The sequence below is a fragment of the Gymnoscopelus braueri genome (assembly GCF_963280865.1).
Source record: "Gymnoscopelus braueri genome assembly, chromosome: 9".
Classification (NCBI taxonomy): Eukaryota; Metazoa; Chordata; class Actinopteri; order Myctophiformes; family Myctophidae; genus Gymnoscopelus; species Gymnoscopelus braueri.
In genome coordinates, this window is record NC_137610.1 from 13,283,614 (window position 1) to 13,355,702 (window position 72,089).

General features: G+C 41.2%; 3 protein-coding genes across 9 annotated transcripts; all 3 read right to left on the reverse strand.

The window, feature by feature from the left end:
- Positions 1-9,677: 9,677 nt before the first annotated feature.
- On the reverse strand, positions 9,678-18,019 carry morf4l1 (mortality factor 4 like 1). Its single transcript, XM_080437060.1, has 12 exons — positions 17,898-18,019; positions 16,728-16,774; positions 16,558-16,625; positions 16,368-16,454; positions 15,002-15,079; positions 14,843-14,868; positions 14,373-14,464; positions 13,207-13,308; positions 13,000-13,088; positions 12,316-12,488; positions 10,409-10,493; positions 9,678-10,319 (listed from the first exon to the last, which is right to left on the reverse strand). Exons 1-12 carry the CDS (start codon positions 17,935-17,937, stop codon positions 10,235-10,237), a joined length of 972 nt encoding a protein of 323 aa, XP_080293186.1. The 5' UTR covers positions 17,938-18,019; the 3' UTR covers positions 9,678-10,234.
- A 2,151-nt stretch (positions 18,020-20,170) lies between these two features.
- On the reverse strand, positions 20,171-34,462 carry pias1b (protein inhibitor of activated STAT, 1b). Of its 7 annotated transcripts, none has more exons than XM_080436977.1 (16): positions 34,432-34,462; positions 33,229-33,395; positions 31,646-32,078; positions 31,188-31,272; positions 30,966-31,013; positions 27,968-28,058; positions 27,743-27,877; positions 27,490-27,595; positions 26,010-26,083; positions 25,191-25,351; positions 24,592-24,722; positions 24,330-24,498; positions 23,742-23,881; positions 23,577-23,614; positions 23,219-23,263; positions 20,171-22,138 (listed from the first exon to the last, which is right to left on the reverse strand). In XM_080436977.1, exons 2-16 carry the CDS (start codon positions 33,346-33,348, stop codon positions 21,785-21,787), a joined length of 2,130 nt encoding a protein of 709 aa, XP_080293103.1. In that variant the 5' UTR covers positions 33,349-33,395; positions 34,432-34,462; the 3' UTR covers positions 20,171-21,784. The 7 variants fall into 7 exon arrangements, with proteins under 7 accessions (XP_080293103.1, XP_080293102.1, XP_080293105.1 ...); XM_080436976.1 differs by having other exon boundaries at positions 23,742-23,905; XM_080436979.1 differs by lacking the exon at positions 23,219-23,263.
- Positions 34,463-39,480: 5,018 nt separating this feature from the next.
- Positions 39,481-46,819, reverse strand: skor1b (SKI family transcriptional corepressor 1b; the record flags this gene model as incomplete). Its single annotated transcript, XM_080437835.1, has 7 exons — positions 39,481-39,578; positions 41,309-41,383; positions 43,359-43,433; positions 44,034-44,093; positions 44,592-44,693; positions 44,796-44,889; positions 45,095-46,819. The coding sequence occupies 7 exons, from the start codon at positions 46,817-46,819 to the stop codon at positions 39,481-39,483; spliced, it is 2,229 nt and encodes a 742-aa protein (XP_080293961.1).
- Between the last annotated feature and the right edge of the window lie 25,270 nt (positions 46,820-72,089).

Below are 72,089 nucleotides of genomic sequence, written 5' to 3' on the forward strand. Positions count from 1 at the left end.
ACTGCAGCGACAATACTATTACTATTGCTGGGGTAACACATTATATGATATTTCTTTCATGAGAAAACATATAACGCACAACTTTATGGTGGAGGACACTGATCTGAGTGAGACATTTTTCACTGGCATGGAGAGATGTGAAAAGGAGCCAGAGAAAGAAATTAATGCCATTAAACAAGATTACCTGCTGAAAGAATCTACAGCTTTAGGCACATGCAAGCTGAAAGTAACTGTGAAAGAAAAAGTGCACCACCTACTGTTCTCTGTAGGTTGTCACGACACTCATTCATGCAGGTACAACAGTGAAATGTTGGTATAGCATGCTCCGCAAGACTGTGCTAACAATAACAATTACAATATGACAAGATATTAATGATAATAATGGATATTACAACATAATAATGCAATAAATAAGGTTAGGGCATCCTGAATTACGTGATTCACTGCTGGGTGGTAAATGAAAAGGGAGTAATTCGTTTACACACAGAATACAGCCAGTTGTGCATGCTGCATGAAGAGTTCACGCACCAGAGACCATCTAAAGAAAGAGCTGGAAACTAGAAAAAGTGCTCCTCGGAGCACAGGTCTCCGCCAGGTCAGGTTAGTTATTGTGGCCTCCTGGTGGCGCTATAATAGGCCAATGTGAAAAGGGTGGCATTTCTTCCTCGGCCTAGTGGGAATGTGCGTGCAAATTTTCACGGAAATCGCACGCCACGTTCATGATTTCAGACATTTTGTTCAAAACGGACCAATCCTGCAAACTTTGGAATTCAACCTTAGCCAATCAGGATGGAATATGAAATATCGGACAGATGCGTCTTGATCACATGACTATAGAGATACTGTGTACCGATTTGCGTGATGTTTGGATAAAATCTGAAGGATTAATATCCAAAAATGTATTTGACATAAGTCGGCCTCCTGGTGGCGCTGTAAAAAGCAGATGTGAAAAATGCAGTGCAGATGTTTTTCCTTGGGCTCTAGAGAGTAGGCGTGCAAAGTTTCACGCAGATCGGTGCAGTTATAGTTAAAAATGCAAATCGGCCTGTTATAGCGCCACCATGAGGCTGATGTGAAAAGTTTTAAGTGCCATTTCTTCCTCGGCCTAGTGGGAATGTGCGTGTGCAATTTTATGGAAATGGCAAGCTGCGTTCATGATTTGAGGCAGTTTGTTGAAAACGGACCAATCCTGCAAACCTTGGATGGTAACCTTAGCCAATGAGGATGGAATATGGGAAAGCGGACAGATCAGGGTTGATTACATGACTATAGAGATACTGTGTACCGATTTGCATGAGGTTTGGTTAAAAACTGTAGGAGTAATGGGAAAAAATGGGTTTTGCACAAATCGGCCTCCTGGTGGCGCTATAACAGGCCCATGTGAAAAATGGGTGAGGCAGAGGTTCTGAATTGGCATCCAGGGAGTGTGTGTGCACAGTTTCGCAACGACCGGGCCAACGGTGCCGGAGATTTGGTGGTAACACACAGACAGGACACATGGACGGACGGACACACGGACGGACGGACGGACAGGGGCGAAAACATACTCTCTCGCCATGCCTTTCGGCCTGGCGGAGACAATGATGGCAAGGCTGGGTGTGGTACTTTTTTTTTTTGAGGAACCAACAGTTTGAGAAAATCTAACTTGAACACTATCAAATAGCCTACCCAATCGTGAAGAAATCACCAGTGGGTGCCAGATACTTAGCCTACTTCACAAAGAAGAAATTAGATTAATGCAGCACCTAGCACTGCACCTTTAATACACCCTTTGGGTGACAGACCATCGTCCGCACTGGTCCCCATCATCAAAAATAACTTCAATACGTTGTCACCAAGGATTCAGAGCCTCATAATGAAAATGCACAGATACGACTTTGAGCTGATATACATGCCAGGAAAGCACCTGATACTTGCTGACACACTGCCCCACTCACACACAAGAAGTACAAGGATGTTCTCAGAAGCTTGAACATGGCGTCTGCTGAACCTTCGGTATCAGACAAAATTCTTTGAGAAAATACAAAATCGATTGCCTACAGGTTCCAGTCCAGTGTTCTACCACACCAGAGGTGAACAGAGAATTATTGGACTGTTGCAGAAGCAAAAAATATTCCATAAGAATTAAGATGGGATATACTACAAAGAAACCATGAAACCAAGGTCATCTCGGTTTGAGAAATGAAAGAAGCTGAGAATCAGTCTTCCAGCCTGGAATCAAGAAAAACATTGAGACAATCGACAAATCGAAGCAAATTTGCGAAACAAGTCACAAACACAGGAATAAGCAAAGAGCCTCTGACAATAGCTGATGTGCCAACAGCACCATGGCATAAAGTAGCAATGAACGTGTTTCATTTCAAGCGTAAAGACTAGTATCTCATGTCATGGTCATTATCTACTTTTCAAACTTCCCTAAAATGGCATTACTATCAAACACATCGCCAACCTGTCATAACACACACATTCAATCATTATCAGACAAGGCATACCAAACACATTGCTGAGTGACACCAGACCATGCTTCAACAGCAGAGAATGGCATAGCCCTAGAATGTCAGTCATCTTACATAAATTTCATCTGCACTTAAACTGCAAGGCTGCATGGCTGTGTTGTTGAACACATACACAGCTTAACGTCAGGAAAGTTACACGACTCACTCGCCCAGGTGGTGTCAATAATAGGCTACTAATCACCGTAATCGTAACAAAATTCAGAATCACAGCGCTGCCTGTTTCGGATTCCGCACGTTAAAGTCCGTTATATTATACCTCTATGGTTAAAGTATATTAATTCATTTGTTCGTCTATTTATTAACTGCTACTGCGGTCTTACCCTGCGGTACATGAAAACTCCTGTTACAGTCATGGATCAACTTCAACCTGGTGTTTGCACTTTCTCCATTTACGGTCCGTACATCTATATAAACGTTCAGATTTCAAATATAAAGTGCTTACCCCATGGCCACGGATGTTACAATTATGCACGGGACTCTGAAAAGTACCCGTATATTCTGTATTGTTCAATAAAAAGCATTTTAATCCGATCGCTCAGTTGAAAGCATATAGAGAAAATGGCCACCGATCAGATTAAAATGCTTTTTATTGAACAATACGGATGATACGGGTACTTCTGAGAGCCCGTACATAAATGTAACATCCGTGGCCATGGGATAAGCACTTTATATTTGAAATATTAACGTTTATGTAGATGTACGGGCCATAAATGGAGAAAGTGCAAACACCAGGTTGAAGTTCATCCATGACGGTCGTGACAGTCGACCGTCGTGTATCCATGGCTATTACTCCCTCTAACATTTCCCATGTTTTTAGTTTATTGAAATAATGTCATGCACGTATTTGTCCAGTGCATAGCCTACTGCAGGCCTTGTTGACTAGATTTAGAAGAGATTTTGAAGCTCTTACTCCTGAAATGATCAATTATTTTTAAGGGGAAAAGCCATCATTTAACATGCAAGTCAATGGGTGAGAAGCAGAGCTTGCCAGGCGCTGCCAGGCCTGGGTGTGACTAACTTCGCACCACCAGTCACAGAGTGGAGTGGGTGGGGCTTAGCGAAGGGTCCATAGAGCGTCGCAGTTCCCGCCCACTTCCTGTTTTTTTTTGTGCCGGAAGAAAAAACTCAATGCATTTTTCCATTGACATTTCCAAAAATATTTATATCTATTAATTTAAGCCTCGAATCAAGCCATCATGACATGACATGAATCATGACCATAAACGTTTGATTCTGTGATTTTTTTTTTGTTGAAAACGGCAAAACAAAGGGTATTTATTAAATATAGTATATCATATAATTAAATATAAAATAAAAAAAAATCACAGAAAAAAACGTTTTATGGTCATGATTCATGTCATCTCGTGATGGCTTGATTCGAGGCTTAAATTAATAGATATAAATATTTTTGGAAATGTCAATGGAAAAATGCATTGAGTTTTTGAAAATAGTAAAAAAAAGTTTAGGCATAGGCGCGCAAGATAGGGCCCCATGTCCCCTGTATGTACATCCAAATGGGGAAGCTGAAAAGGATTCCAGATTGTCAAGCAACACCTGAAGAACACTGCTGGCAGTGACTCATAGATTGATACTTTGCTCTACTCAGCTACAGAACATCGCCTCTTGAGTGTGGACTTAGACCTGCTGAGCTGCTGATGAATCAGAAGCTGCATACATACTACACTGCCAAGATTCTCAAAGCAAAGAAGATCCAAAACTGGAGCAAAGGCTACAACAACAGAAGATAAAGTCAAGTTATTCTTTGACAAAACAGTCTGCATGACTCACGACACAGTAAAAACAAGATGACATTTTGAAATCACTTTCAAACACTAGGCATCCAGCCTGCGATCTCAACTGCAAAACGTAAATAAATTAAGTAATGACCACACCACGAAAACGTGCATAGATAAAATGTGGTCACGAAATACGTAACATATTTACTGCCAATAGACCAATTATTTGTTTACCAACATTGAGACTGGATGCACAGGTGATTGTTTCATGCAATCAATTCTCAACCTGTTGTTTTGGGGTGCGCACCCCGTCCCCAACCCCCTCTTGTGTGTTGGCTAGTGAGGCGCGTCCTAGCGAGACCTAAACAATAAAAGCCTGGAGATCTAGGCTAAGCGAGACCTGACAGAATGGGTTTCATTTGGAGCCAGTATGACGTTTGGACTTTGGAGCCAGTGTGACATCGTCTGTTAAGGGGTCTATACTTACATTTGCTAATACTTACATTAGCTGTCCACGGATGGACGGATGGACGGACGGACGGACAGGGTGCGAAACATGTGCACATTATGTAGGGATGTCAGGAGGACTGAAGAAGTACAAACAAGATGGGATTTGAACATCACTTTCAAACACACTGTTGTTAATTAAGGCATAAGTATGCCTGCAGCATACTCTCACTTTCTCAGACAAGCATGCTTCAGAAACAGGTAATTAGTAAGTGTTGCGTTGCATGTACTTCCTGACTGGAAGTGTCCCTCCTGGGCTACTGTGGAGATAGACAGGCCATGACTCCTCCCACTTCCTGATTTCCAAATTGTTTGGTTCACTATAAGGTGTCCCAAAAGGGGACACCTGCCTTACCCGCAAAACACCTGCACTACCCGTTACATTATGCATAGGTTTGGTTTGGGCGTTACAATAATACAACCAATCACTGTGCCAGATGCTATTACCTTTAAGAGAAGACTGCACAAGCCATTATCCCCAATGCAATCTTACCTCTCCTTTCTCCCAGGTCTGCTTATTATAAGCCACATTGGGCTTGTTTTTCTGTACATTTGCTTGTAAATAATGGTAGTTGCGGTTTTGATATATACGTTTGAAGTGCTCATGTGGCCTATTATAGTGATATAGTCGCTTCTTTTGGGCTTGTTTTTATAGACTTAGTTGCTTGTTCCTCTCGCAGATTCTGGCAACACTGCTCCTCGCTGCAGCCACACCGTGGGGATTTAACATGGGCATCATACACCCGATGTTTGCTTTCTAAGCTCTAGCCTTTGATTACCTTTCAATAAAACCACATTTGATAGACATACGTATCACCTACATGTTACTGATTAAAGAGAATTTTATATTTTTGTAATCAGTTCATTATTTCCTGCGTAATCGATGAATAAAACTGACGTGTGTAATTTGGAGAGCATTGGATTGTGCACCGAATAGACTATCATCTTATATAAACACAATTGACACAAGGAATTGACACTCACTTCTGCTGATTATGGGAAAATTATAATCAGAGATTTGTTGAGAATGAGGAGAGGGGGAGACCTCAAATGTTGTGCCACTGCACGCCCATTGCAGGTGCGCTCTACCAAACCAAGTTGGCATTGCGGGTGGTTTTAGATTCCACTATAGACTTTCCCAAACGTGTGTGGGTAAAATAGCAATTTTGGGGATAATGCAACAACACGCCCACGGCCACACCTCCAGTTGCAAATAGGGGAGTCGGCATAATGAATAGCGGGTATAGCGGCCGCAAAATAGCGTTTAGGGACAGTGCCAGCTCCCTTATCCCTAATTCACGGGTAGTGGGCAGTAAATGCGGGTTTAGCCTTGGCAAAAATAGGGCCCCATGTTGCCCTTCTTGAGACTGACCTTTTGTTTGTCACACTTTAGGCCCTGCTCCATATTGACTCTGCTTCCCTGTGTTGAGCCTTCCACCTTTTGTGTTCAATAGTCAGACAGAGGCAAATGTTATTATGTTTGTTTTATATGATAGATCTGTTTTACAGTGTATTAATTTGTTTCTTTTGTAGACACTGACTGCCACTGCTGTTTTGTTATGTTTGGGTTTTGTTGATAGTTTTATTAGTTTTTGTTCAACTTTAGTATTTGGTGGCCTTTGTTAGTGTAACTTATTTTTACGCATTCTCCATTCTTTGTAACAATTATTGTATTTCCCCCAAGAAGTATTTAACTCATCATACACTATTGTATGCCCTATTACTGTGAACATTGGACGGTGGAGGGTTACTCATTGGTATTTTACACTCAACCTTTTTGCATGCTTTTGCTTGTTTGATTTATTGTATTAACCTGTGTAGGGCACCTGGCCGGTAGTTCCCTTCCCTTCCTTTTGGCTACGTATTTACAGTATATAACGTCTATTTTTATATGTTTTTTTAAACGACTATGCAATAAAATACTTTTAATTGATGTTGAATAAAACATTGTAAACTGGGGGGGGGTACTTGTCTCAGTCAATGTATTGGTATTAAGAATCTGTTTTCAGTTGAGTTGAGTATTTAAAGGGTCTGTAAGTTAAAACTTCTAAACCAAACCAGGGCCACAGCCCGGCCACACGTGCACGCAGATCCGTGCGCATTTTGTAGGCATGATGTCGGCGGTAGTAGTGACTCGGAATCCCATTTGCGCAAATCAGAGGTCTGTGTGTACTGTGTACATATGCAAAAACAATGCCTTGCCGGCCTCCTCATTTTCTCTGGTGAAAATGACAAAACCTCCTGGAGTCGGTCACTTTTGGTTGACAAAGACGTTGAGGCGGTTGAGACAGACTTACTACTGGGGCCAGAGCAGGAGGGATGTGGAGGACTACTGCCTCCGCTGTGATGCCTGTACAGCCTGTAAAGGCCCCCAATGTCAGTCGCGTGCACCGCGTGGGTGCGCCCATGGACAGGGTAGCAGTCGATGTGCTCCCCTGTACCAGTAGGGGGAACCGTTCTGGTCGCAATCAACTACTTCACAAAGTGGCCTGAAGCGTACCCCCTTCCTGACCAGGAAGCCGCGACCTTGGCGGAGGCCTTGGTTCCAAGAATGTTCAGCCGCTTCGGGACCCCCTCGGAGCTCCATTCGAATCAGGGGCAGAAATTTCAGTCACAAGTGTTCAAGACGATGTGTAGCCAACTGAACATCCATAAGACTAGGACCACTCCACTTCATCCACGGGGCGATAGCCTTGTGGAGCGTTTCATGCGGACCCTGAATGCCCTGTTGACTCTCACCAATGTCCCTGATCAGAGTGGTTGGGACTTGCAGATACCGCTTATCCTCATGGCGTGTCGTATGCGGTTCAAGGGTCCACCGGTTGTACTCCTGCCTTGTTGATGTTGGGGAGGGAGCTGAGGACACCACCTGGCCAATGGGCGGCCACCTGATACTTGAGGGGAGCAGGTGCCTAGTTCAGGTATGGAGCTATAGGTCAGGCTGAGAGGGGGGGTAAAACAATGGGGAAGGAAGGTTGGAGGAAAAAAGCCTGCGAGTGAAAACAAGGAAGCGGGAGACACTATTGTTACACAGTGTGGGTAAAGAGAGACAGCCTAGAGACAGAGCAGCCTCTTTGTTGTTTTTCAGCACCCTCAACCCAGATCTTGCCTGTAAAGGGCAATAAAACCCGGTTCTCCGATTAAACGTCAGTCATTGTTTCCTACCTTTATTTCATTAGTGGGTCAGCTGTGAGGGACCACAAACGCAAAATATGCAAAAGAAATGCCTTATGACGGCCTCCATCATTTTCTCTGGTGCCCTGTCAAATGTTATTAATGATGACATGCACAGCCGTATATTATCAACCACTGTTTGTCGAGGTGGTTTCCATATAATTTGGGTTTTGTTGTAAGTAACGTCATAAATATGGTATATTATGTTATATAGCATTATAAATTATTTATAATAATTTATAAATGTTGAGGGAAAACCTGCTCTGATTAGGACACAGCATACAGTACATCCAACTTGGGATGGTGTGAGGCTCATTTCTACACATATGGATGAGTTGGATTGACAAACCATGCTCATCATGCACAGTTGGGACCAGGAGGCAGACTTGCAGCAGCCATACACGCATCTCTGTATCCACCACAACAGCCATGATGAGCCCCCAACCCAAAATTTAGTTTGTATTTAAGAATCTGATTCTGATTCTGATTCTGATTCAACCATTTTCGCCAAAGAAATCTGAGAATACATTTAAAAAGTAATTGAAAAAACACGGCCCCTTATACATGGCATGTGAAGTCCACAATCATAACACCAGAGGCAGCTCCACTGATCATGTTCAACCCAGATTTGGCACAAACAAGGGAATTAACTCTTTCTCATGCTATTCAACAAAAATGTGGAATACCCTACCCAAAGGAGTAAAGGAGTGTAAAACCCTACTCACTTTCAAAACTGCCCTAAAGAATCACCTTCAGGAGGCTGCAATTCCAAATTGGCCCCTGTCAAAGTCTTAACCTACACCCCCCCCCCCCCCCTTAGAGGACCTTGTATTGTGAATTGTACTTCCATGTACTTTTACCATGTCTTTCTAAATAAAGTATTCAATCAATCAATCAATCAAACAAACATCAGTTATCCTTATCCTTATCCAGAAGGACAATATCAGTCACCAGAACCAAGGACAGGTGTTTTCGTTGAATCCATCATGGTTAAAATGTTGTTTGAAGTTACAATGGGTTTGTAGGAAGGGGGTGTGTCTGATTAAATTAATACCAAATATCTAAATACTGAATAAAGCAACTTAACTGCTCACAAAAGCCTGAGTAGACGTTAAAATGACGCCAAACGTGTTTGAAAGTGAAATATCCCTTTAAGAGTTTTATTAGATTTTTCAAAATACAGTATACCCTGTACCAATAGATGGTGCTGCAGCTTCTTCAAATTATCCTGCTATATTAGCATTTTAATGCCAATAACATTGTGGCATTCTTCTATTTTCCATTTAGCCTACCTGTCTCCTTTGGCGGGTTTTTGTGTAAGTAACTTAAGTGATTTAATGCTTACTTGGCACAAAGTAATATTGTAGCATACATTATTTTTATAAGAAAAGAAAAGAAAGAAAAAAAACATGATCCGGGCAATAAGTAATAACACTCTCCATTACTGTCATGGCTCAAGAGCTTTCCAACTGAATAACATTACTTATTAGAGAACTTCCATGACAGATATTTATCAAAAGGGGATTTCACACCAATGGCGAGGCTACTTCTAATGTGCATCTTGTTTGCCCTAGCCTGACACTCAGCCTGAATTTCCATTTAATTTCATCCAACATGGAAAAATTATTTTAATGGTCGTGACTAGCGATTCAGGGGCTGGAACCAGGCAAAGTTTGACCCTTACAAAAAAGTATTATGTAATTTGAATCTGCTTCATAACAGAGCTACTGTATACAAAGTAAACTGAGAATGAAAAACTTTTATTATAAAATGACAACAGCCAACAAGACTAACTTAGCCAGCGTTAGAACAGAAACAAAACATGAGGAAACTTTTCTTTTTGAAAGATCTCAGTAAACACCAGAAGAGAACAAGCATCATAATTAGAAACTAAAAAGTGGTACTCAAGAACATACCAAAAACACACACGTTCTCAGCAGCTTTCCACATGAAAGTAAATGAGTTTTTGTCCAGGGAGAAGTCTGAAATCTTGGACTGGTTTTTATAAACTCTCAATAACAATCAATAAGATCTCAGGCGATCTGTTCTGAAAACTCTCTTTTCCAAAAAGGTGGCAAGAACATAGTCTGCAAATCAACAGACAAGACCTCACTTTCTAACCGTATCAACATTAAGCCTGCTTTATGATTTGGTGACAAAGTGTTGTGCGATATGTCGCTTGACATATTTCCAACAGAAAAAAAAAGAAGACGATGCATAAACACTTTTATCAGTTAAAAACAAGTTGTTTTTTTTAGCAACACGTCGCACAACACTGTAGTCGAAACATAAGTCAGGGTTTTAAACTGCTTTGCGGTGGTACTCTGGAGGGGCCACTTCATAGTCACTTGCATTGAAGAGGGATGCAGAATGCTTAACAAGGTACCTAGAAAGGACACAAAACAGTTACTTACATACTGTACTACAGACTGAAAATGATCTTTCAAGTAACTTTGTGAAACCCACAGTACTCACTTGAGGAAGTCCTGCAGATAACTGAGCAGCAGTGCAAGGCTCTTCTCATCCAGGGGTGTGTAAGCCAGCATGGCTCCAATTCTTACTGTCAGAACCAAGAGTGGGGGGAGGTATAAATCATTACACTTTCTTAGATACATTAAAACATAGACATCATGTGATGAAAATAAAAACCTACACTAGAGCTTTCAGTGAGTTTCCAGAAGTAAAAATACTTCCAGAAGTAATTTCTATTATTAGCCATATCCTAACCATTCAAGGTTGACTTACGAGCCATGATTGTGAAACGATGTTATTCCTGTATATGCCACAAGTTCGTATGAGATAAACGTAAAATGAGTCAATAATCAACCTCACTTTGTGTCAATCACGTTTACCCACTGTGTCCGTCATTATGTTTTAGGACCAGGTTTGATTTTCTGCTGTTCCACATCATCTTGTGTGTATGTTGCAGTGTTTAAAGGCTGTAGCCTACAGCCTGAGGAGAGGCTCATAGCACACACTTTTCCGATGGGGCGATGCTCTTCAAGTGTGTGTGCGCGTGTCTCCTGTCAGCCGCTGTTTAGGATCGCGGGGGTCTTCTTTTTAATGTGACTCCAGTATAGCAAAGCATCTCCTTGCTCATAGCGATCTCAGAATGGATCCAATATTTCCTTTTTATATGTAAGTAAGAGGACCGCACAATCACCCTCACTGCTCGAACAGTTTTGTTTCGTTCTGCAAAATTAATGGAATACTACTGTATCTATCGGAGTTAATGTGCAAGGTGGGTGTATCTTTTACGATTTAAAACTTCTGTATTTCAGTGGGCAAGATCCTTTAGCCCTACATTTTTGCTACCAGATCCCATAGCCCGGAAGGCTGGCGTTCATCATCGTCTAAAATCACTACAAGTCAACTACAATATGTTTAACACTATAATTCACTAATATAAACACGATAATAAAAGGTTACATTTTGAAAGAAGTAAGCTGAACTATCGTTATGTTGGAAACATTGGAAAGGTATGTGCAATGGCTTATGGGATGAGTAGTTCCTTCACTCTTTGCATTTTCCAATTTAATAATTTTTGACCCAAATCAAATGCTTTATGGTCATGATTAATCTCATAGTTGAATGGCTTGGTTCCAGGCTTACATTTGTATTTTCTGAAATGTCTATGGAGTAAATGTATGGGAAATTTACTTTAAGAAACAGCTGCTCAAAAAGTGCGCTGGTTATTGTGATTTCAGCTTGGGAACCTCGTCAGTCATCACAGACGCAACACCTCCAGAAGGCTCATCAGTTAATTCCGGCAGAAACATTTAGACTTTGTTTGCTTTACATAAACCAACAGTTCTACAAATATTTCCACAGCATTCATATTTGCATTTAGTAAAGAAAGAATGCATCCTATTCACCGTAAAAAAAATCCCCAAAATCCTCCAAAAAACAGGATGAAAACAGATAAATAGATTAACAACATAAATAATTGAGCTTCTGATGATAGACAGACTGTAGATTAAATAAATTAATGATGGGCATCTGGGCAGAATTCAAATTGGTTTAACCCACAATTTTGAGAGACATTTGAAGAAGTTTGATTTAAGAACATACTAATTATTATTATTATTATGTTAGCTCTAGATAGATACAACTGGCATATTCATTTGCTGCCAGGTCAAATAGCACTGGAGAGCTTGTAACCTTTAATAAGTTTGATGGCTAATTTCTGCCTATTCTTGCCAAAACGATAATGTTATTTGTAATTTGTCATGAACATGCCTTCTTCATTAACCTTTTGGGTGTTTTTAAAAATGTATTTAATTAAATGTATTATGATTATTATTGTTGCCGTTTGATCCTTACATAATCAAAGCACATCCCTGTAATAACATAGCCATGCAATCATATAGAAATATTTGTACCAAATAGTCTGAGTAAATGCGGAGCCCCGTAGATCTGAGACATAGATGTATCTGGGTGGTTGGCAAGGATGTCTGCATACTGTGGCCTCTCAAACTTGTACAGAAGTTGTGTTCCCAGCATGACGTTGAAATACTCCCGTACACCAGCAACAACCTCATTCACAGCAAATTCCCTGCGCAACAAACAGATGAGTCATTGTAGATGAAGTATCAAATTATTATTAGGATAAATATTGTTATTGTTGTGAATATTCTGCCATGTCACAACTGCAAGGTAAACCAACAAGAATGGCTCATAATATAAGATAACAGCTGGGCAATATGTTGATATCAAGTGGATATCATGATGATATGAGACTAGATATCTTCTCGGATATCGTAATATTGTGATACAGCTTAAAGATTTTTTCCTGGATTTATGCCTTATTTAAAAAAAATAGCAAAATAGCCTAAATACAAATTCACAACGCAATGCATTGTGACGCATTGTGGGCCTGTAGGTGAGCTATTCTTGCCATCTTTGAAATGTTTTGAATTATTTTAAAGAAAATGTACATTATCTTCACAATATCAATATAGGCATTTAAATAATTACCGGTACGTGATATTTGATTTTGTCCATATCACCCAGCCCAAATATAGGCAACAAGATCAAAACATATCAAAATTGTGTGTGTATATTACTTGCTGTCAGAGTTTCCTCTAGATTTCTTGTAGCTTGCATAATCTTCAAGAACAGAATCCACATTCTTTTTGGCAGGCAGGTGGAAAAGCTGAAGAAGACGAAGAAAGATCTTTATAGATTTGACAGAAGGCAGCTACTGGGGTGATGCAGGGAGGGGAGGGGGGGGGATATGCTGTGTAATTGTTAAACCGATTCTGGTCATGAACCTGCTTCTGCCGCGTGATCAGGTCCCAGTCATCCACGAGCCATGGTTTTAACTCCTCTGGAATCTTTACTTTAACCTCCACTCGATTTATGAAGGTCTCCTCCTAAACATACACAGGAACACTGTAGTCACTACAATCCTCCACGCAGCAGTAACTACTAGTTCAATACAGTATGCATCTCAGTGACAGAACACATGGCTTACATTGTGTAGTTAAAGCCACATGGCTTTTAACTACACAAATTCCAGCTGATCAACTTTAACCAATTTAGACCCGAGGCCGATTTTAAAAACTATTTTTTATTCAATTTTTTTTTATCCTGTTGCTATATACATAGAAACATCTAAAATGACACAGGTGCTTTCCCGGTTTTAAAGGTATAACAACGTATAGGCTTTCCTGGTCTTAATGGGTTAAGCAAGACGTTATGTTATTTGGCATTATATAGGACACTTGAGGTTTGAGTTGTCATGATGTAACTCCGTTGTACAGTTGATTAGATATAAATAACCCAAAAATAGTGCCTCATTGACTTCCATTGTATGTTGAAACAGCTCTTTTGGCACACTAAAGATAGTGGCCCACAGGCTGGCCCTCCCTTATGCCAATTTTAATATAGGATAAACAAAGCAACAAAGCTGATTCTGACAATATATAAAAATATAATAAAACCCAGTACAAAGAGTGTTTTAAAGAAAGATTTAAACTTCCTGTTGATTTAGACATTTTCTGTAGGAGAAGGAAGGAAGAAGTCCTAGACTGGATCCGCAGATCTTTGAATAGTAAAATCAAAATGAAGTTTAAACGTTCATTAACCCATTAACTGCCAGAGGTATTTTCATATTTTTTTAGCCAGTGCCAGAGATTTTTCATTGAAAAAAAAAAGTACTCAGGAGCCGAGATACAGAATTTTTAAGTTTTAAGTTAACAAGGAAGTGGATAGGAGTCTAGATCTTCGAAAAATCATATCTCCTTGGTCTTTGGGTCAAATTGGAAAAAAGAAATATATGTGATTTTTAGTTCACGTAGATCTACGCGATTGGCACGTGGCGGCTTTAAATAGGTTCGCGTAGATCTACGTGATTGGCAGTGAATCAGTTAAAACACGCTTCGTCCTGGGTTTTGTGATACATGCAGTATATTAAAATAGTTTTTCATGTACATACACTTTCAACAGTTGGGTCAACACGTGCCCTCTTCTTCCTTGGTGGGTGGGCTGGGTCTCCCCCTGAACTAGTGCCTTCTCCTGCCCCTGGAGCTGGATGGATACAAGGGACAGGCAGATCCGCACAAACCCGTTAAATAGAACTAAAGACATTAATGATTATTGTGGTTCATCTCGACTGTTAAAACTCCCAGGACCCTTGAAGGGTCCATTCGAGTACATTCTTACACTCTACAAATTGAGAATTGTATATTTATGGAGTTTTGGATCATTTCAGATAACTATTATTTTGAGTATAACACACTGTTATAGAATATATTTACCACCTACAGTTATAGGTCATATACATATAAAAACTTAATTACTGTCTTTCATAGACCAATATTCAAACAATGTAGTATATATCTTTGTGTCAAGGATGGACAGTATAGTTTGTGATGGGATAATACACAGCATTTATATGATACTTACTCTTGAGTTTGTTCTTTTTGGTTTTCCTGCAGGGGTAAAACAATGTGGATATGTTAAAATTCCAGAAGGCAAAATCAATTATATTACAGTATCTAAAAGGATGAAAAGGATATTTCTCTAGAAATAGAAGGTACAGAAAACGTAACAGTCTGTACTCACACATCATTTTTCTGCGGCACAGCAGGTATCTTCTTGTTCGGTGCTACACCCCTCATCCTTCCCTCAACATAATGGTCTCTGGAAAAAAAAATGTTTTGGTTAACTTGTGACATAAATATTGCATTATACCAAGAACCTAATTTCAGAGATGAGTCTGCTCTGAGATTTCCATTTCTGCTGAGCATTTCTGAGAAATGTAGCAATAAAATGTTGAATGAAAAAAATATAGAAAATGTTTTCAACTCCATAAGATGTCAACTCCGTCAGATATGCCATCTTATGGAGTTTACATCTAAATAAAAAAACAGTGGGAGGTTGGCCCATTACATGGTTTAATAGTCAACACTTTTTAAATATCTTTTCCCGGCATAATGGAAGAGTTCTTTCTTTTAATTTGGAAATAAATAAAATTAAAGGTTGTCCCAATTCTCAAGAATGGGTGTGATATATGGTGTGATATTGATATATATAAAATTCCCCCAGCTAATTTCTTTACATCAATATTGTTCTTGTGAAGTAGTTTTGTACATATAAATGGATTATTTCCATCTCACCAAAGGAGACCGTCACCACACTAGTTGACATGACCACAAGCAGACAGTTCATCAATGCAGACCTAGTAACTTTCTACCAATAGCTAAAGATTGGACAGGTTGGATATGCCTTTATTAGACTATCTTGATTATTGTTTATTAGATGGGCTAAATCTATCCAATTAAAACAATAGTTAATACTTGCTGCCTCTAGTGGTCAGAAGTAGCTTACTGCAGCCATAAGAGAGTAAAAGTGTTGTGGCTGCTTGTCTCCACAATGTGATGAATTTGTGATAGTTAATTGATGTATAAATTCATCCATCAGAAATGTTACGTTTTACATAAATTAAACACTGAACATTTGTACATATAAACAAGTAATCTGGGGCAGCTGTGGCTCAGGTGGTATAGTGGCCAGTTGGGAATCGGAAGGTTCCCAGTTCCCCCTGGGTTAGCGTCAAAGTATCCTTGAGCAAGACACTGAGCCTCTAAATTGCTCCCGATGAGCAGGTTGGTGGCTTGCATGGTTTCCTCTGCCGTCGGTGTGTTTGTGCGCATGAATGGGTGAATGTAATGCCCATGTAAAGCGCTTAGGCTAAAGGCACAATATAAATCCACCATTTACCATTTCTTGTGTTAAACTATACCGACAAAATACAACCCAGTATTAATTTCAGTGGGCATGACATGTGAATTTCAGTGAAAAGACAGTTTGCGGAGTAACTCTATACTGTCAGGGCTGAAGCCTACTGTACATCAGCATGACAGGTCTATCCTCACTTTCAAAACACATGAAGAAAATCAGTCTAAAACATTTGAAAAGAGCAACTCACTGATTAGCCCTCTGAAGCTCTTTTTGTTTCTGCAGGTTACTGTCCACATACTTAAGCACTCTGCTTTCAGGAACCCATTCGTCCCAGCTGAAAAAAGAAAGAAAAAGAGGGGGGTGAAAACAAATCAAGCACCTGTGTAATCTTTACTGCTTTACAATATCAAAATATTTGAATTTGACAGAAAACTTACTTTTTATTCCATCCACTATAATGAATGAAGTATTTGATTTGCTTTTCCTTGATATTTGTTTTAACACACTGTGAAGAGAGACAGGACTGTCAAACTATGAACTGAGTCATAGATAATGGTTATGTAAATGGTCAAGGGAGATCCACTGGGCAAACCTCCTACAGGCCTACCTTAGCTTCGTAGAGCAATGGCCCATGAAAACACAGCACTCGTTCACCTGAATAAAGAACAGTTCAAACATGCAATGAGAACAAGCTAAAGGAGGCCTTTGCTGCGGGGTCATTTGTTTGCACATACTGTAGATAATGAGGATCATAAACATATCACCATAACATTGTACCTGATATATAGATATTACCGTAACATAGTTCCTGAGTAACCTGACATAACATGTTACCCGACATATACATATACAGGCTATTACCATAGCATAGTACCTAGATTACACAACATATTACCATAACACATTACTTGACATATAGATATAGCCTTGGATCAAGACTGCCATAGATTTATTTGATCAAGTCTGACATTTGTTATCATAAATACGTAAGCTAAGCAGCACAATAAATGTCAGACTTGATAGAAGAAATCTATGACAGTCTTGATCCAAGGCTAACATACCAGTAAAGGGCGTCCACCCATATGATAATAAAGAATGATAATAACTATAATGTTAACTACGTGACAACGTTCTGTAAACATGCTGAAAGTGACGTGTGGAATCTAAAAATGTGGTTGGATTTTGATTGGCTGTCTGTTTTTATCGATCATCAATGGATCCCAACGTATTGTTCACGACCACTGTAGTTGTTATTGTAGTCGTGGTGGCCACATAATAGTTATCTTTATAGTTATAGTTCTTTATGTGGACGGCCCCTAAAGATACAAAGTAGCCTTGGATCAAGACATCATAGATGAATATTTGATCGAGTCTGACTTTTACTTTCGTATCTGCAAATGTCAAAATCGATCAAATACATTTATGATAGTCTTGATCTAAGGCTAAGACAAAGAAGCCCTTCGCTAGGCACCTTCCTAGCTTGCTAGTATAATCTCGACATCAGCTGTTCCTATTTATGCAACAAAACTGGGACAGCACGCATGTATTATTTTAAGCGTAGGCCTATTAGACCATTACATCGATCAGATTAGAAAGGCGAACCTGGCCGATCACTGTGATCCAGAGCCACTAAAGCAGGAAGATAACATTAACATGAACATTAGCTAGTGAGCGGCGGGAGGACCATGTTTGTATTGATGCGAAACCGTGACCATCGTCCCTTCAACACCACACTACACTACAATACACCTCAGACATGCGATGGACAAGTCCATACCTTCTTGAAATTTAGGCTTCGGGTCCTGTTTCGGCGCCATTCACAGATTAAACGATCAAAATATCTGAAAATCAAATCCAGGCATCGCCAGCTTCCATTCCATTCAGAAACGGCGCCGCTCTATTACGTAATTCTCGTCCGTGACGTATAAACCGTGCGACCAAAGACAGACCAGCCCAACTATTATCTATGACATTGGTTCTCAAAGTGGGGTCCGGGGACCCCCAGGGGTCCTTGAGGGGCTTCCAGGGGGTCCCCAGATAAATGATGGATAGTTAAGAACCAAATGGACCCTTATGTGGCTGTAACTCTGAGAGTGTACAAATGGTTGTCCGTGGTCTAACGCAGGGGTTCTCAAAGTGGGGTCCGGGGACCCCCAGGGCCCTATAATATGCATCAGCTATTTTCAAAAAATCTTGACATTCTTTGAAAATGTTTGAATATTTTTAACACCACCACTCTGAGTTCCTTGGCACAGCATCTATTCAGATGGGGGTCCGCGGCCAAATACACATTAATTTAGGGGTCCTTGACATGAAAAAGTTTGAGAAGCACTGATCTATGAGCCCAACATCCTTCCTTTATGCCTTCATGACATACAGGATAGGTGGGCACTAGGGACACCTGGGCACCTCGATAATTTAACATATTTTGTCCAAAATGTTAAAAGATTAAATATTTGAAAAATGGTCTTAAGCAATGTAAAGTATACATGATGTGAACATGCACGGTACATCATTATCAGATTATTATCCTTCAACTTCTTGTTTATGAACCAAATATGACTGGATATACAGGTCTTGTATCAATATCTTAATTGTCTAATGTTTAAGCATGTTCTAATCAATACTTTACTTTACTTAAAAAGATTTCCAAATATTTACTTCTTAACATGTTTGGAAAAAATTGCAAATTTAACACTGAGGTGCCCACTCTTCCTTGGTGCCCACCTATCCTGTTCATGATTTGTTACAAGTTTCCTCACATTAATTGTAACGCTGAACCCCTTCTGATTTGGACAAACCCTATTATCCATCAGGATAAGACGGCACCACTTTACCAGTTTATTTACAATTTCTGATTTGGAAGTCAAAGAATCTCAGAAGATAGAGGCACCCATGTGATGTACCTGTCAAACTGCTTCAATAACGTAAAAGACAAACACACAGGCACAGCACCAGAGGGAGCTCCACTGGTCTCGTTCAACCCAGATTCGGCACACACATGGGGTTAAAGTAGTTCTGCTGCTATGCCACCAAAATGCACTACCAACAAAAAACGCCTTGAAACAGCACCTGACTGCAATTTGTTACTGGTCCCTGTATAAAGTGATTAAAGTCTAAGCTTAACACCAGAAATGATCCCCCCCCACCCCCAAATTGTTTACTGTACCTATAAATTTTTATTGCTACCAAATGATGATGATGCCGTGTATATATTATTATATATTATTGTATGTCTTTAAATGTCTCGATGAATTGAATACACAGGACCACACTGGAAACAAGCCCGTGGGGCTTTTTGTGTTATCCTTTTAGCACCATCGTACCACTGTACTATTTGCAAACAGTTAATAAAGTATTCAATCAATCGGGTTATACTGTTATGTCACACCAACAACCAGTCTACTGTACAAGGTTTTTTCGTGGAACAAACCTCCATAGAATTGATACAAATAAAATAAAGACCACAGCTTCCCCAAATCCAATACACTGAACTGCTGGCCACAAGCTATTTTGGACCTGAGAATAATAATGGCTGTTATGTTACTGTCACACTCTCCTTTTAATATTCAAGACTAAGCCTGTTAAATCACCCCACTACCCATACCTATGACACTAGCCCTGATTCAGTCCCCAAGGCAATATATATTTTGCTCTTTTTTTAAAAATTATCAATTGGAACCTATGGGCATCTTACTGGTTACAGGCCAGGTGAATTTGGTAACGACTACTACATTGGCGTTCACAAAATCCAAAGTGGTTGTTTTATTTAATATTTCTGAAAGGAGCCATATAGAGACCATGGTGTATTTATTAAGAACACATCTTAGTACATTATTTTTAAAAACATGGGGAGCTGCATCAGGACTAATCTCTGACCAACTACAAAGATGTGCTTTCTTATATTTGTTTAATTCATACAAATATCAAACAGCACAGTAGACCTGGGAGCCAGTCAAAATGATCAGTCCATTGTGTTACTGACATCTCATAGTAAAACGGACAGAGGGAAATAGAACAAAAAATGTTACAATGCATGTCAAGCAACAGTATCTTTAAATAGCATTAATTATATAATTACAAAAGAAATATCACATACAATGACAGCAATGTATATCCACAGATCAAACAAATGCAAAAAAATATATGATAATAAATAATCCTAATTATATGCACAAGTCAGGAGAAAAAGCAAAGGGAGCAAAATAACTTGAATGATTCTTTTCTCAACCATCACAATTGTGATTTCAGTATTCGGCTGCAGCAAATACACTGAACACAAAGTAGGCTGTTCCCGTGTTATGGATTCACGAAGTAATAAGCATAGGAGGTTCCAACAAATTAACTTCCAGGTGGTTTGCAGAGTACAACATCAGGCATGCAAAGCCAGGAACTATGCCATAACTGTATTCTATAATTGTGAACCCTTCACTGGTCAAAATTGCCTTTATGTAAAAAGCAAGTACTAAAAATCTGACTGAACTCGACACTTGTATGTCTTTTAAATAAAATAAAAAAACTGAGTGGACCAGAGGCTAGCCTTGTCGCAGATTTTGAATAGTCAGGTTTGGAGATAACGCCAACATCAAGTACCAATGGTACTTTACTAAATATAAGTGTAAAACTCAATATCAGATAGTGGTCTCATGTTTTTGTGACAAAACAACTTGTCCTCATCCCTTATTTTACATTTAAATAATAGTCAAAATTCATAATTTGGTGACAAAAGCAGGCAGAAGCACATAGATTCTTTGCTAAACAATACACTTCCTTCCCACAAATTCAAATGCCTGGTCCAACAATATTGACCAATTTCCAATTAATATGTATACATATTAATCACACTCTGAACTATAAAACAATCATGTTATTTCACTATAGAAGAGCACGGATAAATTGAGCAAGCAAATACGAGTGCAGATTTATGACAACAGAAGGATCTAGCATCTGTTTTTGCATTTCTAGTGGCAACAACTCCTAAAGGCGTTGGGAATGCTCTTAAAATAACACATATCCAACATAACTTACATCATAAATAATTTATGAAAAATAACAATAACAACCACAGCTTGAATGTCTGAAAAAAAAATATGAAAAAACAGAAATGAAAATCTACCGTTGTGGTAAAAATAAATCACAGATCTTTCTGCTGTCGAAAAATCTATGAGTACGCACTTTAGAAAATAAAAATAATGCTATGCATTCTTCTGCATTTTCTTTATATTCTAAGTATTATGTTCCATAAGTTGTCACCTTGTACAGGTGTGTGTGCACTTTACATTATATAGAGATAATGCCATTGACATGGAATAGTGAAACAAATAAAACGTAAAAACCAAGTACAAAAGGTACAATCTAATCAAAGGACCACATGAAGGTGTGAAAAAAGTCTTCAGTATTCACAGAAAAATATCAACTGAAGTAACTCACTGGACAGGAAGCGTCCTAAGTCTTTATACATACGATAAGTAAAATTGAAAATAGATTTTTCTCTCTGTACATAGCATTGTATTCTTTCATCTTTTCCACTTCTTCTGTATTTACAAAAGGAACTCCTGTTCCTAAGTTCTCCCACCAGTTGGTTCTCAGTTCTGTGTGTGTGTGTGTGTGTGTGTGTGTGTGTGTGTGTGTGTGTGTGTGTGTGTGTGTGTGTGTGTGTGTGTTCTAATCGAGCGAGATAACGTCGGATATGGAGCCGTACATGGCCGCCGCTGCAGCCATGGCCGCAGCCTCCGCCGAAGACCTCGACACCGCTGAGATGCCGTGGCTGTCCCTGTCTCTGTCCCTCTCCCGATCCTTGTCACGGTCCCGCAGACTGCTGGAGGACACCAGGCTGCTGGTGCTGCCACTGTTGCTTCCCCCATTGGCACCGGTCAGAGTGCTGCCACCGGGTGTGCCAGGCTGCTCCAGGAACATCTGGGATGAGCCGTAGGGCAGGAAGCGATTGAGGAGCAAGTCGTGGTCCTCCGAGGCAGAGGCGGACGCGGCCGCTGCCGCCGCCATCACCATGTTGTAATGCTGATGGATCAGACAAAGACACAGAGAAAAGAGTGGGGATGATGACATCGGCAGATACATTTATGTCGTCGTTCAATGGTGTGTACTAGTGATGACAACAGTTAAATGGTCTGCATTTCTATAGCTATAGGTATGTCCGGGCAGCTTAGTCGGTACAACCTGTGTCTTTGAATTGCTAGTTTCTGGGTTCGATACTGGGCACCGCCAACTCGGCGTATGGGTAGCCTGGCTTAAAGGAAACTAAGATGTGCAGTAAGTACTGGAAGCTGACAGCAGGGGTGGCACTCCACCTCAGCAATCCATCTCCCTGATCTAGCGCCTTACAAGGGGGATAAATGCCCTTGTTGATCGACTGATAGATACAATTAGCTCTTTTACCAACTTATTTCTATAGCACCTTTATCAAAAGGAATTTGCAAAGTGTGTTACATTCACACAATGACAGCAGAGGCAACCATGCAAGGCATCAGCCGGCTCATCGGGCTTAGTGATTCATTGTCTTGCTCAAGGACACTTCGATATAAAGGCAGGAGGGTTCCCAAACGGCCACTCTATCTGAGCCACTGTTACCCACAAAACAAAATATACTGTATGCATAACAGCGTATTGGTTAATTTGCATAATGTTTCATACAAACAAATACATGTTATCTATTTTATACAATATTATTTTGTTAAATAATGGGGGAGATGTCATTATTTGAATCACACTTGGGGAGACACAATAACCCATTAGTTTTAGACTCTGCTGGTCTTAAGCAATGTCTGGAAGGTTTATATACTCTGCCAGCTGATCAGAGCAAGCGAGAGTGCACCTAGAGCGAGCCAAAAAAGCAAACAATGGCCAGATGACAATGTAATGGATTAAGTGTAGCTCAGTTTGGGATCATTTCAGGAAGGAGGAACGATGACAAAGTTGATTCTGATCGCAATCAATCCTCTCTGTCTTTCTTTCTCCGACTCTCACTTAATCCCTTTCTATCCCTTTCTCAGTCTCTCTCGGTCAACAGATTATGCACTAAAATTGACACCAGAACACATTGAGGCGTTAATTGTCCTTAAAAAAAATATGTAGGCCAACCTCAAGCAGCCAGTAGCCTGGGTCGGTGTTGATCTGTTGACTCCACTGGAAATGTGATTTTGTTTAGTTAGTGTCAACGTCGTATTTCTTTGCCCTGATATCCAGCAGTTTACAACACAATTTAGGCTATTATTATGCCTACATTTTATTTGTCATGTTTAAGGTTGCATTTTGAAAGGAGCCTAAATAAATATAATGTATCATACCATGATAAACATTAATTCTGTGTACACATACATGTGGGTCATAACTTTATTTCAACCTTACTAACCGTTAATAAACTACATAATAATGTCGGCTAAATGTTTGTAAAACTATTCGTCAATCTCATCCCTAGTTCACACACAAGTCTGTTTACCTGATTATCGCCTTGGAGGAAGGAGAAGAAATTAAGATCTGCAAGAAATGAAAGAAGGTGCATTTAGTCCATTTACTGCTTGGTCCATTCTTTGTTAACATGTATTAGCTGTGTTTACGAGATAGTGACCGGATACTTAACATGGGGTTAAGTGAAAGCTCTAACCTGGCAGGTCGCTGGGTGTGTGATAGTAGTGGCGGTAGTCCTGGATGAGAGGTGGAGGTGGTGGAATGTAACCTGTATCCACAGACGGCATACTGGGAGCTCTGGTCACAGGGGAGGACTGGCCGTGTAGATTCAACACCCTAAGTGGAGAAAATTTCACATCACTACAGAAACACAGAAGGGTTGGGGGGGGGGAGAAGAGAAAAATAAGATTTCTTAAAATTCTGTTCATATAACAAACTATTTTAAAGTCCCCCTCTCCATGTCTGTTGGTGTTGGATGTTACATTGGCCAAATATCAGATGTGGTTGTAAAACACAGTATTAATGCTTTGGCGACATGCAGAGTGCAAGAAACGAACAGAATTATCATGGGTAAGCTTCAATAAGACATTAACCAAATAAAACAGCAGATAAGCTGTGAAGATAAGAAGTGCTAGTATAGATCAAGGGCATGACATGTAACAAAGGCTTTGTGATTTTAGCCCATGATGTTGTGGTTACGTTAGTGCCTATGTATATTAACTGTTTGAGCCCCTGGTTGATGCCCTATCTAAGATCATGTTTAACTGCTGGTTGGAAGACTCACCCCTTGTGTACAGGTGAAGAGGAGGGTGACATGGAGGGACAGGCGCGTTTAGCAGGAGGCTCATCATCCACCTCCTCGTCCGAGGAGCTGTCCAATGTGAGGTCGATGACGTCCACTTTCCTGCCGTTGTCATTAGACGAGCTATATTTCTGCTCCGTCCGACACGAATCTACAAAAATGAAAGTAAATATTTCTTCTGATCACTATGGAACAGACTCAGGGCACATTAAGGGTGTGAAAGATTTGCTTGCACGCTACGTACCAGAGTCGCCATTGTACGAAGCAGACAACTCCTGCACCTCCCTCTTTGACCTCATAGGCGACCAGTTCCCATCCTCTTTGAATTGGATCTCATCACTATCTGTACAGCTGTTCAAGATCTCCATGAACAACCTGTAAAAAAACAACAACAACCATACATTTATTTGGGCAACCTGACAAAATAGACTTTTATGTCCACACTTACACAGGTATGTTTTCAAAAAGATTCTGCTAAAAAACATAGCTGTCTATCGTCAGCCTGCCAACAACTACAGTCCTGTGATGACAGGCAGCCCATACAGCTCGGTCTGTGCTTTTTATATACCTCACCAAAATTATACAATGTGCACATCGAAAAACAAGAGATCAGATAACAATGTGTGATATGTATTATTTTATTTCCCCGAACCCATAAATGGAACCATTTTGCAATCATTCAAATATAGTGCATGTCCGCTTTTATGTAATACTGATGTAATCAATGGCGTTAACGGCACTAGGAGACGACGTCAAAAGCAAAAAAACAAGAGGCACATGTGGCAGCAGAAAACAGTTTTCTAATGATCCATGGCAGTGGAGCAGGGTTTAACATTAGCTTACCCGTCAATGATGAGGTGTTCATAGGGTGCCTTCTTGTCACACACCGGACAAACCCAGGTTGGCTTCTTCTCATTCATTTGGAGGTAAAGTGTGGCATCAAAGCACTGAAGGTGCGAGCACGTCATTGCTCTACAGGGGATTGTCAGTCTCATCTTCCCAAGCTGAAAAATACACATACACACAAATAAAATAAGCTCAAAGTTAATTAATGATAGCATGTTGCAGAACAAAGTGGGTTAGTGCTGATGATTGATTTGTTTTTTTTACTGTAGGGTTAGGGTTATAAGCCAAGTTAAACCTTTATTGTTCCCTGGAGGGAAATTCAGGTATCATTGCAGCATATGAAACATATGAGATTTATATACTATAACTATACAGTATATTTAAGGTAGGGTATGTTTGTTTACTGGCACTGCTGGGTGAACTGGGTGCACTGCTGGGTGAAATGGCACTTTTATGTAATTACATATATTTCTATTTTATTACATTTCTCTGTTATTTTATTTTATGAGAATGTATATCATCATTAGTTAGTTGCAGTTATCTGCAGCGCAATTGCCCCTCAGGGACAAAAAAAGATGCTACTACTACCTTTGCTAATGTAGTGTAGTAATACTTTATGTCTTGATATATCCTTGAAACCCGGATCTAATTTGCATAGCCCTAGGGCCTAGAAGACAAATTGTTGCCAAAAAAGTAGTTTGGGGCATGCAAGTCCAACTTTGACCACGTACACCGAACATGAGTATATCAATCTAGATAGTTAAATTGAGTAATAGCAGAGTCTTCTTCAAAATAAAAGCAGTGTGCAGTATTTACCGGACAAAGGAGAGAGACTCGTAGACTGGTTGTGGCAATCTCACTCTCTGGATCAGCCGTTAGCTTCTCTTTGACTGTGAGATAAACATAAGGAAAACAGACATTTTAGTACGTACAAGAAATCGAATATTTTAGTCATATATGGCTATATGTAATTTTTTATTAATAAATGTTATCACATCTCTTCTCATCTTTATCTTAACATGTGTGTACAAGTATAAGTCTGTGTGTGTGTCTCGTGAACAGGTGGATACATGTTTTTATACATTTATGAGCACTTAAATGTGCTACATTTGATTCAACAGTGGCGGTTGACAATACGTTAGAAACCTAAAGTTAAAATTAAATGCTCCGGCTGTCAAATTTGTGGAGGCCTAGTTAATTAGTGACAAAACTAGAAAGAAGCGCCCTTTAGGTGTTTGGCCCCTTCATACGTGAAAGCCCCCTGTACCCCCAGAAACTGCTAGGCGTCCTTACAACTATCCCGATCACCTTTGAGTGTAATCTATATTGATCTAGCATAGTGCATAGATGTAGTCAACAATGTAGTCTTATTTTTGAAAAGCAGAAGTAATGTGTTGAGTCATTGAATTATGAAAACAATGTTATTACAAATTTGTTTGAATGAATGACAGAGCAGGACTGTATAAACAATTTTGTCAGTAACAATATGTACACACATGCACACGAACACACACACACACACACACTAACAGAGCATCTGTTCAGTACTAAGTCTTACGCCAGGGCTACACCAAAAAATGTATGCGTGCCTTGTGCGCAGCCTGTGAAAATATCTGCTACACCAGGAAACACAATTGTGCACACAAGTTGTTGCAGGACTCGAGAATCATCGACCATTTATAAATATGGGTGGGTATTTGTAGGCTATCCTTCACTTGTTATGTAGGCTATTGATAATAATAAAATAATTCCATTTTATATATCTTATAACTTATATGCAATCAGAATCTTTTATAAACAACCCTCGTGTCGTTTAATCGCATTCACAAGCGAGCAATTTATCATGTTGGAACCGCATATTGCTCATTATTATTTACAGAGAGTTTGGTCGCAATTGGACTTACTGTTGTGTGAGACCCTGACAGCACAAACAAATACAAACACAAACACACCGGTGTTTGTGTGTAGTTTGATGATCTGATTATACTCAATACCGGCAGAGACATCGCCATTTTTTTTGTCCCATTCTAAACCAGAATTCACTGTTAGTGGCAGAGGGGAAATGGCTGTTTTTGATGTCTCTGCAACTACAATATATCACCATGTGGACAATCTGTGGTGCCTTCGACTTGATGCCTTTGCGATACAGAGCGTGTGGGGACTTAACGTGTATTAAAATGGAAATAAACTTGAAAGAAGAAGGAATACAGTATGTGTATGCAAGTCTGTGCAAGTAGTTATTTGGTGTGACATCATCAGCTGGATGGTATTACATCAAAATCAAGTAACCACATACTCAGGGCCCTGGAGTGGTCAGGGTTCCGAATTCCTTTGGCCCGTAGCCTTTGCAGCAACACAGTAGATGACTGCTGTCTCACCAGATACACAGCCATGGAAAAACTCTGAAAAATACCAAAAAGGAAATCAATAAGGTGGGTGGTTCATGCTTAAGTAACTAATACTAATATCACACTTCACAACCTTACATTGTCCTACAAAGCCGTTTCATAGAGACTAGAATGCAAACACAGTGGCATGAATCTCTTTACCCTGCCAATCTCTGAGGTCCATGACACCACAATCGTGTTGGGGACTGTGGTGGATAACCGCACCAGAGAGGTTATGTTGATGGGGCGACTTGGCCTTTTTGGTTCAACTCCATTTTTGGTGGGAGGAAGATATCCCTGAGGGGGGAAAGGCATACATTGCAAATTAGTGCCAATCCTTTGCAATTAGATGCAAAATTTGACGCAAAATACGCTGTCAGAACTCACCGGTAGGTTACAGGGTTTGCCGTTCACCTTAACACACAGATTTGGGGGGAAATGATCCTCCTGGGGACAACTGGTCTCTGATAAACAAAATCTGGAACAAAAGAACAGTGACTGTGTGAGAAATAAACTCAGATAGCTGTCAGAAACGCATTTCTAAATGAGTGGATAATCTAGCTACAACACTGGACTTTTTTCCAGTGGGATTTAGATTAGATTTCAATCTATTGTTTTATTTTCTCCCAATTTATTATGACAATTTCTCATTTTCCCGACACGAGTAGTACCTCACCATTAACCCAACAGTTGTGGAAGGGTTTAGACGAGCATGTGTGGAGACATCTACAAGTTTGCGACTCAGAAACATCAAAATATTTACTAAGTTTTATTTCAGCCAGTGCCACAAATCCCTGCGGGACCACTGGCAATGCAGTACACTCTATTCAATATAAACAATTAAGTAAACAAAATTCTGGAACGCATGCCTGTTGGCGAAGTCAATTGAATGAACAGTTCTTGAGATATGCAAGGCACACAGACAGAAATTCCTGGAATTTATAGATGGATGCTTTGACTTCTGAAATCCAGCCTCTCTGGAAACTTCTATGCTGCTGCTGCACTTGGCTGCACAAGTGTCATTTTCATACTGCGCAAATAATGGCCATTCATTTGGCTTTTAACTCTTCCTACAACTGGAGCTGGGCGATATGGCTTAAAAGGCATAAGCGGCATTACAACATTGACCATGGACCACCCATCGACACAATACACATTTCTACACCTTTTAGTTTTTCTTACACACATGGTTAGAAAGCTTAGTATCGCAGTTTTAAAAATATATATAAATGGTTTGAATGCAGTGAAAGTAATTGCCAGTATTATCAGCCCACATAGGCCCCATTCCTCAACAAACACCTATGCCCGTAATTTTTTATAATGTATGGTGTACAAATAGCAGCACTTCACATAATTTAAGGTGGAATTATTCAAAGTTCAACAGAATAAACTAAGTCTCTACCAAATCACAAAGATTTTAACAAAAGTTATCGAAATTTGCAAAGGAATGTTCCAAATTAGCAACACTTTCTCTCACCACACTCTTTCTCTGCCCTTCCTTCCTCTTAAACTTTAAGGATTTTTGAAGAAATGTTTCTGCTATGATTATGAGTTGAAATTCCCTGACTCCAGATGATCAAAAAAATTAAACTACTACTAAGAACACAAAGTGCAAACTCTGGCTCACCGAGATGACAGAATCCTTACATTTAGAAAGAATTAGATTTATACTCAAAGACAAACTGAAAGATTTTGAAAAGATTTGGAAGCCTTTAGTCTCCTTTCTTAAAGGTTGATAGGCTAATCCTTGTGGATGACCTGTGTCGCACGTAATCTGGGGCAGCACTTCTGGGGAGGGGGAAGGGAGGCGGGAGGGTCCCTTGTTTTTTGCTTAAGTTTGAGTGTATTCTTTTCATGTTACTCCGTTTTGTGTGTATGTCTGTTGGTTTTTGTTTAAAAAAAAAAAAGGAAGCAATCCATATGAGCAAATGTATAATATAACCCTGTGCTTCACAATAAAAAAGATTTGAAACAAGAACACAAAGTGCAAGATCGGCGTAAGCGGCGTCAACTAACAACAGGGTTTTCCTTGTGCCAAGAAAACCAGTAAGTGCTGAAAAAACACAGCAGATAGACATGGAGGTAGATTTGAATTAAGTTGTAGCCAAGCTTTCAGACTATATCCAACAGTGATGAAGATTTTTTTAATCGTGTTGAAACTCTCATCTAATGAAATATCACAGCAAGTTTGGCTGAGTTGGTAAAGTATTGCCGGTTAGAAGAATGGATGTATTGAACTCTTGATGACAGAGAAAAACGGTGGTCCATTCATTACAATAACTGGTCCCCCAGCGCATACAGTACACTGAAAACGTTTCTACCGTGGATGTATGAAACTCAGGATTTAGTGCAAGGTTCATTATGAAGAGCGCATGATGCAGCTCTGTGTAATTTATTGGGAATGTCCTAATCACAGGGCACATATCCATATCCCACCTTTCACTTTAAGTTCTTTTGAAAATCTACATCTGTCACCAACATATTTCCTTATAAAGGCCATAGTAACCCTTAAACGGGGCTTCCAGGCAGCAGAGGCCTGACCTGGCCACACTGAATCAGTGGCAATACGTAGCCTTCTATATCTAAATAAAAAAATATGGCGGAGGACCAAAAAAATGAGTAAACACATGCATGTTTGTTTTGCAACCACTACACGCTCATTATACACTTGCAACACACCACCGCCCGTCATTTGACCGGGAGGGTACCAGGCATCCTTAACCGTGTGCACCCATACAGTATGTATCATTTGAATCCCTTGTTTGCTGCAAATAACATCAATGGAGTGCACAATAAATCTAACTCACTTTTACACATACACACACATACCAGAAGTAAGGATGTACACAGTCACAACAATATATGTGTTGTTGGAATAAAATTGCTATCTCATATGAAATCAATTGAATATTCTCTCAGACAGTACTTAGTGTTAAAATGTTATTTTTTCAAACCGGTAATTTTTTATGGTAAATCTTTTGGTGTACCAGTAATTTTGGTTAATCCCACTCTCCGCAACATGATCGAGAATTAAGTTGGAATAAATTAAATGTACAATGTTAGTGAATCAATTTCCCTTACACCGTTGAAAATACAGTGAACATGAGGATTTTTTTTTTACATCTGTATACAATTACATATATCTGTTATCTTGGATAATTTAATATAAAGTATTGCCCAGCGCTACATTCAACACAATGAACAAAGTGGAAAGAACTGCCCCAAAATCTGTGGGTAGAAAGGCAGTACTGCTGAGGTGCTTAGAAGACAAAATGCCATGTTTGGAGAGGTACTAATATAATACAGAGAAATCTGGACAGTGTGAGCACTTCCATACATCACAAAAAAACTTTTATGAAGGTCAGCATAAGAATGTTCATCTTACCTCAACTGTACTTGAACAGCAAAGTCACATTTGGTCCCGGAAATGTCCCTATAGGATTAACATAGAAGTCAGATGAATGTGATTATTCTGTACACAAACGGAAGTGTTGATGGTCAAACATCTAAGCAAATATACCATAAATACTTTTTGAGGTACCTATTAATGGCAGCTTTTTGCTTCATGTAAAAAATACTGATCATGATTATGCAGTTCCACACTTACATTGAACTGCTGATCTGTTGAACTTGCTGTGGTGTTAATGCAAAAGCATAACATGTTTCCTGGAACCGTTGACTATTGTCGGAGGCTACAAATGACAAAAAGGATTTAAAAACAATAACAAATTAGTAAAAAAGAGTAGCTATCACTTAAGTAAAAACAAAGATGCTATTTGACCTAAACCTACATAAATCTGACATTTAACAAATAATACAGTTTCTAAGAGCCTATCTGTTCCACTACATGAGATTACATCATCATCACATTCTGAATAACCTTGTGAGGGAACTGTTGAGTTGTTGCATCAAAGCTTAGTATCAATGGGCCTGGTAGCGCCAACCATGACATGGCACAGTCTAGATATCCGTTGTTACCCTGCTCTTACTGTGAGCACATGAGTTAGCTAAAATAATTCCCATTATCAGATTGCTGAACAAGTGGTGGTGGTAGACTGGACTCACCCAGGCTAGTGGGCTTGATGAGCTCATCCAGCATGTCATAGAAGGGCAATCTCTGGAGCTTGACGTCTGGGTGTACAGGGTGCAGAGCGGAGGGGAGGTGAGGCAAACCCAACTCGTGCTTAGGACCAAGTAGAGACACAGGCAGCAGGGGCGAGGGGGCGCCGTGACTGTCATAGCCCAGCTGAGTAAGTCCTGCAGGTAGGTTGGTGGTGGAATGGACGTTGGGCAGGGCTAGGTCCACCGGTGACACCATCTTGGTGGGAAAGCGTCGTCTATATAGCTCCTTGATCTTCATCTGCACAGCGGGGCTGCAGCCAGCCTTCAACAGGTGTAGCGCTTTGGTCAAAAGTTCGTGTTTCCGTCCGTGCTTATTCCGGCCTGCGTACCCCAGCAAAACTTGGAGCTCCGAAACTCGAAGGCTCATAACCATTTGCTAGAAAAAATAAAAAAGAACAAAGTAAACATCCTATAACACAATAACATGGAAGTCTAGTTTCCCTTGTTGACATAAAGGAAGGAACAAGGCTGTGTTCTTCGACTTCTTTTTTTCTTTTTCTTTTTTTAGGCTTTAACATAATTCTGTTTTCTAATTGTGTCTTTAATCTTTGAACCAAGAAATCATCTGGTGCACTACGGTCCACCAGATTATGTCCAGAAATGCAACAGCATGGCAAGCAACACTGTGAGCCTCCTGAACACTGTTAGGTTGTTTAAGGCCACAGTGGGAAACTAGGGCTGCAAATATCGATTTGATTACCGTTGATTAATCGAATAATCAAGAAGAATGTTTTTTTTTAATATATTTTTTTTAACCTTTTTTTAAATATATTTACATGTCAATTAACCACTTAATAACTTAACCACGCCCTATTTTATACTTCGCTAGTGTTCCAACTAAAAGCATTGAGAGGGTATTCTAATTACAGAGCAACAATCATTAACTTTAAACTTAGAAAAGGGAAGAATTGGAACATTGGAATTATGCATGCTTTATATGCTTTTTGTAAAAACTGGTTAAACATAGAAACAGAAAAGCACTTCTAAAGTTAAGTGGATAATAGATTTTTTGTCCATAACGATAACTTATTATATTACATTATACTAACTACATATAGTACTACATGCGGATAATCATCATTTTCAGTGACCTACAGTTTAATAATTAGGTACGAATCAAATTAAACATTAGGTTAGGTTAAACTGTTATTTGATAATTGATATTAGCATACAGTCTACTATGACGTCTTTAAAACAAGTGTTATCAGACTATATAACAACAATGTTTGGCCGATCACATTTTTGTGTCTTGAATAATTTTAGCCAAGGAAGGTGACATGCTATGCAAACCATTCATCTTTTTTCGCACTGCAAGCTTAGTACGGTAAGCAATATGGTAAAGCAGTTGTCTCCATTTTTTAAATAATCGATATGATGACATATTGCACATATCCCAAATCTCAAGCTGGTGCTGAGCTGAACAGTGCCTGAAAATAGAGAAACATGGCCAGACATTCACAATTATACTGACAATGTATATTCCAAAGTTGGGGGTCATTAAGAGACAATTACATATCAGTACACACCGACAGTACACAGTATGCAACACTCCCTCTCCCAGAGGTAAGTGGTGTGGTTGGTTGGTGCAGGTTTATATCATCAGAAAGATACCTCTGTTCCTTGACTAATGAAGATGCAGACAGCATCAATAGTTTTGTTTTTACACCAGAAATATAGACTTACACTCGTTCACCTAGGAGAAGAGTACATGAAAGACAGGTGTGGAAATGCAACAGGTTAGGTTTCTCACACAATCATCATTCTCACAGCAGATGGCATAGCAATAGTTGGAAATGTGGTTGCATAAATAAAAAATAAGAAACAAGACATCAGGGGGTGATTCTTGGCCAACCAGCTTAACCCTTTCAGGCGTGCACAATGTTTTGATCATATTGATCATGTAAATCCAAACCAAATGCCACTTTTGGGACCAGAACTGTAACTATGAAGTGCACGAGAAGAGAGAAACAAGAGTGACAGCACAGGTGTAAGTTTATGACAGGTGCTCTTGAGATCAGAATAAAGAAATTAAAATATTTAATTAGCGCAAGTCACTTATCAAGACTCACAAAACCGTTTGTTCAAAGCCAAATTCAGTACATTTCAGATGACGGGGGGAGGGGCAATCTGGAATTGAATGAATTAACTGACTGATGCTGTTATCCATCTCTTTGACTAAATTGAAGACTATAACAAATCTGCGACTTTAACCCAATCATACCAACGTTGATCATAATCTGTAAATTGCATGAAACGGGAACTAACAGCTAAGTTTTTGATTATATTCAGTGGACTACTACGAGCTAATGTAGCTAATGTTCATAAACTGCGTTGATTTACCAGGGAATACACAGATCCCGTTGTAGCATACATGGCAGCACAGTCTACAATGTACTACTTAGGTTTGGTGGCTAATTTAGCCAATAACCGAAGTGGAACGGACGACAATATTGTGGCTTTTATCTCGTTTAAATTCAGGCTTGCCTGTGAGGCCTTGTCTGCAGGAGAGGAACCTTCCCTTACCTAACGGAACCTCGGCAACAATAACAAAGCTAATGCTAACTAGGCAGAAAGCTAACAGTCCGGCCGGTCCGCAAATTACCGCGGTGTTACCGTGAACTTTGGAACAACGTGTGTATCGCCAATTAATCGTGTTTCTATGATGGGTAACACACGCCTTTGAGCGTGAACAGTTTATTTGTCAAATGTAACGCTGGGTTTCGCTTTACCTTCAGTTCCGCACTCTCCGCCATCTTGTTACTCAGGGTGCGCACGCGCAATATCCATCCTCAGGGGACAGTGTGGGACGACAGCAGAGAGAGGGTCTCGGTCCGGTCGTGGGTGTCATGATGCAACCGCTGAATGAATTGTTCTCAGAGTAAAGAGAACGTGCAGCTTGTAGCTTGAACTGCTTTTATATACGATTTTTACATTTAATGTTGGTGCTAGACGGAAATTGCTGGCAAAACACACCACCACATGAGAGTAGGTCAGCATCAAAGGAGCAACACATACATTTCAGGACTGTTTTTTATTTGATTTGGGTCAAAGAAATACAAGTAATCACAATATAACTTAAACCCAGGATATACACAAAAGCGTAATGAAACACTTGTTTTCAATGTGGTCCTGCTGCATCTTGTATCTGTAGGGCCTACATGATGTGTAGGCTGTAATATGGACATATTTGGGCATATACCTGCCGCTATGTAGACCTACCAATGTGTTATATCACTTTTGCACCATTAACCTCATACTGTATCTGCTGGTCTTATGCTAGGCTATGTGTATATGTAGATATCTGTGGGGGACAGTGAGAGAAAGAAAAGATCCAAGAGAAAATAGAAAGACATGCGAGGAGAGGCAGAAATCTAACACATTACACATAACATAATCCAGCTGGTACAGTATGTACATGAGGTTAGACATAAGTTGCATAAATGGCAGCAGGTACCGGTATGTACATAGTATTAGTCAACAAAAGAATATCATATATGTATGAGCGCATTGTACATGAGATTAAAGGTGCAAAGAGAGTATCAGTGCAATGTCAGGTTCAACCACATGTCCATTGTCCACAAAGGGCAGTAACTTTCACAGATCCACATGGTGACAGGATCACATAGAGCGATAAAATACACAAGGTAGATCCACACAGAAAAAGTAAAGTCCAAGGCCAGCCTTGTGATAGGCGGTGGTCAGGCCTTGTTCAACAGTCTGATGGCAGCCGGGGGGAAGCTGTTCATAAACCTGGTGGTCGTGCCGTTGATACTACAGTAGGCCTCCTTGTCATTGATGATGCACTGAGCTTTGACTACACACCTTGTACAGGTCCTGGAGGGAGAGAAGTTCACCTCCGGGACCTCCCTTTATGCGCTCAGCCTCACCACCCGCTGTAGGTTTTTTCGTTTGCAGGCGGTGCAGTTTCCGTACCAGGCAGTAACACAGTCCGACAGAACGCTTTCAATGGAGGTATTGTAGTACAGCTTGAAGATGTGGGGGCCTACTCCAGTCTTCTTCAGGTGTCTGGAATCTCTGACGAGGAGAGGGGGTGCAGTGCCGAGTGGTTAGTTGGTCCAGAACCGAAAATCCACAAATCTCTGTAGCCTATCTGACAACAGGTCAACTTGTATTATTGCATGACCAAGGGGTATGCGTCCCCAACGAGAATTGCCCTATAGTCATTCAAATCTGGACAATTAAAGTTTTTGTAATGGCTCAATTTCTGAAAATGTCCAGGGCCCCAAACAATCCTCTACCCTGGCTCAGGGTAGAGGACATCGTACAGCAACTTGCAATGGGCCTGGTCTTCAAGATAGGCAAGACTACAGGGGCACCCATGTACCTGTCAAAAAACTGCAATAACGTTAAAGGCACACACAGGCACAACACCAGAGGGAGCTCCACTGATCTCGTTCAACCCAGATTCGGCACAAACATGGGGTTAAATTTGTTCTACTGCTATGGCACCAAAATGTGGAATGTCTACCAACAGACATCAAAAAGTGTGACTCCTCATCCTCATTCAAAACCGCCATAAAAGAGCACCTGCTGCAATGTAACTGGTCCCTGTGCAAAGTCTAAGCTTAAAGGACGACTTCACCCATTTTCAACCTATCTTCATATAATTGGTCCTCACTTAACACCGGAATGCCCCCCCCTCCCCCAACTGTTTACTGTACACGTTTTACTTTTATTGCTACTATTGATGATGTGTATATTATTGTAGCCTCTTTAAATGTCTCTATGAATTGAATACACAGGACCACAATGGAAACAAGCCCTTAGGGCTATTTGTGTTATCCTTTTAGCACCATTGTATAATCTTACCACTGTACCATTTGCAAACTGTTAATAAAGTATTCAATCAATCAATCAAATATCTGCTCAATGATGTAGTAGCCTACTAGTCATAAACGTAATTATATTACAAAACAATGCCATTTAGGCCTATATGATAAAAATCACACCCAGTGTGAAGTGAGTGGTGCCTTTGATGAGTTAATTTCATTAAGCTATATATGAACTAGAAGAACAATGTTAAATCCCTGTCAATTTATTTCAAGGCTGCTCAACAGCGCCACTTGAAGGTAGGTCACCCAGTGGTATTCAGGCGGTACTACTCTAATTGATGTGTGTGGGCACTGGTATTCAGACGGTACTACTCAGGTTGATGTGTGGGCGCTGGTATTCAGGCGGTACTACTGTATTTGATGTGTGGGTGCTAGTATTCAGACGGCACTACTCTGTTTGATGGGTGGGTGCTGGTATTCAGGCGGTACAACTCTATTTGATGTGTGGGCGCTGGTATTCAGACGGTACTACTCTGTTTGATGTATGGGCACTGGTATTCAGGCGGTACTACTCTATTTCATGTGTGTGCGCTGGTATTAATAAGGTACTACTGTATTTGATGTGTGGGCACTGGTATTCAGACGGTACTACTCAGTTTGATGTGTGGGCGCTGGTATTAGGGCGGTACTACTCTATTTGATGTGTGGGTGCTGGTATTCTAGCCATGGTTCACATGACGCTTGTATACAAGCGTCATGGTGCCGAGTCCCCCTGGTCTAAAGTTGTGTTCGATTTTTTCACATTGCCATCTCTCACATAAACATAAACGTTCAGATTTCAAATATAAAGTGCTTACCACCGAGCCACGGATGTTACAAGGCGATGCGGACCGCGATGAGTACCCGTATCTCCCGTATTGTTCAATAAAAAGCGTTTTAATCCCATCGCCGGCCATTTTCTCCAAATTGTCTCCGATACTTTCAACCATGCGACACTAATGGTTGGGAGGTGTATTGCACTCTGATACATTACAAAACAAAATAAAACAAAAAAAGAAAATGGCCGGCGATGGGATTAAAATGCTTTTTATTTAACAATACGGGAGATACGGGTACTCATCGCGGTCCGCATCGCCTTGTAACATCCGTGGCTCGGTGGTAAGCACTTTATATTTGAAATCTGAACGTTTATGTTTATGTGAGAGATGGCAATGTGAAAAAATCGAACACAACTTTAGACCAGGGGGACTCGGCACCATGACTGTCATGGTATGACAGTCATGTTTCAGGGCTACTGGTATTCAGACGGTACTACTGTATTTGATGTGTGGGCGCTGTTATTCAGACGGTACTACTCTATATGATGTGTGGGTGCTGGTATTCACACAAATAGATGCGCCCACACATCTATTTGATGTGTGGGCGCTGGTATTCAGAAGGTACTACTCTGTTGTATGGGTGCTGGTATTCGGGCGACGGGCGGTACTACTCTAATTGACATGTGGGCGCTGGGATTCAGATGGTACTACTGTATTTGATGTGTGGGCGCTGGTATTCAGACGGGGCTACTCTATTTGCGCTGATTAGAACAATGGTCACTGTCACCGAGTTAAGGCCATGAAATGTGAGAACACTGCTGTAGTGCCCCATACAGTATGTGTGCAATTTAGGTTTAATTAGTTACTTTGAAGTATTTTAATGATTTTATGATTTTTTTATGTAGTTATACTTAAATTAGGTACGTTTGACTTACTTTAATTACTTTTAAGTATTTTTACTCCAAGTACTTAATTTTAAGTATTTTTACTCGAGCTATATCAAACCATCTCAACTGTGACGCTTTTTTTTGCTGTCGATCTGCAGCCGTTGCGTTGCCTAACAACCAACTAGCCAATCACAACGAGACCAACCGTCCCATTGGGCTATGGGAACCTAAATATGCCCATTGCCTGACACTTCCAGTGGCCTACATTAGATGGCGATGTCGCGCTACAAAACGTAGCCTAAATATGAACGTGTAGGTCACTTTTTGTAACAGCAATGAAACACACACGCACGCACGCACGCACACACACGCACGCGCTTGCACACATGCATATACACGCACGCACGCCTATACACTAATAATAATTATATTAACAATAATAATATAGGCTACAATGCAATGTAGACTAATGAAACTCTATGGCCTACCGCAGCCAGTGATATTTTTCAGATAAATAAGTAGGCATATCAGATATTATGTATTAATTGAACACACATGGGAGGATTTCATATTTCATTTAATAAAATTATTCATTCATTAGCTGTCAAACCAGACTACATGGACAAATAGGCTACTCTTAGTAGGATATGTTGCTACTTGCAAGTTAGCAGATGTAATTTAGCCTACTAACTTAAGTGTTTGCAAACCTTCAAAGCAAATATTCCCTTGGTGCATGTTGTGATAAAATCAGTCCCCAAACACATATTATATTTCAATACACACAGGGTAAGTAATTTCCATCACTAGTTTAAAGTGCATAACATCAACAAAAAAAAGTAGGCCTATAAGCTAAAGCCTACAAAGTTGAACACAGCAAAAGTAGTAGGCTAATTCACAATACTAAGACGAATAAAGAGCAATGAGTTGGCTACTTGCATCTTCTAATGACAAAAGAATACTGAAATAACAATCTAACTATTACAATATACATACATTGTCATTGCACTTTGCCACTAAATAAATATTGATGGTATATTTTCAGTGAAACAAATGTCAACCATATGCCAAATGATAGGCTACATTGAGCGTGGAGAGATACATATAGTCCAGTATGTTACAGTTAATTACAAGAGGGCCAGTAACAACTTCAGGCTACAAGCTTGTTTTCTCAAAATCATCTTTTTGTGTGGCCTTTCATTCATTCAGCAGAGCAGAGGCAGTCGTTCTGTCCTTGACATGTCCTTTCCTATGAGGAGTTTTCCTATGAGGAGTTGCAGGGTTTAAGGAGGCAGCAGAGGAGACTTGAAGGTACAGGTTCCAGTGCAGTGGCGCGGAGTTAACATCTTACACGAGAAATGGTGTAATGCGTCGTGAGCTTCTAGGAAGAAACACAAAACACAATGAATAGACATACTCCTGTCCAGACCTCTGTGTGTGTGTGTGTGTGTGTGTGTGTGTGTGTGTGTGTGTGTGTGTGTGTGTGTGTGTGTGTGTGTGTGTGTGTGTGTGTGTGTGTGTGTGTGTACTAAAAGTATTGGTATCAAAATGTACCAAAAGCACCAAAAGTAGAAAGTAGCCTACTCATTATATGCAAAATGTCCCATTTCACAACTTTTCAAATAAATAAAATACATAAAATGTATTAAAAAATCTATTTAAAATAGCAGATCTAAGCTCACAATGCATTGCATGTGAGGCATTGTGAGCTTGTAGATAGGCTATTTTATAATGCCCAAAATGTATACAGAGCTGAAGTGGGTATGTTTTGTGATAATAATACACATCTAGAAAGTAACTTGTAACTAAAATTTTCAAATAATTGTAGTGGAGTAAAAAAGTACAATATTTGTGTGTGTGTGTGTGTGTGTGTGTGTGTGTGTGTGTGTGTGTGTGTGTGTGTGTGTGTGTGTGTGTGTGTGTGCGCGCACGTGCGTGCGTGTGTGCGCACGTGCGTGCGTGTGTGCGTGTGTGTGTGTGTGTGTGTGTGTGTGTGTGTGTGTGTGTGTGTGTGTGTGTGTGTGCGTGCGCGTGCTTGCTTGCGTCAGTGCATGAGTGCGTGCATGCGTGCGTGCGTGCGTGTGTGTGTGAGTGTGTGTGTGTTTTGGAGGGGATAATGACACGTGTTTGCAGGCATTGCATGTCCGCATCGATCATGTTTCCCTTTAAAATATGCAACCCATGAAACCCAATTTTTTCCCCGTGAGACACTTCGACTTCGCCATTTGGGTTTCGAAGAAAACAAACATCCATGATGTCAGTCAGTTATATCAGTTGATTCAAGACCATGTTCAAAATGCAGTGAAACAAGATCGACGATAGGCTGCTATATATGTGTAAAAAATTAAACGAATAGGCCTATTAGCAATTAAAATAGAACCATGGAGTGTCAAGACAGACACTGTAGCCCCAAGGGCAGAACAGCAGCCTATATGTCTTCACCGGGATTCCAATTGCATTTAATAGGCAACCTTTAAACTTCTACTGAATAGCTTTCTTTTCTTTTCTTTTCTTTTCTTTTCTTTTCTTTTCTTTTCTTTTCTTTTCTTTTCTTTTCTTTTCTTTTCTTTTCTGGTCCAACTCGCTGCATAATGTGTCCATTCATTGCAAGACAGAAATGATCGAGTGATAACGTTCATTGATGCACACTGATACGGATGAATTCCGACAAATAAAGACGTATTTGGCTCGAATTAATTATTATTAATATTATTATATATAAATATATGTTAATAAATACTTCTTTTTTTTTTTACAAAAAAATAACAAAACGTGTCTATTACAAGCTGATGACAATCCATGACTTGACCACTCAAAATAGAATTTGAACAAGGTCTTTATTTCATTTGAGTCTCTGATCTCTATTAAAGGTAGTTTAAACATAGGCTATAGATCATATAGCCTATCTCATATATAGCCTAAACATATACAATTGGCCAGTAAAATCCACATGAGCACATATATATTTTGAGTAGGCCTACAGGCAATAGCCTACTATGCCATTTTATATCAAGCTATTTGGTGGAATTTTGAGCACATCGTGCATATTACAGCGCTTGTTGCCATCGTTTGTTTGTTTGTTTTAATTTTTAGTTTTGTTATTGTTCTCACCTCTGACAATATGAAGCTGTTGGACCATCTCTTCCCTGTAGGAAAGCTCCCTTTTCATTTGATCTTGAAAATTATCTATAAAGACGCAAAGGGAAAATACACATTTTAGTCAACAAACAGACTTACAGGGCGGATGCCCCCAGTCTACGTTTGTTAGAATGTTCAATTTTAGATGTAGGCCTACTGGAGGCAGGTGTTGCCAAATAGGCGACACATCTCTGCACTCTCTCTGCAAGCTCCCGGTGGCCGGGTCCTCTGCGAATTTATTGGCCTACAGATGGCGCTGTTTTAAAGCTATAGCGGCAAAACGAGGTACCGAATTGAAGTGGAGATTTCAAGGATTCCGATGGTGCCATATGAGCCTATGGCATGACCTATGGCATGATAGATTATGGTTCAAATATTTCCGTTTTAATTGTATAGTTTTTTTGTCACAGTTCGAGCGTTAAAACAAATCAGAATGGCAGATACTTTATTAAATATACTACATCTGATATTTGGTAACAAAAATAGATCCCTTAGAAAATTAGTATGGCATTGTGGCATATGAGGTATATGAGGAATTAATGTCATTTGAGTTATGAAGCTTCAAAGAGCAAAAAAACAACTTCACAATTTAGACTGAAATGGCAATGAATGTTTAATATTCTAAGCAAAATCCATCATAAATACCATAGGTATCTGTAACTGATAACATGAGATTTCATTTGTCTTGAATAAAAGCTAAATATGAACGAACGCAAAGGGACAATATTATTCAAAACATCCAAATGCAATATAAAGATAAAACCATTTTTCTAGAATTATCTTCCTGCAAAAAAAAAAAAAAACATTCATTTCAGACCACATTTCTTTGTGATAATCTGGAGCTAAGCACAACATTTCAAGAGGGTGATTTGATTTTCAGTATTTTTGGATGGATGGAGAATTATTGTAAATTCAAACGAATCAAACTCCCCTTACTCCAACACTTGGGAATTAAAATATGGTAAGAGAAATGTGTAATGAGAAACTTTTACAATTAAAATAGCTAACTCACCATTTAAAATTTCAACAACATTTCCTGAAATTCAACTCCCAGATATTAAGCACCTATACCAACTAATTGAGTAGTTTGACCTCAGTCTCTAATCACATATTAAATGTCTTCCTTAAATGTGCTGTAAGTTTTGTTTGTTTCAAAACCAAAACCAAAAACCTGATATGTTGAAATTGTGTGCTTATTTGGTAATATTACATTGTCTATCCTGTTCTGAAAAAAAAACTCAATAAATATAAAGTGTAAGAAAAACTACACTTGGTAACAAAGTATTTTGTTAAGAATTTAAAGCCTGTATTCTGATGGTAATCATGGAGTTTGTTCAGGATTCTCCCCATCTCTACGCTGATCTGATTTGATCAAATTGGTATACCAATCTCAAAATGTCTTTTCTATTTACTAAAGAGCTGGAGAGACGGGTGGAACCCTGTCAAACACTCTATAGGCCTAGCAACGATTACGGAATATAGAGATGTTTAACACTTATTATTTATTTATATATATATATATATATATATATATATATATATATATATATATATATATATACACATATATACTGTAGCCTGTGTGTGTGTGTGTGTGTGTGTGTGTGTGTGTGTGTGTGTGTGTGTGTGTGTGTGTGTGTGTGTGTGTGTGCGTGTGTGTGCGTGTGTGCGTGCGTGCGTGCACATCACTTACACCACTTTTAAAAACTTTTATCCATGAAGGATTGACGTGTATGTGTGAAATTGCAAATTGTTTCAAAACTAGTTTATCCCATAATTTTTCTTTCATTATTTTTCTGAATGTGTTGACCTAAGAAGGTCTGTGCTCATAACTGATACAGCTACAGTATTTGTTAAGGGTCAGGATCATCTTCACGTTATAGAAGAAACAGAATTATTCTCTGGGTTTTCCCAAACTACATATTCCTATGTAGAGTGAGAGTAGTACAAAAGTGTTCAATAATCAACAAATAAGTGAGATAAACAACAAATGACAATAAAACAATGTGGGGGAAAAGCCTACCTTTTAAATTTTGAAACTCACGTTCCAACTTCTTCCTCAGCTCAACTTGCTCCAACAGTTGTTTCTGTAGCTCTTCTATTGATAATTGGAAAGAAAGAGTTGAGGCAATGAATTATTTGCTTTAAGTTGACCTTTAAAAATGTCATTTTTATCAGGGTTGGGGGGGGTAGCATCACTCATATTTTGTTTGGTTTGAGGGCCTAATCTTTGTCACTCCAAGCAAGACCAAGAATGAAAACGAGAATGGGACCTCCAGTAATGGCATAAAAGCAGGGCCTTGCTCATTTTACATGTACCCCCATGGGATCTGGCCAGTAAGCACAGGGATTCATGCTTAAATGTGGCCCTTTTGCTGGTGGCACAATGCAATTACGCTAAGGAGTGGACATGTTTTTTAGGGGTATGAGGTGGTAGGCCTAATATCTGGGGTCTACATTTCATAGCTTAATTTAATCAAAGGGAATACGCAAACAGACCTATTAGCACACCAATTGTAATAATTTGAAGGAAAAACTAAATACAGTAGTGTATATATATATATATATATATATATATATATATATATATATATATATATATATATATATATATATATATATATATATATGTGTACATATATATATGACCCATTCAGTTAAAAATCACGTTTAGCAAACGCATGTGCGACTGTCTTACCTTTTGCTAGAGTTTCGATATCTTTTTGTGCTGGTGGAGTTCTGACTGCTGCTTCCTCGCCTATAGGTACACAGAGAAAACGTATACAGGCCAGTGGTTCTCAACCTGTGGGTCCCCACATGATTTTTTTGGGGGGTCCCCAGATGACAGTGAAGTGACAATTTAATTTAAAAAATACTAATAATACAAAATACCACATACTGCATCAAAAGTAATCAACAAACTCTACCATAAAAACGGATCAAACATTGGCCAAATTGTCAAATAATATAAGAAAGAGGCAAACATTGTGAAAATAGCCAATCTATACTGCAAGGTGTTGTGAGCTAGCTATTTTTACAATATGTATCTGTGGGACCGAGTCAAACTAAATGTAATGCCTCAACTCCTACATTCCAAGTGCTTGTCGGGGTGGGGGGTCCCCAGTTCAAATATGATTATTTTGGGGGGTCACGGTCTGAAAAGGTTGAGAACCACTGCTCTAGGCTTTGCCCAAATCATTTAATCAAAGGCAAAAAATTACACTCTTCTTGACAAGTAGGCCTATATTTAACTTACCCTCGTCCGCTGATTGCTGGGCATCCTCGCTTTGTTCATTAAATGATTTCGTTTCTATCTCTTCTACGGTGGAGGATGGTTCTTCTTTGCTTGCACTTTCATCTTAAGAGAACATAAAAAATAAATGTATGTAAGTTTCCACTCGATTTCAAATAATCTCAAATCATTTTGCGAATTAAGGTCAACAACAGCAAAATCGCTAACCATTTGATGTGATCAGTCCACTCTGGTAATTTGTAGGTCTGAAGTGATAAGGACTATTTCTTTGTTGCAGCTCTGCCCTTTCCGGTGTATAAACCTAAAGGAATGAATAATTAACTCTTTGAGTTCTTAGAAATTATCATAGGCCTGGAATGATTAAGGGATTATTAAATTAACGTCAAAATAGTATATAAAATATGTCAAGGACACAAACCCACTTGCAGAAAACTTCTGAAATTAAACCCTCCGTACATGTCACTGTATCTCAGTTTTGACGGGTCAAATCTGTACAAGTCACTCACTTCAGCCAGTAAAGATGTGGTTGCGTGGTTTTCTGGCAACTGCTTGCTCTGTATGTCTCTGTCTGTCGACTGTGCCACATGCAAGCCCATTCTCCGAGAGTCGACAAGAGCAGCTTCCTGCACAGGTTTGGACTCCGTTTGGTTTGGTGAGACACTGTGAGCCATGCTCTGTGCAGGAGGAGTCCGAGGAGACACTGATTCATCGTCCCTGGGTGATTTATTGGTCTCCACGTCCACATCTGGCTCGCCCTCGCTGTCCACGCAAGGGGACATTGAGCGGTAGCTCGAGCTCTCGCTAAGGAAATCGGGCGATAAGTAGCCGGTGCGCGAGCCCGTGTAAACGCCCCTGTTGCTGTACAGTTTGGCAATACTGTCAGCGTCTTTGATGACAGGCCTGAACGCAGATATGTAGCTTATTTTTCTGGGTACGAGGGTCATCCCCTCCATCGGCCTCGCCTCATCCCCCGACTTATCTTCCTCGTTACGCGTCGACTGGGTGCTGGAGCATCGCTCACTGTCAGCCAGGCTGTCTTTCGGAGTGTTCGTGTTGCGGTCGCTGAGCTCAGATATGTCCAGATCACTCTGTCTGGGAGGGCAGAGCAGCTCGGAGGGTGGTTTGTGTGGAGGCTGGGGGTATGGGGGCATGGAGAGACCGCCTGCTGTGGGCCAGAACATGGGGAAAGGGTGGTAGGCGCTGTCCTTGGTACCTGGCCAAAGCACACCCGATAAACTAGGCTTAGTTTGCTCTCCCATCATACTGTCCTCTTTCTTTTGACACAGCCCGAAGGCTGGGAATCCGTATGGATGCGGGAAGAGCGGTGGTGCGATCTTCTGTAGCATGCCAAAGCCCTTACTGGGCACGGGGATGACAGGGTAGCTGCGTGTGCCCGTTATGTTCAGGCCTGATGCCCGGTTATCCTCGCAGCGCAGAATTTTGTTAGGGATCTCGGGTGTGTGTCGGGGATGGCCGCCGGATCCCCCTGATTTCATTGAAGAGCTGGACTCTGGGCCGCTCATTGGTAGAATCCTCTTGCGACTGCCACCGTTGAACATGGCCTTCACGTCTTCCCATGCATGTGCCACATCGTCTGCTGAGTTTTTGTCTGACAGCTTGAGATGTCGTCTCCAAGAATTAAAATTCGCCGCATCCGGCTGCGTGTACTTCGATTCTGGCGTGCGGTGCGAATGAAATATGAATTTATTAGGAGAAAAATACATGTTACAATAGGAGCACTTGATGCACTTGGCTCTGGAACTGTTGTATCTGGCCGGGATGAAGCTCCCTCGACTGCCCCAGGCGCATTCGTGGGAGACGTCAAACGCGAAATTCTCTGGTAGTTTCGGTGGCGCGTGGGCACCGAGGAACGACTTGCAGAGTCTCTCGGCTTCACGTTTAGTGATCATCCCACAGCGCCTGGAGGAGATGGGCATGGCTCCGGCGCGCCTCAGGATCTCCAGCTGGACCGGAGTGCACTGGACGCAGGTGATCCCCAGTGCCACGCGTCGGTTGTGGATCTCGTTGTAGCTGTAATTCTTCAGCAGGGTGTTCGAGATCTGCGCCAGGCAAAGCCTCTCCTGGCCATCTATGACCAGAGATACGATGTTTATTCCGTACAGATTCGTCTCGCTGACTTGGTTCGGCTTGAGGTTTGTGCTGGGGTATGAAAGTTCTTGTTTGGAGCTTGGCGGAGAGCCGGCGTCCCGTCCTGCAGGCAACGACTCCATCCCTTGAAAACCTGTGTATCGCCAAGACAACGTGTAATGTTAACAACTGAGTTTTTTTGCTTAAAGGAATGTTGACAGGAGCTGTTTAAATATAGCCTCGATCTGCAATTGCAGTGGTATTCACTGTGCTAGTTAGATCATAGGCCCAGAAACTAAATTGTCTAGAGAATCTGTCATTAGGAAAGACAAATAAATGTCATATTCGTAGCCTATTAAGAAAACAAATAACCAAAATGGCCATTTGCATTTGGTATAGGCTATGCCGTCTCTGTTCTTATCAGGATAAAGGCTGACCTTTATTGGCGCATCATTAAGGTAGGCAGTGAGTGAAGTCCAAAAGCTATATATAATTCGACATAGCCTATAAAGTAGCTATAAAGCCTAAATATAAGCCAGAGAGGAGTTTAATTTAACTGTGCTTTGGATCTTTGGTCGTTAAAATACCGGTAACATATAGGTCATAGAGAGTCTGTGTTTTTCGTTTATAGGCTAATTATTTCAGCAGCCTTTTAAAAGATACGAGATAGCTGCATCGGACGCATAGCCTACATTTCTTCACACTTAAAGGAGTAGGCTAGTTATTATTTTCTATCAATTAAACACCTCATGAAGCCTTGAATATATGGAGATTTTTTTAGTTTTTCTCACATTCCTATAAGACAATAATTTGATGACCTGGTCATCGGTCAATAGGACACTCAGAAACTCTTTGACTCCGCCGGTCATCAAATGATTGGCTCAGGAATGCGACAAAAAACTAAAAAATCTCCATGAATTCAAGGCTTCATGGGGTGTGTAATTGATAGAAAATAAGTAATTTTTGGGGCGAACTACTCCTTTAAGAAAATACAAGCAGAAGCCTTGTCGTTAAACAGTTCCCATAAACTCACCTTGAACGCTCAGTATTAATAGCTCTCCTCTTGTTCCTCTGAGAAATAAAAGAATCAGCGATCAAGTTCACGGCGAGCCTAAACGAAGTCCAGTTTGTGCAAAATGGTGATCACTATAATATAATATATAATATAACCCTTAACGCAATGCTTGTCCAAAAGCAGCTCCCTCTCCTCAGGAAACGTGTGTCCTCTGCGTTGCGCTGAGCTCTATGTGCGCCTGGTTTGTGGTGCGATCTGTAGTGTGACTGTCCACATGGCAGTCTGGTACTGGTACAGCCCCCTCTATGACAGCGGTTCTCAACCTGTGGGCCAGGACCCCCAGGGGGGTCCCCACATGATTCTTTTTTTGGGGGGTGATGACAGTAAAGTGACGATTGAAATACTTTTAAGACCTTTTTAATACCTCAAAAAGAAAAGATATGGCAGAAAAGAAAAAGACCATAACATGAATCAAAAGTAATCAACAAATTATACTATTAAAAATTGTCAAACTTTGGCCAAATTGTCAGATAATATATGAGAGAGGCAACATTTTGAAAATAGCCGATCTACAAGCTCACAACGCCTTGTGTTGTGAGGCGTTGTGACTTGTGAGCTTGTAGATCTGCTATTTTCACAAAATGTATCTGTGGAACCGAGTAAAAAAAAAAAAAGAATCCCTCAACTCCTACAATTCCAAGTGATTGTCAGGAAGGGGGTCCCCAGTTCAAATATGATTATTTTGGGGGGTCCCCAGTTCAAATATGATTATTTTGGGGGGTCACGGCCTCAAAAGGTTGGGAACCACTGCTCTATGACATCCACAAGGCTTTCCACAGCGATCAAGTGACAGCCAAACTTATGGCAAGGCTCCCACTCCCACTCACACAGGCAGGCAGCCCACAGTGGTGATATGAGCACGAGGATCGGATCGCGCCCGTTTTTATTAATATTGTTGCTGTGCTTGGTTTGAATGTAGCCTAATTAATGTATGTGGCTGTATGACTAAATAAATATTATAGCAAGTAAAATGTTAAACAGTTTTATTTTATTTACTTTTATTCAATTGTCAGATATGACTAAATAAACGAATTCTCCACTAGTGTAAATAGGCTACAAGTTTTAATGAAAGTTTAGTTTGATCACTTGGACTTAATTGTGTGGCTGATTCCGTGGATTTGCTTTTAATTATTTGAAAAATACTATTCCTGCAATTTCTTATTTAAAAATTCTGTATTTTAAGCATTCTTATTTTTTTTGTTTTCTTTGTTTAGTTTGTATCGTCTGTCTAATTGTGTATTATAATGGTGGGGGGTGGGGGGTGGGATTGTGTCTTGTGTGGTATACACACATATTAACAATTATTAGTCATTGATTTCTGATGTTACTATGTGTACCTATGTATAAAACGTGTAAATGTGTCAAACTAATAAACTAATATTGTTGATATCATGCATGAGCCTGTATAGTGGGATCTGGCTGAGAAAAACAAAACAAAGAAACATTAGTGGCCCATGCAGTGATGAATGCGTGGCCAGGCCTTGGTCATGTGTTGGGTTCCCACGGACTCACAGTTTAAGATACGCATTAACAATAGCCAATAGGTTTTGACAGTGACCAGCTGCTCAAGAGCTGGTCACTTTATCAGTCAATTTATTAGATTTTTCCAGCATTGGGGGGAAAAAGAAGAGTAAAAAAAAAAGATGAAGTTGTTGATCAACGTGTGTCGTCTTAGACCAGTGGTTCTCAACCAGTGGTCCGGGGACCACCAGTGGTCCTTGAGGGGGTTCCAGGTGGTCCCCAGCTAAATGATGGGGAGTTGGTAACCAAATGTCCCCTTATAGGTCTTTAACTCTTGAGAGTGTAAAATGAATGGTTTCATTTTACGCATTACTTAATTTACAATAAGTCTACACAATTAGAGAATATAGAATAATTGTTATTTTGATCAACATTTGCCTGTTTCTCTCCTAGCACCACATCAATACAACATGGATGGAATTGTGGACAAAATCGTATCCAACGATAACAACATATTTTAAGTCTTGGGTCTGAGAGTCTAAATCTCATCAAACGGTGAATCCGTAGCTCAAATGCCGAATGATATGATATGAAAAAGGTTCAAAACCACTGTCTTAGACTAAATAAACCTGGAACTTCGAAAAGGCAAAAATGTCTTTGGATAATCATTTTCATTTGGCATTGCGCGGCCCAATGCAATATTGATGAAGGTAACCGGAGCCTGATGTCCCTTTGGTCTTATTGACTTCAGTGGGCGGAATACTTTTCTTCTACACTCCAAGAATAATTACAATTGGTCAAACATTGGTCAAACATTGGCCAAATTGTCAAATATAAGAGAGAGGCAAAAAAATAATTTAAAAAATAGCCAATCTACAAGCTGACGACGCGCAAAGCAAGGCTTTTTGAGCTTGTAGATCTGCTATTTTCACAATTTTCATCTGTGGAACCGAAAATGTAATGCCTCAACTCCTACATTCCAAGTGCTTATCAGGGGGGTTGGGGGTCCTCAGTTCAAATATGATTATTTTGGGGGGTCCCTTTGGTCTTATTGACTTAAGTGGACGGAATACTTTTCTTTACACACTCCAAGAATAATTACAATTTACTCCTTTAAACTTTCAGGCACCAAGATTATACAATACAGATACCCTCTATGGCCGTTGCTATATATTAATATAACGAAATGATCATTTTACTGCCACATCTTTGCTTGTTTGAACATGAACAGATTATATTATATATATATTTATATTATATATATATATATATATATATATATATATATATATATATATATATATATATATATATATATATATATATATATATATATATATATATATATATATATATATATATATATATATGTATAATAGGCTATTATACATATATATATATAATAGGTCACAGCATTGATGATATACTAAGTAAAAATTTAGGGCTAAGAAACTACGTTTCAAACAGGAGCAGTACCTCAAATTTATACAGCTTAGAAGACAAATGAACATAGGAATTTGGGCATAAAATCTCTCAAAATGATATAAATAAAATCTATTTGCTTGAGAGGGGACATTCTTGAGAGAGAGAGAGGGAGAGAGAGAGAGAGAGAGAGAGAGAGAGAGAGAGAGAGAGAGAGAGAGAGAGAGAGAGAGAGAGAGAGAGAGAGAGAGAGAGAGAGAGAGAGAATCTGTCCTCTGTCTTGCAGCTTTGGAGAGAAAAAGGTATTGGTATTCCACCAGATATTTTAAGCAGGCTACGCCAATAATCCATCACAAACAAACTTCACTGTTTGGCATCATCAGATAGAAATTATTCACCAGAAAATAAATTAAAAACTAAAAATAGGCAACAAAGGACAAAATGCCCTGTATAACTGTGTTTCCAAAAATGGTCTTTTGAATGTGTTTTAAAAAAAGAAGATAGGCTTAGTTGTTTAAGAGGTTATATGTTATTTATTACAATTTTAGCCACATCCTAAATTACAATGTAATTATAAATAAACAATTACATTATGAAATCCATACATTCACACATATATTTTAATAAACCACATTCTAACACATGCACGAGCGATGAAGAGAGCGAGAGGGATTATGCTGTGTGTGTGTGTGTGTGTGTGTGTGTGTGTGTGTGTGTGTGTGTGTGTGTGTGTGTGTGTGTGTGTTACAATAGTTCAGTGCAGTTGGACCAGAACCTGGCAGGGGAATGGGGAATGGGGAAAGGTATGAAGAGATGCAGAAGCCAGCCAGTGGGGTCATTATCTGGCTCATGCGTACACTACCTTTTTTTGTGTGCTAAAGAAAAAGCTAATTTAAAAGTGTGTCTGCATTAATCACAGTGCTGCATCAAAGTATGATAATCACCTGAACACTCTATTAAAATAAAAGTGCCAGCCCAGGGGAAATCTCACCTTACTCTTTAATTGTTTTGAGGCTTTGATAGGCTTTTTAATCTAAGATTAATTTATGCATTCTTAAATAACTCTACATATGATTAATAAGCTTGAAAATTAAAAGGAGACTGAAGCAATTATAACAAGTGGTTGGTCATCACCTCATTAGATGGCACTGAAAAGATGCAGTTTGCCTGTCTGTGTGTGTGTGTGTGTGTGTGTGTGTGTGTGTGTGTGTGTGTGTGTGTGTGTGTGTGTGTGTGTGTGTGTGTGTGTGTGTGTGTGTGTGTGTGTGTGTGTGTGTGTGTGTGTGTGTGTGTGATATGGATGTACAGTGCATTAAAATGCATGTGTTTGTTTGTTTACGTGTGAACATGTGAGAGAGAGAGAGGAGGGGGGGGGGCTATAGCGTTTGATGAGACAAACAAGCCTGAGTGTCATTGGCCAATTATTTAAAATCGTAGTGTATGATCCTTGACCAAGTGAGTCAGCATTGCCAGACTGGGGCCTGAGAAAGACAAGCAACTTACTGCAAGTGACTCATTGTTGCCTGGTATACGATACAAGTCCAAATCTCTGAGCCCAATCTAGATTCTGCCAAAACTCGAGCTGTGAGGACAACAAAAGAGGGAAGATCAGCTTTTTACAGAGGCCACCGGAGAACCATGGTGAAAGCAGTAAGAGTGGCTAAAGGCTTGCTAATGTGTAAACAAGACATCAGTCCTCTCCCGGCCTGATGTTTATTTGCCTCCTAAAAGCCCACCCCTGGGCCCTGACCCCCCCCCCCCCCATTCTCTCCCGCTAAACGGAACATTTCATCTCACGGGGGGAGTGGAGTGGATGGAGGAGTGGACTGTGTGTGTGTGTGTGTGTGTGTGTGTGTGTGTGTGTGTGTGTGTGTGTGTGTGTGTGTGTGTGTGTGTGTGTGTGCACGCACACGTGCGTGCGTGCACGTGTGTGTGTGTGCATGTGTGCGTAGTGAGGGGGTTCGTCACTGCATCAAATGAGGCTGGGCTCAGGGACCCTTTTGTCACAGACAGGGACTCATCTGCCAGTGCCGAGTGGCAGGGTCCTGGGGGAAGAGACGAACAAAGGTGCTAAAAGGCTGTGTGACAATGAGGGGTGCTCTGAGGAGAACCTACATGAGTGGGGGATGTAGGCTGCACAGGACGGCCCGTGCCAATCACTCCACAATTACTATTACATACAATCCAGAGGGTCGGATGTGGGCATTCTTGTGTTCAACACAAGGACAAGTCTTTCCCAACTTCCCCTTCCATGCACAACAGGCCAGAAATCTGCAGGGACTTGCTTGCCATCCTGTTGATTTGGATTATGGAAATATTGATAAAAGGTCTAAGAATCATCTGCCTTTGAAGAATATCCAAGTGAAAGTGACCATGCATTTTGTTTGACCATAAGAGAAGTTCATAATGTCAGTCTTGCTAAAACTTTACTTGAGAACTATATAGATTTCCCGTGTATTTCCCTCCACAAATGATCAAGATTTAGCTTTATTTAAATGAAAAAAACATGTTTTTACATATAGTCACAACCAATTAAGCCCTTTCTCCAACATCTCACAGTGTTCTTTGTTGTTTATTCATCATGACAACATGCACTGTTTTAATCTTCAACCTTACACACACTGCCACCACATTTAGCGATTTTCATTTTACGTTTTGTGCATTAGCATCTAGGCTATAACAGAATAAAGTGGGACGCAAGAGGTTGTTTATATCCAACCAGCGAGCAGTTTCAATAGTGTAATGAGGAGTCGAGAGAGAATGGGAATTATAGTAATGATAACAAAGGTCTATGCACCATAGCTTGAGGCGGTATCGGGGGGCATTACCATAAAGATGCGATGGGCTTGTATTGCGGGTTTTGCTGCGGGAGAAGGCCAAAGAGATAATAACTATTAGTAGATGACAGTGCTTTGTGGGATTCCAGCTGTGGAGCCTGAATTTCCATACAGATCGAATGGCTCTGGGAGGATGATATGTGAAGCCTATGTGTGGGGGAAGGGCTCGGCGACACCATGGACAATCGTAGTCTGTGAATAGCAAATCACTGTGTTGGACTCACTCTTACAGCGCCCCCGGCCAGAGTTTTTTGGGTGAAATTTCAGTTTGAACACTCTCTGTGTTGGTCTCTGTGGAGGAGCTGTCCAGGGTACTGAAATGGCCCCGCTGTTGCTCTGTAAACAGCTCTCTGTAATGTCAGGAAGTGCAAACAGCTGGGGCTGTGTGTGTGTGTGAACTGAACAGAGTACCAGAGATTTCCATCTAGACCACAGGCAAGTGGGAATGTGTGCACCAACCCTGTCAGCACCAGGGATTGGGGAAACCTCTCCTAATAAACCAGTATGAGGCCCAAAACTTTGCTTTCAAGGTTACATGACAAAACTTTCAAAATCGTGCACCTGACAGACCAGGGTCTATTAAAAAAGGCATAACACTGAACTGCTTATAATGATTCACACATGTACCCGGTTATATCTCATAATTAATTCAGCTGCCATCACTTCAATGTGCGATTCGTTCAACAGCAGCTAGTGAGAGTGTCATTCTGACCCAGAAAAAGACATGCAAGAGACGCAGGGTTGAGGGGAGAGAGAGAGAGAGAGAGAGAGAGAGAGAAAGAGAGTGAGAGAGAGAGAGAGAGAGATTGGAAGGTAACTGTGATGAATTATATATGGGAGGAGGTTAGGCTAATAATAGCTATTAAGGTGGTGATACAGTACTGAACCCTGCACTCACTTGTGTTCCAGCCAATCTGCTGATGTAAATAAGTCCACAAACATCTGTAAACAGCAGTGTTAACATGCTCTATCGAACAAACCCAGCTGGCAAGGAGGGGGCCCCAGAGATCCGGCGGGCCAGGAGCCGGGGTCCCTGGGACTAAGGAGCCTTTGGTCGATGTCCAGCGAACAGACAAGCTGCAGGTATGTGTGTTTGTGTGTGTTTATGTAAGGGCAGGGCTAAGAGTGAGGGGACAAAGACAGTGAAAGCAATGAGCGCGAGGACACCAATCACCCCATAATTATCCCCCTGGTGTCTAGGCTGCCCAACTCTCCGTCCTTGATAGATTCACCTGACCCAATAACACTGCGTGCGCACACACTCACCGCCACAATGGACTGGAGGCGGGATAAAGACAACACCATAGATCAGCCGGGGATCAGCAATGAGACAAAGACCTAACGTCTGGGAGCTGCTGTGAAATTAAAGAACCGAAAGACCGAACCAATCCCACTCCCGTGCTCTATTAATAGCCTGGGAGCTGCTTGAGAAACGGCAAGAGGTGAGGTAATGCAGGATTCAATTCCATTTGATATTAAAGAGAAACACCCCGTGGCATCACTCTCTCTGTCTCCCCCCCCCCTCTCTGTCTTTCACTCTGGCTCTTTCTCTCTCTCTCTCTCTCTCTCTCTCTCTCTCTCTCTCTCTTTCCCCACTGCTCACATGATTCTGTTACCTGAGAGGGATGTATTAAGCCATTTAAATTAACAATGGAATGACTTATTCTAATAGGCCTGCGCTCTGGAGTGCCTCAGACACTTACTTGAGTGGTAGATCATCATCATCATCATCCCTCTCTCTCTCTCTCTCTCTCTCTCTCTCTCACACACACACACACACACACACACACACACACACACACACACACACACACACACACACACACACACACACACACACACACACACACACACACACACACACACACACACACACACACACACACACACACACACACACACACACACACACACACAGAAGACATATGTACAAACACACACGCACACACACAACTTCTCGTCCTCAGGCGGGACAGTGTTGCGTGTCCCTCCTTTGTAGCCAAATAATCTGGCCAACACTCCATCCTATGGCAGACATTCATGTAGTCATTATGGCAGCTTTGATATGTCAGGGTGAAGAGGGTAAGCCCATCATTAAAATACAGCACTAAGCACACCCACGTCACAAGAAAATATACATGTTGTATCCACGCTCCAATTGGTGAAGCGAAGGAGATTTTAAACAGTAACCACTCAGCCAGGGAGAATGACTCTTTGATTTTTTTGGGTTTGTTGTTGTTGTAAACTCTAAATGAGAGGCAGTGAGACTTTTATGCAGTTCAAGTGGCAGCTTATGAATCTCATATTTCTCTCTCAGTCTCATTCAGTATCTGTAAAAAAACACAACTCTAAATCACTCTTGCCGAGGCCTTGGCCAGTCGCATACAAATGAGGATACAGTGGGTGCTCGGTCCATCCCTGAGGGTCTGTACAGAAATAGAGTTGGGAAAAGAACACTTTGATTGATGCCTCTACACTCTGAATAATGATCGGTTCAAGGGTCAACCTACTTCAGTGGCAAGCATTATATCATTAATTACAGACATCAATAAACAATGGGACATCCTCCATATGTCTCAAGTGTGGCTACCCTAAAACCTCTCACCCCTACTGGATCATTTCACAATTAGCAATTGTCACACAGTTTACCTTTAAAAAAAAACACAGGGAAAAAAGACATTCTGCAGCTATTGATCACATCCCCAGAATACCATGCCATGCAGGTCTTGGAGAATGGCATGGTAATTACAATGTGATGAGAGAAGCACATTTCGATCGCACAGTTACATATGCAATTAAAATATTATTCATTACCTCTTAAATAAAAGCCCGGTACTGAAATCCCATTAAATTTGGGATAATTGTGCGTGTTTAATTATAAGCCATGCAGGAAGGAAGTTTCGGAGAAAGTAGCAGTAGAGTGTGCCGTGACCTAGATAGCAGCGGAGACATTTTGTTTTAAAAGTGACCTTGCTCTGAAACCCTCCGCTCAGAATAGCTCTGATGGTTTTCCGTGGACTCTCGGTGCACAGACCTATCACTGCCGCTTCTGATTAAACAGTGACTCAAACAGTGAACGGGGCCATCACAGAGAGAGAGAGTTTGTGCAGAATAAATACGTATAGTTTCATCAAGGTAAAAGACTGGGAGGTGACACTGTGCTATACAGTAGTTGCTCAAAGTGGCCTACCTTCACAGTCAAATCAGTGTTAAAACAGGTCCATTTTTATACTCTCAGAGTTATGTTAACACTCCAGATTGTGCTGTGTTCTTCAGCCACAGTATAATCTTGGTGAAGTGGAAGGTATAGCAATTGCTTCCTGACAGTGTGAAACCTATAGCTTTGGTTTTACCCTGATTATTATAATCTAAATGACCTGTCCATATTAGTTCATGTGTAAGCTGTGGGCTGCCCTTCCCCTCTCTCTAACCTCTGGGCTCCAGCCCAGGGGGCCCCATGCTGGCTCCCTCGGAGCAGCTTGGCTCAGGGCACTGGCTCCTGCCTGCAGGCAGCCACAGGACAACCCGAGCGGAGCTGTCTGCCACTCCTGTGCTTCATTAGGAAACAAAATATAAGGTTTCCACTCCATTAGGAATGACTTTAGGAGTGAAAGCACATAAGACGCCGACTCACCTCATCAACAATGCATTGCAATAACGGCGAGGATGAATGAGAGCGAGGAGAGAGGGAGGGAGGGAGGAGGAAGGGGGGCTGCAGCATTAGCTTGTATACAATGTCTTTACAGCAGAGTGGAGAGGAAAAAAATCATTAATGCAATAAAATGTGGTCAGATTAATCATATGCCTCAAACTCTTATGAAAATATTACAGGGGGAAAATGTTCTATTACATCTAATGGTATCTAATCTAATACTGGCAGTTAAAGGCTTGGGCATCTATTTATTGTGAAACACAATTTAGGAAGTTTAAAGGGGGGCACTGAAGCATGGGACCAACATAGCCGTCAGGAACGCAGGCAGAGATGTTTTTCCCCTCCTATTTTCGTTCCTTCAACTCATAAAAGCTCACCATTAAAGATTCTAGGTTGCTCTGAGTTTGCAGCGCGGAATATAGGAGAGGCAATATGTAATTAGCGTGTCATAATCAAAATGACCCACTCGGACACTTTATGATCACCAAGAGAAAATTACAGCACCGCTGGTGGCAATCTGTGGGCATGTGTTAACACCATTAACATAATGAAAATACACAAATGTTAATAGCCCGCCTCTTGATACGGCCGAGGAGAAGGAAACCCAACGTTAATTTCACAGTACATTTTCACTAACCTCCAGGTTGTAGAGGGGCAAAGATACAATCTTTCTGTAAATGGCTCAGGGGAAAAGGGAGATAGAAAAAGTCTGCCTTTTCTCTTAAAACAATGTGTGAGAAGTGCTGTTCCCCTGCCACACGTCCTCCACTGAGAGACTCTGCAGAAAATCTCATTTTCAATTAAAATCTCATTTACCAGGATGTTGAAATGAAATCACATGTTGTGAATTAGCAAATGAATTTGCATATTGGGATGCTTGCCAATATGCATAGAATAATTTACCTTAAAGATTGATTTTTTTTAAGGATCCCATTGATGGTGTAGAGCAATGATGCATGAGTTCGCGTAGAAATACATTTAACAACATTTGTCAGAAAACTTGGCAAACTGGGGATGCAAGATAAGAACATTGGAATGCTGTCTATAGTCACAGGTTGTTATGGAAATAAAAAAATGTTCCAATGTAAAAATAATAATTAAAAAAAGCATCTTGAAGAACTTGTCTTACATGTTCAATTCATGTGAAGGGGCTATGTCATCTGCTATGTCATCTTATTATAAGCTGCTAATTAGAATAAGACAAGCATAGAATAACTCAATAATTTAATAATAAAACCTAACAAAGAATGAGACAATACTTTAATATGAGCTAATATTAGTAAGATATATTCTGAATATCTGGGGAGAAAGGTGTTATGCACTAAACCTAACCCTAATGGTTCATAATGGTTATTTTTGCTCAACTCAATTGATCACCTCATTAGCACAATCTGATCACCTAGATCATAAAGAGGTGGTTGCCCACCCCTGAAGTAGATCTTTTTTTTTCCCCCATACTTCCTCAAAACTCCTTTCAAGTGAATCTGAAAGGGGAAAAAATAATTTAATCACAAATATGTTTTAAGTGTTGCATGGAGCTATCATGCTAAGTTATGGATTTGGCCTTTAAACCAGTGCAACCGTTGCAGGCACAACAGTTAATCCAACTAATCGATGTAATGATAATAATTGATCATTTAATAAAATATTCAATGAATAATGGATCCTTATTTTTGGCATGCCATTAGGCAAAAAAAATCAAAAATGCCAAACAATCTACATGCGACGCGTTGTAAACTTGTAAATCTCAGATTTTCAATATTCTTGCAAGCCACCACTATTGTGCGACAAAGAATAAAATAACGCTTAAGTGGTTGACTTACAGTATAAAGAAAAATAAGTAGTAAAGTATATTTGAAAAACACGCTTCTCGATTCATCAAAAAGTAATCAATAGAATAATCTCTAATAATAGTTAGTTGTAGCCCTAAACCAGTCCGACTGTGGCAAGAAACAAATGACAAAGAGTCCAACATACTCACAACCCAGGTAGGTGAAATGTCAGTATTGACAAATCACCTCTAACACTGCTATTGCCAGTACTGACTATTATGATAAGAGGCTCTGGTCATTTGACGTTTTTAAGGTTTCCTTCTGAATCCAGTTATCCCTGATGATCCTACACCCAGGATAGTCTCATTCAATCAGGTCTTCTATGAGCTTCGAATTGTCCACAGTAAATTACTTGCTCATTTCGGGCGGCCTTTTCTGACAAAGCGCCGCTGCTATTATTGATTCATTCTCTCAATTAAATAAGGCTTTGCTCTCTCCACTCCTTGTAAATACCTAGAGACCCTCCATCCAACGCAATATCCATTCCTCTTACACAGAAAACATTATCAGTCTCCACGCAAAATTAATTCCCCCACTATTGTTGAAATAACTATAATTGCAAACTACACAGAGAGAGAAATTGGAAAGGGGTTTTAATGTACATCTCAAGGTGTATTCTCCATTTGTTCAAGTCAATAACATTTTTCATTAACACTTGTAATAAAAAAAGCAACTTCTGCTCCGTGCTCATTTCCTTTTTAATTCAGAGATGAATTCAACACTCTCTTCTAAACTGCTACGTGCTACACTTTCTCATTTAATTTGGTTTAAGACATCCAAATGAGATTAATGTAAGCTATCAACTATAAAACATTTTAATTTACATCATTTATCAGTTGAATGAGCCATGACTCACAATAGGTAAGAAGTATTAACATGATTGCATGTTATTGTTGATGCGACATTTTAATACAGAGGCAACACGAGGTGTGAGTGGAGATGATAAAGCAACTGTTAGATTGCAATTCCCTTATTAGCTCACTGCCGAGCTGTTTATTTGATAACCTAACTTTTATGTAAATGTAAAATGCCTATAAAACTATTCTCACTGCTTAAAAATAAAACCCTCAGCCCTGAGGATGGTGTGAACATTTGCAGTCTTTTGGGGGCAAGAAATGAAGAGATGGCAGCAATTTACACAATAAAATTCTCATTGTCCATTTATCTCCAAGAATGTATAAGTTGACCTGGACATATCAGAGTCAAGTTGACACTGAGGAATTTACTTTGTCGCAAAGAGCCATGGAGCAGACGGATCTGGCAGTGAGATGAGAGTAGATAGTGTACAAGGACACACAGACCCAGTCAGTCAGACAGGCCATGAGGAAGAGGAAGAGTGAGACCTGCCGTCTCTTCATTGTTATCCCATTGACAATCCTGTGGGTGAGCAGAAATCGGTGTGGCTTGGCCTCAGCTCTGCTCAGGTCAGCTCTCTGCTCGTCTGTGCTGGAATTATGGGCTAGCCTCCTGCCCGCGGCACACAGATTTAGCCGTGACCCTGGACATGGCCTCCCCCAGCGGTTGACAAATTTTATCACCACATTTTCCCAACTTTCCTCGGGAAACCAGCCGCTCCCCCCCAGCCCCCCCCCACCCACCCCATCTCGATCCAGACCCACCAGCAGCCACCCCGCACAAAGCCCCCCACCCTCTCATCTCATCTCAGACTTAACGAGAAAATCAGACCTCTGTGAACAGAAATCTTTTAAGATTCATGGAAAATAGGAGCAGGTGGTGCACGATGTTAAGGAACAGGTAGCACTCTAATACACCCACAGCATTTTTGTCCAGAGAGCATTTTAGTGAGTCCTGTATAGACTGATAATAATTATAGAATTGCCAGAAATAAAGCACTTACCGGTAAAAATAAAGCACTTATACGCTTTCTAAAAATATATTGTTACAAATATTCTACTTGGGCAGTAGTTTAAACACAATAAAATCCTCAGTTTTAATTTAACACAGATGTGTAGTAATGGCCCCAAATGGACCCATACGGTTAAACTAAAACTGAGGATTTTACTGTGCAGCTTGCTGCATCCAATCCAATCCAACTTTATTTATAAACACATTAATAATATTTATAGGCACATTTTACAACAGAGTTGACCAAAGTGCTGTACAGTGGGCATAACAACAACTAAAGACATAATGCAATACAACTAAACACAATTATACAATTAAACATAAGTACAAATCTCAATCTGGGTTAAATGAGTTTTAAAAACAGACAGTGTGGGAGCCAGCCTGACATGACGGGGTAGCTGGTTCCACAATTTGGGAGCTACAGCTGAGAAGGCTCGCCGCCCTCTTTTGTATAGTCACTGTTGCAAAAGTGTACACAACGTATCTACAAGTAGGCTACAGCCTACAACACAGAATGTGGATTTGCACATATTGAATGTGAGGTGTACAGTCTATATGACTATTCCATTTCAAATACATTTCTCGGCACTGGGTGTAAACAACACCAGGAAATGTACAATAGAATGTAAAATGAATGTAGAAATACAGAATAATCAGCCCGTTCTTCATGTTTCTCCAAACGGTTTGGAAAACACATAGGCCCAGTGAGAGAGAAGGAAGAAGAGAGAAAAAAAATGAGCGAGCAGCCAGAGAAACAATAAATCAGAGAGCTCTTTGCTGGCGGCCGCATGCACATTAGACCACGTCTTTGAGGTTTTCAGAGCAAACCGTCGAGCAAAACTTCATTACCTCCTGACACAGAATGCAAATGAATCACAACATGGGGTGAGATGGAATTAAAGACCCTTCTCTAATCAATGACAAGCCAGGATGAAAGCTTCTCTTCCATGGCCCTGCCATGGGCAAACTGCAACCGTCTCAACGCACGCACACACACACACACACACACACACACACACACACACACACACACACACACACACACACACACACACACACACACACACACACACACACACACACACACACACACACACACACACACACACACTCACACACACACACGTCTCACACACACACACACACACACACACACACACACACACACACACACACACAATCAAGTACATAGACACACAAACATGTATATAGACACACGCACACGTACGCACACGCGCACGCACGCACGCACGCACGCACGCACGCACGCACGCACGCACGCACGCACGCACGCACGCACGCACGCACGCACGCACACACACACACACACACACACACACACACACACACACACACACACACACACACACACACACACACACACACACACACACACACACACACACACACACACACACACACACACACAGAATGAAAAAAAAGTCTCTCTCTCTCTCACAAGCACACATCTACAAACTTGGCATGAGCTCACTGGCTTTGTTCCAGTCTGACTTCAGCAGGCTGGTAGAGAGGGTACACTCACACTGAGCCCACTGTCACTCTATAGCCCACACAATCTCCCTCCGTGTTTCACTATCAGAGATAAAGGCTAGTGAGTTTGTACAGTGGATGGTGCTACAGTCTCGGGCTGTGGGAGGTGAAGGGAAGAGCTGTCTCCTTTTCTGTGGTGCTCCGCTCCGTGCAGACAGATGCACGGGCCTGTGTAAATGACAGCCTGAGCCCGAGGATGTCTGCTGGCTGCCGCGCGGCCTGCTACAGCCTGCAGGTGAAGTGTCTGTGGCGCCATATGGAGCGGGGAAAATTAACAACGAGAGGAAATTCTCCACAGCAGCGGGAGGTCTCGCTGCTCTCTCCTCCAAACAAAATTTAAAGACGTAGAGAAACAAGAGAGGGGGAGTGATAAAATTAATGGGGTTCAACATTTTAACGCAACACCGACGGCAATGTTTGCACAGAAAAACAAGAATTCCCTTTACAGTTTAGTCACATTGCGCCGCCGCATTATAAATCAGCGCCTGGCTTAAGTAGTTTGACCTACTCTATAAATGTACATTAACCCTGCCGGTGCTCTCTACCAGGTTCCAACCCACCCCACAAGCCCAGCACAGTGGCTGTTAGTGCAGGTGAGCTGCCTTTGTCCCCCGTGGCTCCTCCTGCTTGCTTCCATCATAGAGGAGGAGGGGGGGGGGTCCCCCATGGAGTATCTCTTGGTTTGGGTCATTGATTACAAAGAGCCTCCTGGTTTTGTCTGACAGATGTGAATCCATGCTATTTAATTTGGAGAGTTACCCTCAAAGGGGCAACCATTAGCTTTCCAATCTGACCACAAATAGTGTTCCATTAACCAAAGAGTTTGAGAAGCTCTGCTGGCGGTGTCTCCTGATGGCATGGAAGAAGCCTGTGCGCATTACACTGAATGTTACACTAAATGCTTGGTTGTTTAAACAAAAGGGAGATCTTACTTTAAAGCATGTCTTTGTTTTAGAGAGATACATAAAGGTTCCCCTCAGCGGGATTCTTCAGGCATATTAGAGCAGAAACTGTCCTTGTTTAGTGTCTAAAGAGGGTGGGGTTGGTAGTTAAAATGTTAATAAGTGCAATTCACTTTTAATTTAACAGCCCTCTGCATTCCTAATTACTTCACTAGCTGTGAATAAATGAGGAAGAGAGCTCATCTCTTGCCCCTCCGCTTCCGACACAATACACATTCTCTCCATTTCCCTCTCCAGTGCAGCTTAAGAGGACTTTGAGGAAAGTACACAACGTGATCTCAACTCATAATCTCTTTGTGAACAACAAAGCAACATGGTTGGCTGAGCCATTTCAGCTATTATTTCCTCAGTGGGAGCAGGGCTTCAGTTCTTTACAAGGGCTGTTACAGAATATGTTGGCAAAAGAAGAATGGTTTGTGGAAATTGTAACAAAGCGAAAGCATATTTGACACATTTCATGATGCGTAAAGGAACACAGAGATGGCGAGATATTCTTAAAACATTCAACAATGGGAGCATGCCTCCCCGCGAAGCCAATGGAATAGAAGTGTGCATAAATTACTTTATGTAATCATACAATGTAGATTAGCATGATAATGGTGGGTGTTAATAGATGCCAGGAAGCAGGGAGTGACAGCACTTTGAAATGAGACATGCTCGGGGCAGTGGGCTCACACACACACACACACACACACACACACACACACACACACACACACACACACACACACACACACACACACACACACACACACACACACACACACACACACACACACACACACACACACACACACACACACACACACACACACACACACACACACACACACACACACACAGCATCGGGGAATAGCCACTGAGGCTCTTGTGCCATTACGACAAATGTGAGTGACGGGGGGAAAGCCACCTCTACCCGGCAGCCTGAAGGCTGCTACAGAATTTCCACAAGTCTATAGGCTCCTGGTCTCCCGGGGAACTCTATTAATTGTGAGCAAAATGGTCCACCATTACCACTAATGCTTTTAGAAACCAGAGGAGATCCTGCCTTGCCACTAGCCAAAATTTCACCTGGTGTGGAGCGGGGGAAAAAGACAAGGCAGGACAAGGAGACAAAGGGAATGTAATGAAAATTCACTTTATAAATATAGGGTACATGATAAGAGGAAATAAATCACCATCAGTGGTTTGTGGAAGTGGGCTGACTAGGTGGGTTGTGTTAAGTCCAATCTCCTACAAGGAGCATGGAGTGTGCGGTGTTGGGACAGGGCTTTGATGGGTGCTCCACAGTCACCCACCCTAAAACCATTGCAGTAATTAGTTTATCAGCCCAAATTCAACCCCCTGTCGAGATGAAGGAGAGGGGACAAGAAGACTACAGGGATGAACAAGGGAAGGGATGAGATAGGTCAAATGGCACTTATTTAAAAAGTCCCTTGAACGCAGTTGGCACATTCATGTAGCCCCCCCCCCACCGCACCCACGCATACACACCTTTCATCCTCCAAAGCCTTGGCAGATCACAAAGCACAGTGGGGTGCAAGATGGAAACAGAAGGACCAATACATTTACACACCAACAGGGCGCCACCACTTCCGCAGATTAATCCAAATCAGAATGGCTTTAAGACAAATGCAATTAGATTAAACTCCAATCCTGTTTGCCCACAGCACCCACACCCACACCCCCCACCCCACACAAGCTCACAACGCGCTGTGATGCAACGCATTGTGAGCTCGTAGACTGGCTATTTTCAATGTGCAATAGCATCGTGTAACGAAGAAATAGGGCTTGAGTGGATCAGCGAGTATACTTAATGCAGTGAAGCTGGGGCTGTGGTGATACATTCATGTCTTTGCTGGCCAAAGAAGAGGAAATGCACTTTGACGCTTTTGTCAATAACTGATACAGCTGCGATAACGACAATTACCATAACAAGTGCTAAAATGAGGGTCATGGCACTATTGAATGCCGTTACCTGCAACCCTGATATCAACAGATTCCCGATCAATGCTGTTTATCATTGGGACATGTTCCTCATACAAGTCAAATTGAATTGTAATGTTTCTTTTTCTTCTTGCTAACCGACCTCTAACACACATACACACTTGCGCAGACAGACATTCGCATACACGCGCACCCTCTCGGCTAGGACAATGGTCACAGTCTCCTGAGTCCAGCGCCGTGGAGAAAGGGGGGGGGGCTCCCGCCCACCACTGACCTTCTGACAGCCAGAGCTCGGGAGATGGCAACATTCACAAGCAGAGCTATGAGGTCAACATCAGCACACAAGCACTCCAAGGAAAACTGAGTGAAAATTAATTAAAAACGCTAGTGTGCGGTGAATGACGGGCAGCTTTTGTTGGTCCCTTGCATTGACGAAGGGGGGGAAAGGCAGGACGGTCCCGTGTCCCTGGTGCTGGCAAACCCCCCGGTGGCCTTAGCTATTGTCTCGCTGCCAGGCCTCCTGCCTTATCAGCAGCAGCATATCAATGAAGCCTCCTTCATGTTTGCTCAAAATGGTAATTACAACATCCACATCTTTTTTTTGTGCGCACTAAAACAATGACGTCTTAGTCTGAGTGCTGAGGAGGGTTAAGAGAGAACGGTAGACCTTTTACAGAGACTTATGGGACATGTGCCAGGAGATGAAGACAAAGGGATATGAGCTTTGTTTTTTTTGCCTCCCCTCGCATTCATTAATGAAATAAGAAATAAATAGTCACAGTGTTAGGTACAGCAGACTGTCAACCTACACGTCAACCATCAGGTCAGGTGACATTGCAGCAATCTTCTGGATCAATCTTCTACAGCCCGTGGCCAACCCCCGGTGATATACAGGGTGAAAGATTTGGAGTCTGAAGGCATTTAAACAGGATGTTTAGCTGAGAGTTTAATGTGGGCCATCAATTGCATCCACGCAGGACCACAGCTGCTACATGTGTCCTGTGAGACCATCAGAGCAGTTTAGTGGCATGTTGCAGTTTAAAGGTGCAACCGTAGAGTCAGGTACCAGGGGACCAAATAGTCTCGCCAACTCTCAGTTTTAACTACCCACATTCCCTTTGGCCCACACTCATTAAAAGCAGAATGCATCTGTCCTTGTAGCTTTTCCACACACACACACACACACACACACACACACACACACACACACACACACACACACACACACACACACACACACACACACACACACACACACACACACACACACACACACACACACACACACACACACACACAACTCACCACATCCAGAGGTAATGGTCATCAGGTGTCAATGCTTGTGTTTTGGCAAAGTCTGAGCTAAAAGCAGAGCATCCATTAACTCCATCTGATAACATATAGTACTGTATTGTATACTGTGTAGGCCTACTGCAGGCCTCTGTCCTGACATCAGCTGCAGTTATAATGCTCCAACAGACTGCACGACTGCATTGTGACCCAAGGGGGGTCCCTTGTACATTAGTGAAGTATGTACTTTATAAAGTACAACTATATGTTTAGTGAAGTAAGATTTACAGCAACAACAGAATAAGGCATCTTTGTATTTACAGCAGGAAACCTTTTCTCTTCAATTGTGTAACTTGTTGACAGGTTTACTAGACAGACAGACAGAATGAAGAGGTAGTAATAGAGCTGGCCTGGCGCGATGAATTATTGAGCAGGACACTAAATAGGACCATCGGGTCCCCGTGCCAAGTTCCAAAGAACTGTCGTAGTGTACGATGAACCAAGCAATTCAGTTGCATCGCCCAACATTCACAAGTAGCCCAGCCAAACCTGAGCAGACTCTCCACATAACATCAATCACAATAACATCAATCAACACTGAGGATTTTACTGCGCAAGTAGCAGTGGTTTACAGAAATGTTAAATGGTCTGCGTTTATATACCATACTTGACCCTTTCTAGTCACCTGACCACTCAAATGCACTTTACGATGTACTTCACAATCACCCATTCACACATATGCACACACCAAATGGCAGAGGCAACAATGCAAGGCACCAACCTGCTGATGGGGAGCAGTTATGGGTTCAGTGTCTTGCTCAAGGACACTTCAAGACAAAAACAGGAGGAGCCGAGCATCTAACCGAGAACCTTCGGCTTCCCAGGCGGTCGGTCGCTCTAACCCCTGAGCCGCTGCCGAGCACAAGTGACCATTTTACTTGTCTGCTCACTGGTGCAGCTGTTTAATACATTTTAAGCTGACCGCCATTGTGAACCAGCCCAGATCCCAGGCTGCTTGCTAAAAGGACGATTAAAGTGATGAAAGAGAGCAGCACACAGTGTTCAATACACACTGGGCGACACATCTGAGAGACGAACGAAATAAATGATTGAACAATAGAATAAACACAGACATGAAAGGAGAGTGTTCTGTTCTAAACTCTGGGGCGGGTCAGGGTCAAAAGAGTTGTGTTAAGCTCAATAGCCACAGTCAAGTGACTCAATTACCACATTTGCTCCTTGTGTTGACCCCTCAATTAGTGTGAAACTGTAACAATCTGCCCACCAAATACAGTCATTCATCACCGGCTGCCCAAACCACCAGCCTGCTTCTCAGAGCCACTGCGCTGGAGAGTAGAGGGCAGGCAGGGGTCAAATTAAAGCCTGGCCACTGTAACTACCCTCCTTAATATCCTCAGCTCAAACGGGATAAGCTCTGCTAGGTCCACAGTCATTAAACATGCAGTATCACCAGCCACCAGGCATTAAGGCAACTTATTGTACAGGTCTGCTAACAAAATAGACATGGCAATGTGACTCTGGGTACAACATGGAGAATGGACATTCCCAAGCCATGAGTTATCTTCTAGCACTACATACTGTAGCAGCCGCTCCAGAGTTTAGACGTCATTGTTTTCCGCAGATGAACGGTAGGGTTCTATGTTTTATGGGGACTCGGGGAGAGAGGCCTGCTGTAAGTAAAAGTAAAGCAGGGGTAACTAAGCGCCGGAGAGCACAGATATCCAGATAAGGACTAAGAGGGTGTTAAGTTGGTAGCCGTAGCTCTTCCTCCAACTTCTGCACACAGTTAGACATTCAGAGCGGCTCACAGCCCTCCTGTCAGTGCCGGCCCGGCAGAGTCACGCTCTCCTTACCGCTCTCCCACTGCGGTTTGTGTTGCAGCCGCAGTAAAAGCGAAGCTGTGATGATTTAATTATGATACCGGTTCATTCAGTCACCGAGGTTAGGTTTCCAGTCGAGGGTGAGCTGATATGAGCTTAGTTTAGGTTTACGTTTACACAGGCGCACGTCGCCTCCTGAACGGCTCACATTTAATCTCCCTGGACGGGCAGCCGGAGGGTGGGGTCCCCGGAGGGTAGTGGCCCCATCCGGCCCACCGTCCTGCCACGGCGCTGCACAGCCAGGCCTGTCTCCCTGCTCTCAGAGGCCTAGTTTATTCATGACAGATAACTATGGCTCTCTCTCCACTGTCTCGCTACCTGCACCAGTTCATCTGCTGCAAAAGTGAGTAATACACATCACTCTGGGGGATTGGGTTACCCAGACAAATGATTCAGAAGTGTCCGACTGACTACTTTGATTAATGGGCAATACCTTCTATGGAGTGGCAAGCGCTATCATAATTGATACTAAACTCAACCCTGTTGTACCGTGCTTAATTAACCTCTTGATCTCCTGTACAGTAAACACTAAACAGTGAAGGAAGCAGCGAGCTCTGACTGGTGATTATATTCCTGCTATTTCTCACAGAACACCATCTCCCCATGCAAATGTTCACTCCAGGGTCCTCTACCTTTACTTTTTAGTTTGATGGCTCACTCTTCCTTTTAGCTGCAATCAATACCTTTTAAGCAAGATCTGCATCCCTTAATTAAGGCAAGTGGGAGATATTAATTTAGAGCCATTATGCATCCAGGCCTTATGGTGTCTGACATTTAGTTGTGATTACACCATTGCCTGTATACTGTCACGGAAGTCATTAGACTGCTGTCATCCCAACATGTTTTTCTGGCCTGATTAACACAAGCTTTCATTAACACATAATACACAGTGACGGCTGTGCTTCTATGCACTGAACCTGGGCGGGTCAGATGGGATTAATTGCTTTGCCATTAACGTTTGGCTTTTCGTTCCTTAATAAGACGTGTCTCTCCATCAGTCTGGGAGTGGAGAACCAAGAGACAGGTGAGCCAACGCCCCAGTTCGTATGACCCTTGAAACGGTGTCCCAGTCACCTGCTTCTTATTTACACTCACATCTGAGGCCATGGTGAACACTCTGACATCAACTATTCATGCCGCTTTCTAAAGCATCCATCAGATTACAATTGTGTCCCCCGATGAGAACGAGGGGCTGTGTTACACCTATCAAGGCCCCTCCCCACCACTGGGTTAAAGGAAAGAAATGCAATGCCATCCCTTAGAGGAACACTCTTCCAACACTGCACAGTCCTTGAATGCTGCTTCATAATATGCATCTAAAAAGATAATTATACAAGTGCAAGACTTAGACAAATGGATGGAATTTACCCAGAATGGTTCACTGTAACATTGAAATATTGTTCATGAAACTGGTGTGTAAAATCTTGCAGTTCTTGTCTTCTGTAGGGCGTCTACAAACCTACAAACACAGGTGCTGTTCACCACTAGCACTACTCAGCATTCATTATGTTTTCTGTTGGTGTGTTTAATTAAAAAGACAGATGGGTGATTAAAAAAACAGAGTGTACTTGAGTGTGGACAGACAATTCTCTCACTCTATGTAAGTGCTTGCTATTTCGGTTGACAGATACAAGGAGAAAAGCCCTCCAGACCACCTGGCTGAATTATTTCCTTGGAAAGCAATCTAATGCAATATCCCCAATGACCTGCTCCAACACAAATAACACAGGCCTAGCGGTCAGCCTGACTGCATTTTTAAAGGAGATGTTGCATGTACATGAGGTGGGGCAAACAACAAATTATACAGCAGGTAAATAGCCATAAGGCTCTGCCTGGTACGCTAATACTAAACACAATGTCGCAACGCTGTCTGTACACAGATAATACATCCCACATCTCCACTTCTGTTCGGTGAAAACGGCTGTATACAGACATGCTAAATGATATGGTTGGTATTCTTAATCAATTCCGAGGGATTAGTTAAAAGTGGGGGACAAAACATTAACAAATCAGGCAGGTCTTTCTAAAACGGCGCCATAAAGACATGGAGTGGCAGAGTATATGGATTTTCTGCAGGGCTCAATTGCGTGAGAAGTTGTTTGGCTCGCATTATTGACTTTCCCAGTATGGCGGAACCGGGTGCAGTTAGGTGCCTTTTCCTCAACTCTAATTATGTTGTCATAAACAGGAGAAGCCATTAATGAAGCCCACTCATGGCTTTAAAAACCACAGATAGGATTCAAGCGGATAAAGCAGAGGAGTGCGACAGAGGTCTTAGATGAGTCATGGTATCAATCATGGCAAACTGCCCCCTGTTAAGGATAAGGATAATTCCTTTTAACAGGACGTTCATGAAAGTCCTTGCGGGCTTGTTTCCAATGAGGGCCTGTGAGCAATTAGGGGTTAAGAGTCTTGCTCAGGGACAAATTTCATTTCATCGACACACATGCTGGCGTGGCCTGGAATCGTACCTGGGGCAACCAGGGCCTCTGGCACCCTAGGCGGGCTCACTAACCACTCAGCTATGACCGCCCCCAACTGTTGAGAGTTGGTCAATAAGTCAGCTGCAGTAGCAACAGAATGTAATGGAGACACCGCGGAGAATGGGAGACATATATGACCTGGGAACGCTTGTCATGTTCACAGGGCCATGGTCGTGCATCAGCCCAGAGATAGAGCCATGTCTGCCATGCAGCTGCCTGCAAAATCGATATCATGCATTCACATAACATGTTATGTATGTCCCATGATGTCCAAGTCTGGATATACAGTATAAGTTTGTGGAGAATGGGCTTTGATTCCTGCGGCTCTGCCTTCAGCTGTGCCAGTTGCTCGAACAAACTCAATTGGCTGCGTTTGTGGGTGGAAAGGCGGCAGGGGACAACGACCGACCCCCGCTGCTGCAATAGCAACTCCTACAGGTTGGTTGGGGGCCACCTGTTCAACAGAGAGTAGGGAGGGATAGAGTGTTCTGAATGCATCACGTCCTCCCGGTGAAACTCCTCACTGTGTATCGGAGGAGAAATGTGGTTGTCTACAACCTCCCCAAGATAAACAGCAGGTAGTACATGGGGTATGTACATGGGGGGAACAGGCAAAATCGAGGAGAAAAAAATTGATAAAAAAAAGGTTTTCTATGAATATACTGAAACAGTTTTGTTTCCTTGACCGAAAGCCTATAACATCCAGTAAACTTTGAATAAGATGTGCATTCATTTGTATGTATCCAATAAAATAATGGTAAGGATCCAAAGTAATAAAACGAGGCCATCTCTTTTGACTGACATGTCAAGGACATGTCTACCATCTATAAACAATAGGTCCAAAAAAGCAGGTCACCTCAAGTTCAGCCGCAGTGAGAGGGGGAAAGATCAATAGAACATTTGCTGTACAATGAAAGCATAATACCAAAGAGGAGAAAGTGATGGAAGATCTAATGACAAATTTGTTTGGCTGGAATTGTTTCATTTGATTTTGATAAAAGCTGTCAGAACGGCATTGGGAGAACAAAGTCCCTGTTGGCTCGAGGAGACCAGAAGAGAGTTTGAAATAGCCGAGGGATAGAGTCTTTCCCATTTTCGTTATGTCAAAGGCACTACAAACTGGTCTGTTGCCTG

What these genes read in the sequence shown, in the direction of transcription:
- pias1b (XM_080436976.1), bottom strand. Translation starts at nt 33,348, where the DNA reads ATGCTGTCTGCATCTTCATTAGTCAAGGAACAGAGGTATCTTTCTGAT. An exon ending in TTGCATACTGTGTACTGTCG is followed by an intron (nt 32,079 to 33,228) that starts GTGTGTACTGAT and finishes TATTTTTTCTAG; the next exon opens with CAAATGGTTATGAGCCTTCG. An exon ending in GAACACCTCATCATTGACGG is followed by an intron (nt 24,723 to 25,190) that starts GTAAGCTAATGT and finishes GTTTTTTTACAG; the next exon opens with GTTGTTCATGGAGATCTTGA.
- morf4l1 (XM_080437060.1), bottom strand. Translation starts at nt 17,937, where the DNA reads ATGGCGCCGAAACAGGACCCGAAGCCTAAATTTCAAGAAG. An exon ending in CATTGCTCTACGAAGCTAAG is followed by an intron (nt 16,626 to 16,727) that starts GTAGGCCTGTAG and finishes CTCTCTTCACAG; the next exon opens with TGTGTTAAAACAAATATCAA. An exon ending in GCATTTACTCAGACTATTTG is followed by an intron (nt 10,494 to 12,315) that starts GTACAAATATTT and finishes TGGTTCTGACAG; the next exon opens with TAAGAATTGGAGCCATGCTG.